We start from the raw sequence: 72,089 nt of genomic DNA, 5'->3' as shown, positions 1-72,089 counted from the left end.
ATTCATAAGGAGCTTCTCCACCATTGTAGCCCCCATCACCCAGACCACTCGCCAACACACCAAGTTCCACTGGTCCCCAGCAGCTCAGTCCGCCTTTGACCAGCTCAAGACCCTCTTTACCACTGCACCAATCCTGCAGCATCCAGATCCCGCCTTGCCCTACGTGCTGGAAGTTGACGCCTCGGAGGTGGCCACAGGGGCTATTTTATCTCAACGTCAAGGTTCTAAGGCATTACTGCATCCCGTAGCCTTTTTCTCTCGGAAAATGAGTTCCCCAGAGAGGAACTACGATGTGAGGGATCGGGAACTTCTAGCGATTAAAACCGCTCTTGAAGAATGGAGGTATCTCCTGGAAGGTGCCGCTCACCCCATTCTAATTTTTACCGACCATAAGAACTTAGAGTACCTCCGCACAGCCAAACGTCTGAGACCCCGACAGGCCCGATGGGCTTTGTTCTTTTCAAGGTTTAATTTCCACATAACCTATCGCCCAGGGTCTAAGAACAGTAAAGCGGATGCTTTATCCCGGATGTTTCCTGATACCCTGGAAGGAGTCCCACCCAGTACAATTTTGTCCCCCCAAAATTTCTTACTGATTCAACCGGATCTAAGGTCTTCAATCGAGCAGGCCACTAGTCAGTGTATGGAAACTGAAGTTTCTTCCCTGAGAAGCCAAGGAGGGCTTCTATGGCATCGGGACAAGATTTTTGTTCCTCGGCAAGCCAGGTTACTGGTATTAAAGACTTTCCATGACCACCAACTAGCAGGCCACTTTGGAGTCCGGAAGACGATTGACCTTGTACAGCGGTCCTTATGGTGGCCTACCTTAAGGGCAGACTGTAAAGAATACGTTGACTCCTGTACCATCTGCCAACGTAACAAGGGATATAACGCCAGACCCTGGGGTCTGTTAAGGCCACTGCCAGTCCCGGAGAAACCATGGAAAGAAATTTCCATGGATTTTATTGTAGAGTTATCTCCCTCTGAAGGGTTTACGACCATCTTGGTGGTAGTAGACCGCCTGTCCAAGATGGCGCATTTTTTGCCGTTAAAAGGGACTCCCTCTGCCCTGGATACGGCAAAAACTTTTATAAAAGAAATTGTCCAATTACACGGGGTACCTGACAGCATCGTATCGGACAGAGGGGTACAATTCACCTCCAAGTTTTGGAAAGAACTTTGTAAATTACTCTCAATTGGAATATGTTTGTCCTCTGCCTATCACCCACAGAGCAACGGTCAAACTGAAAGAACCAACCAGACGTTGGAACAGTACCTGCGATGCTTCTGTTCCTTTTCCCAGGATGATTGGGTTTCCTTGTTACCTTGTACAGAATTTGCCTATAACAACTCAGTGCACGCCTCTACCAACCAATCACCTTTCTGGGCAAACTACGGATTCCACCCCTCATTTCTGCCTAATGCCATTCCTGAATCCTCTGTCCCGGCAGTTCAAGACAGAGTAAACCTCATTCACACAAACTACCAAATACTTCAAGATACCATGAAGAAGGCTCAGGAGGAGTACAAAAGACAGTACGATAAAAGGAAGAGAGTTAACCCTACCTTCAAGACAGGGGATAAGGTGTGGCTTTCAGCAGCAAATCTTAAACTGCCATGTCCATCCCGGAAATTGGGACCTAAATTCCTGGGTCCTTTTGAGATTAAACGGGAGATTAATCCCGTAGCATTTGAACTTGTTTTGCCTGAATCTTTTAAAATCCATCCTGTATTTCATGTTTCCCTTCTTAAGCGTGTTACCTTTAGTCCCTTTTCAGGAAGAGAAGAAGTGAAAGAAAGAAAGAAAGAAACTGAATATGAAGTTGAGTCTATCCTTGACTGTCGTCGGAGAGGTAGGACTATCCAGTTTTTAATCAAATGGAAGGGGTATTCTGCTGAAGAGAACTCCTGGGAACCTGCAAGTTATGTACATGCTCCTAGGCTTATACACAGGTTCCGCAGCCGTTATCCTGAAAAATGGGCTCGTTTGGGCATCCGGAGGCTGCCCCTTGGGGGAGGCACTGTCAGGGAAATAGGCGCAATCTCACGAGGTACGTTCGTGTTAACGTGTGTCAGCGCCTACGGAAGCGTAAGGTAGTTTCAAGACAAACGGCCGACGCTACGTCTAACCAGGCGGGCATACGCGGTGTTGATACGAACACGCAACGTACACAGCTCCCCTGTGTACCTGTACCCGTGATTTCTGCTATCCGATCTCCTGTGTACCGACCCGGCTTGCTCGACCTGCTCCTGTTGTTCTCCTGGCTCTTACTCCTGGCTTGCACCCGACGTTCCTTGTCTGCTCCCTGCACCCGATCCCGGCTTGGCTTGACTACTTTTCTGGACTTCTGCTGCTCTGCTCTTGGACTTCCTAGCACGGTTGCCCCCAGAGACTTGTTTACCCAGGCTCTTGTCCTCTGCTGCTGCTACCTGGCAACCTGTGCTACTGTGGGCACTGCATCCCTGTGTCATCTTCACAGTTGTGCTGCACTCGGCCGCAAGGGGAGCCCTCTCAGCATCTCGGCCTCACTCCTGATCGTGACACCAACAGTGGTGGTCCACTACCTGACCGATGGAGTCCGATTTCCAGTGGAGCATTATCAACTTGCGGGCAATAAAGAGCGCCCTGGTCAGAGCCTCTCTAGTATGCCATTCCCAGTCCAACTCATCCAGCAAGTTCAGAATGCAACACCGAGGATCCCAGGGGACTGACACCCGAAACACCGTGCTCAGGGTGCCCCTCACCCCCCTCCAATAGACATGAAGTTTGGGGCATCGCCACAGCATGTGTAGTAAGTCACCGTGATCCTTTTTTACATCTGGTACACACTGGTGTCGGTGTAAGGCCCATAGAGTGTAGCCTATGGGGAGTATAGTAAATTCTCAGTATGGTGTACAGTTGGGTAAGTCTATGCGTCACATTCAGTGAGCAGATTGCCACCGATTGCAACACCTCCTCCCACTGCTCATCTTCCAGGGGTCCCACATCTAATTCCCATTTCCTTTTAACCGCAGGGGGTGTTTCAACAAGAACCTGCTTAAAAGGGTAGCATAGCTCTGCGAGATAAATCCTTTTGAGTTGGCAGCTGATTTAAGCTGGGACACAAGAGGCAATCCCTCCAGCTGCCAGTCCGAAACCTTTGATTGGGCCAGAAAGGCGTGCCTAAGTTGCATATAATAAAAGTACATATGTGCCCGGAGTTGATATCTTGCTCTCAGAGTATCAAAGGATAACAGTTGACCATTACTGATTATCTGCGTTAGATAAAACACTCCCCTCCTCTGCCACCTTTCCTTATGCTGCAGCTTTGCTAATTCAGGATATGACTCATTAGCCCAGATAGGGCTGTATTCACTAATACTCGTAGCTCCCTGCAAATATTTGGTTTTGTTCCATACTTTCTGTATTAAGTTATATGTGGGGAAACTTTTTTGGGGGGGTTTGCCGAAGGCCTGAGCCTCCAGGGCAGTTGGAACAGATCCCCCGCCCACCGTGTACAACATGATGGCCTCAGAAGCGCTAGGGACTCTGCCAGTGGGGTCACTCTCAGGGGCCATAGTGCCTATTAAATGTTGTAGTTGAGAGGCTAAATAGTACAGCCAGGGGTTCGGCAGCGCAAGCCCCCCGTCCCCCTTTGGGAGTTGGAGATGCTCTAATTTAATCCTAGGGGGGTCGGCCTTTCCATATTAGCTCACGAAAGATGGAGTTCACTATCCTAAACGTCTTCAGCGGGATCACCACAGGAGAGTTGTGCAACATGTATAACAGTTGGGGCATTAGGATCATTTTAATAAGGTTCACCTTGCCTGCAGCCAACATACACAGCAAATTCCAAGTCTTAGTCCTGGAGCGAAACCTGGTCAGCAGCGGTGCAATGTTTAGCGCAACATAGTCTCTGATTTGCGGCGTTACCTGTATCCCCAGATATTTAAACTGGAGGGCGATAGGGATCTCTCCCACTTGTCCCCCCTGCTGTGGTTGTGGCTCATCTATAGGCATAAGTGCGGATTTGGACCAGTTTATCCTAAGACCAGAGAACTCCCCAAAGCGGGTCACTGTATCTAACGTGTTATCCAGAGACTGTGCTGAGTCCCCCAGCAAAATCATAGTATCATCTGCATAAAGCATCACCTTTTCCTGTCTATCCCCATAGCAGAAAACTGTGATGCCTCTGTGCTCCCTGATCCTAATGGCCAGTGGTTCTATTGCAAAGGGCAAACAGCAGGGGAGATAAAGGGCCTCGACCAAGACAGAATGACAAAGATAGCCTACCCGCCTCCCTAATGGCCGCGCTCGGGTGGTAATAAAGCAGCCGTACTCAGGATATATACCCAGCGCCAAAGCCAAAATGCCTCAGTATCTCCCAAAGATACGGCCGTTGTCGACTTTCTTAATGAATCTGGACACGAATAGCTCCATGTCGGGATACCCCATCTGACATATTGCTAGGAAGATATCGAGGTGAAGAGATCATTCTCCCAGAAATAATTGTTGGCGTCTCAAGTAGTACACCTGAAATATTAAAATTGCCGCTAGGCAAGGAGTGTTATGTTCTGCCAAAGCTAGAACATTATTCACCTCTTTTTTTTGGGTTGCACGACTCCCCTGGTGATTGATGTAAACCACCGCCGTGGCTCTGTCAGACTGAATCCTGTCAGGACAGTCCCGTAATCTGACCACCAAGATTCTATGGCCAGATGTACTGCCTGAAAACCTCCAACAAAGTTGATAGGCAAGGTCCTCTAACCTGGACCATCTCCCCTGGACAGAATCTTCTTCCAGGGCTGCTCCCCAGCCTAGAAGGCTGGCATCTGTTGTTAACACCTTGCAGGATGAAGATTTTCCCTCCTGCTGGATAACAACCACCAATTTAGGCTCTAACCTATGTCGGGAGCCAAGTCACTGCTGTGTCCTTTATTGACATAGGGATTAAAGGGCATAGCACTAAGCACTATATGGTTGACAGAAGACGACACTCCCAGAATGTCAGTTTCTGCATAGACATTAACTGAGGATTTCTCTTGATCAAAGCTGAGATCAATCGAGCAGGGAGTAGGAGAGTATTTACATTTCTCTTCACAGGTACAGTTTTAATTTATAAAAAAAAAAAAAAAGAAGTTTAGTGACAGTTAGGCCTCATGCACACGGACGTTTTTACAGCCGCTTTTTTGAGCGTTTTTTGCAGCTTAAAAACGCCTGTCCATGTTAGTCTATGGCTTCATGCCCACCTAGGCGTTTTTGAGCTGCAAATGGCATAGGCGTTTTTAAGCTGTAAAAAGAACCCAGGACCAGTGCGTTCCGTGGCGCGGAGCTAGAGCTGTAAAAACGCGAATCGCGGGAAAACGCGCACAAACGCGCATAAACGCGCAACATAATTTCTTTGTTTTCTGAGTGCTATAGCCAAGAGATGTGTTTCTTTCAAAAACGCTACTTAACGCTAATGCTAAAAAACGCGCAAACACGCCAATGCAAAACGCGGTAAAAATCGCGTTTTTAACGCTGATTTTTCCAGGCGTCGGAGCTAGCTTTGCAGCCAGTTTTTTAAAACGTCCGTGTGCATGAGCACTTAAAGTATATGTATAGCCAAAACTTTTTTTTGGTTTTTAAAGTTTTGGATAGAGTGAGAACAGGTTAGTTTTTATTGTTGTCTGTATCCCCATAAGGAATGATAAGATGCAGCTCTCTATACTAGTGACCATTGTCAGGGGAGCAGAAAATTATGCCAAATCATAAAATTTTAAAGTACAACTGTAGGCATTTCGGATAGAGTAAGGAAGGGCTATAACACGTCCAATTTTTTCTTGTTATCTGTGCCCCATTGGAGAGATTTACCTTTATTTCCTGTCCCATAGCCTAAACAGGAAGTGAGAGGAAATCCCTGCAAATTAGTGGAATCCATTGGGGCCCGCCAGGTCACCAGAACGAATGTCCCCATTGGAAGATTTCCCCTCTATAACTGTTCTAGGGACAACCCAAAATTTGGCATTTTCTTTTACTGACACTTTTGATGATAATAGGAAACAAATATAAAGAATGAATATTCCTAATGGGGCATAGGTAGCAATACAAACCTAAAAGGTGTTCCAGTCCCTCTCCACTCTGTCCAAAACTTAAAAAAAAGTTTTGCATTTAGCTTTATTTTAAAAATAGTTGGTATCTACTTAGTAACCAGCAATTCTTGAGATGATTAACACTTTAGTCAGCACAGTAAAAAACGCACCCTAAATCATAGGTGGTTAGTCTTCTTCCCCATTCCCTCCCCCCACCAAGGCATTAGTAATCATTTGTAGATAGTGAAATCTCAAACTCAGAAGACCACACCAGAAGCAGACCCCCAAAGGCACCAGAAGCAGACCCCCCAAAAGCACCAGAAGACCGAAACAGAAGCAGACCGCACCAGAAGCAGACCCCCCAAAAGGCACCAGAAGCAGACCCCCCAAAAGGCACCAGAAGACCGCACCAGAAGCAGACCCCCCAAAAGGCACCAGAAGACCGCACCAGAAGCAGACCCCCAAAGGCACCAGAAGACCGCACCAGAAGCAGACCCCCAAAGACTGCAACAGAAGCAGACCCCCCAAAGGCACTAGAAGACCACACCAGAAGCAGGCCCCCCAAAGGTACCAGAAGACCGCACCAGAAGCAGACCCCCCAAAGGCACCAGAAGCAGACCCCCAAAGACTGCAACAGAAGCAGATGCAGAGGTTCTTGGGCAGGTACCTGGGCTTACGGGATGTCCTGAAGCAGGCCAGGAAAGTCTGTGTGCATTTCCGCCAATCATTTAATGCCTGTGCTCAGCTGGCTGAGCTCCAAAAGGAGTTGAACCTGCCCAAGAACCGCCTTATATGTGACATGCCCACCAGGTGGAAATCTCTGTTTCCAATTGAGATTGTTTCAATATTTTTTCTTTTTTTCTTCTTGCTCCATGCTTGATGAATATTCCCCTCAATACACATTTTAATGTTTCCCATTGAATTGGGAATGATGTTTCATCTCCTTCATGAGTTATTAAAAATTCTTTTATAGTTTGTTGTATCTCTACCTCACATTTATTATCTTTGATTAGATTATCATTCAATCTCCATATCCCACTCCTTTTCTTTGTCGCAATTACTGCAAACTCTAGATATATTGGGGCGTGATCTGACCATAGAAATCCCCCTATCTCTGATATTGGCTTCATTATTAAACCTTCCCTATTTACAAAAAAATAATCTAATCTGTGGTATGAGTTGTGAATATTTGAATAGTATGTATAATTTTTCTCCATTTGATGTTGGGCCCTCCATATATCAGTTAGCTGGTATTTTCTCAAGACATTTTTAAATTCCTTTATTTTTATGTTATTCTTCTTTTTTTGCATATTAATATTTGTAGTGTCCCTTTTTATATCCATCAGGAAATTAAAGTCGCCTCCCACAATTACTATTCCCTCAGCTTTCTCCATTGCGCCTGATAGGGCTTTTATTCCAGTCTCTATTTGCCCATAATTTGGAAGGTACAAATTTATTATTGTAAATATTTTTCCATACAGCTTAAGTTTTATTATTAATAACCTCCCATCCTTACCTTCATATTTTTGTATTATTTGGACTGGTATATCCCTATGAAACGCAATCGATACACCTTTTGATTTAGAGTAAGGAAATGTATCATGTATCCACACACTATAATTTCTATTATTTATTTTAGGTATGTGATCTGATCGAAAGTGTGTTTCTTGAAATAGCACTATATCAATTTTCTGTTTATTCATAAAATTCAATATTTGATTTCTTTTAGAGGGGGAGTTTAGACCTCTGACATTAAAGGAGCAAAACCTTACATTTCCCATAAAGAAAAAAAAAAGAAAAAGAAAAAAAAAATAATAAAAACACGCAAACACTTACTATACTAACACAAATATCACTTAATACCTTCCAATCTACTTCCTTATCCTACCCAATCCATTACCACTCATTCGCCCTAAAATTTACACCCACATATACTCCAACCCACCCCTTTGACACCTCTTATCCCCTAATTATTGACTATACTAGTCTATCTTACCCTAGGTAAGGTCCCTATTGAGGGGGTATCTGATACTGCTGATCTAACTTTACTACCATTCGGCCGTTACATGCTATTTTTCTATTCCTATTCGAATTATTCTCCTTTTCTATATACATCTATTTGCCTTATCATTTATTTATACATCTTCCATCTTACCATCAAGCTTTGAGCTATTTTTTCCCCTTCCAACTATAATGAGGAGACCATAGGAAAATAAACCAGGGGAGAGAGAGGGATATGGTGGAGAGTAGTGAAGAGAGGGAGAGAAAAAAAATATATATATTAAAAAAAAATTCAAAAAAAAAAAGGGGAGGGGGTAATATTACACACCAATTACTAAGTGTTTAATTAAGGTTAGATATACCACTACATATCTAACATATCCAAACGATATATTAACCTCCCATATCAATAGTGTTTTATTAACCCTAAATTAACATAACCAACCCCAATGTGTATATTTAATAATCTTGTTAACAAATTCATTATTACTATTAAGGCCTGTGACATATCAAATATAATACATCCATACAATTTAGTGACTCTTTCTTGCCTTTTCGACTTACTTCCTTTTACCCATTACCATTATACCCCCCTACATCCCCTCCCTCCCAACACCTATCCTCACCACCCCTTCCACCCTTTACCCACCTATATCCAACCTCCCCCCCCCCCAATCCACTCCCCCTCCCCTCCACCTCAGCCCTCATTTCCCTCCTATCTCCTTCTAATAAAATCCTTAGGCCAGTCTAGTATTTTCACTTCTGGAAGCTGCAATTTCTTCTGAAAGTCCTCTAAATCAGCCATTTCTCTAAATGTTACAGTCTGTCCTTCATGCTGAACCTGTAGCTGAAAGGGAAATTTCCATCTATATTGCTTATTTTTAATCCTTAACTGCTCCAATAATGGTTTCAGAGCCCTTCTTTTATCCAATGTTAATTTAGATAAGTCCTGAAAAAAAAGCAAATTTGATCCTTCATACTGTATATGATTATTTTTCCGTACTGCCGCCATGATCTTCTCCTTAGTTTAAGGATAGTGAAGTTTACATATCTCATCTCTAGGCATATTGACATCCCCTTTCCTTGGTGCCATAGCCCGGTGCACTCTATCAATTAATATTTCTGCTTTTGATAAGTCCTGCAATATATTACTAAAGATCTTTTGAATTACTTCCAGGAGCATTTCTGAAGTCACGCTTTCCTTTAAGCCTCTTATTCTTATATTATTCCTTCTACTTCTGTTTTCTTGCTCATCCATAGTACTTACTGCTTGCTTTAAATCCTTTTCTTGCTGTTGCATTTTTTCCTTCACCTGCTTTAGCTCCTTCTCCAAACTTTCCATTCTTATATTCATACCTTCTATTTTACCATGCGTTTCCAACGCAATTGTTTTTATCTCTTGGATTTCTGTTTTATACGCTTTCTCCATCCTCTGAACATAGTGATCCATATCCACCCTTGTGGGTAAGGAGGTCATATAAGCTTTAATATCCCATTCTTCCTTCTCCTTCTCCTTTGTCATCTATTTCCATTTCCAGGATATCTTCTCCTGATATACCAGATACTAAAGATGATTCCACAGAGTTTATTACCTCCTGAGATAACTGTGATGAATGTGTTATATGTGATGTTTGCATCGATATTTGAGGCTGTAATTGTTGGAAAAATTCCTTAATATGAGTGGTTTGTGTGGCTTGAGCCTCTGTATTGCTTTTACCTTTACTGTCCTTTTTATTCCCTCCAGAGCAAAGTGGTTTATTACCCTTTTTAGGTGCCATTATTTATATATATATATATATTTTCCTTTCTTTTTTTCTTTTCTTCTCCTCCTCCCCTTTACTCTATTCCCATTTATCACTGTTTATGCTCCAAATCAAAGCCTCTCATATAACCTCTCATATACTATTCAAAAGCATCTACTTAAGATGGCTGAGGAAAAAAAAAAAAAAAAACACACCATAGAAAAGATGCTATTAAGTTGCCAGTAATCACAGATATAAAGGTTGCTTACAGATTATTGGTAGCGATTTTCAAGCTTCATGGGGATATGCAAAAAATGCCAGAAAAATGCAATTAAGTTGCCAGTAATCGCAGATATAAAGGTTGCTTACAGATTATTGGTAGCGATTTTCAAGCTTCATGGGGATATGCAAAAAATGCCAGAAAAATGCAATTAAGTTGCCAGTAATCGCAGATATAAAGGTTGCTTACAGATTATTGGTAGCGATTTTCAAGCTTCATGGGGATATGCAAAAAATGCCAGAAAAATGCAATTAAGTTGCCAGTAATCGCAGATATAAAGGTTGCTTACAGATTATTGGTAGCGATTTTCAAGCTTCATGGGGATATGCAAAAAATGCCAGAAAAATGCAATTAAGTTGCCAGTAATCGCAGATATAAAGGTTGCTTACAGATTATTGGTAGCGATTTTCAAGCTTCATGGGGATATGCAAAAAATGCCAGAAAAATGCAATTAAGCTGCCAGTAATTGCAGATATAAAGGTTGCTTACAGATTATTGGTAGCGATTTTCAAGCTTCATGGGGATATGCAAAAAATGCCAGAAAAATGCAATTAAGTTGCCAGTAATCGCAGATATAAAGGTTGCTTACAGATTATTGGTAGCGATTTTCAAGCTTCATGGGGATATGCAAAAAATGCCAGAAAAATGCAATTACGTTGCCAGTAATCGCAGATATAAAAATTGCTTACAGATTATTGGTAGCGATTTTCAAGCTGCATGGGAATATGCAAAAAATGCCAGAATCATGCAGTCACTCAGCCCCCCCCTGAGCCTTCAGTGATATCACTTTATGCAAAATTGCATCACAGTTTGTGCTCCACCTCGAAACCTCCCATATACTATTCAGCAGCGACCAGCGATAACAGATGAAAAATAGAGTGCAGTTTAGTCCCCAATATTCACAAGTATATAGGCTGCTCACAAGCTGTTAGCTGTGCTTTTTAGGCTTCAAAGAGAAAAGCGCCCCCCCCTGAGCTTTCAGCGGTATCGCCTTGTTCAAGATTGCTTCTCCTTTTACTTTTTTACTTTATTTACTTCTTTTTACTTTATTTCCTTACTAACCTTGAACAGTGTCCATAGAGTGGTGGTCAGCATCATATTTTGCTTGTTCAGCTTTACTTTCTCCTGTCACCTTTCACCATCCTTTCACCATCCAGCTCTGTTCTTTTTCGTACCCCCTCGGAGGTTCACGAGCTCTCCCGAGGTTCCCCGAAATCTTTCCAGGATCTCCCGATCTCTGCCGTCCTCTGCCCGACTCCTCTGTGACACTTCCGAGGCTTCCGAAGGGAGGATCACATCTGTCGGCTCCATCTCTCAAGCCTTAGACACGGACCGGCGTTCGGATCCACTCCCTCCCCCAGCCTCTCTCAGCTTCAGATCTGGCGGCGCAGGGACCGGCACTACACGGGGTCCTCCAATCCACCGGACGTACGGCTCCAAAGAACGGCGTTCCACGGGCTCTCCACCTCCTCACAGTGATCACGCCAGGCACTCCATCCACTTAGCCACAGGTGAGGGGGTGAAAGGGATATCCCTTATGCAGCTTGGAAATTTGCTGTGTTAGCAATCCCTGAGTGAGTCCTTCCAGGGAGATTTCATATGCGGCTCAGAGTCTCCATAACGTAGCTTAACTTCTCTGCAGATATTAATATGTAGGCTCCATAATCTCTTTATGCCACAGCACAGGCAGCAGCAGCAGCAGCAGCTTCCTACACCAGCGTGCCAGCATGCCGACCTCATGGAGCTCACCTAGTCAGCAGCTCCTCCCCCTCCATCAGGTGTCTGGTGCCTTTGGAGGTCTGCTTCTGGTGCCTTTGGGGGTCTGCTTCTGGTGCCTTTGGGGGGTCTGCTTCTGGAGCGGTCTTCTGGTGCCTTTGGGGGTCTGCTTCTGGTGTGGTCTTCTGGTGCCTTTAGGGGTCTGCTTCTTTTTCGGTCTTCTGGTGCCTTCTTTGGGGGTCTGCTTCTGTTTCGGTCTTCTGGTGCTTTTGGGGGGTCTGCTTCTGGTGCCTTTGGGGGTCTGCTTCTGGTGTGGTCTTCTGAGTTTAGGATTTCACTATCTACAAATGATTACTAATGCCTTGGTGGGGGGAGGGAATGGGGAAGAAGACTAACCACCTATGATTTAGGGTGCGTTTTTTACTGTGCTGACTAAAGTGTTAATCATCTCAACAATTGCTGGTTACTAAGTAGATACCAACTATTTTTAAAATAAAGCTAAATGCAAAACTTTTTTTTAAGTTTTGGACAGAGTGGAGAGGGACTGGAACACCTTTTAGGTTTGTATTGCTACCTATGCCCCATTAGGAATATTCATTCTTTATATTTGTCCTGTTTCCTATTATCATCAAAAGTGTCAGTAAAAGAAAATGCCAAATTTTGGGTAGTCCCTAGAACAGTTATAGAGGGGAAATCTTCCAATGGGGACATTCGTTCTGGTGACCTGGCGGGCCCCAAATGGATTCCACTAATTTGCAGGGATTTCCTCTCACTTCCTGTTTAGGCTATGGGACAGGAAATAAAGGTAAATCTCTCCAATGGGGCACAGATAACAAGAAAAAATTGGACGTGTTATAGCCCTTCCTTACTCTATCCGAAATGCCTACAGTTGTACTTTAAAATTTTATGATTTGGCATAATTTTCTGCTCCCCTGACAATGGTCACTAGTATAGAGAGCTGCATCTTATCATTCCTTATGGGGATACAGACAACAATAAAAACTAACCTGTTCTCACTCTATCCAAAACTTTAAAAACAAAAAAAAAGTTTTGGCTATACATATACTTTAAACTTCTTTTTTTTTTATAAATTAAAACTGTACCTGTGAAGAGAAATGTAAATACTCTCCTGCTCCCTGCTCGATTGATCTCAGCTTTGATCAAGAGAAATCCTCAGTTAATGTCTATGCAGAAACTGACACTCTGGGAGTGTCGTCTTCTGTCAACCATATAGTGCTTAGTGCTATGCCCTTTAACCCTTATGTCAATAAAGGACACAGCAGTGACTTGGCTCCCGACATAGGTTAGAGCCTAAATTGGTGGTTGTTATCCAGCAGGAGGGAAAATCTTCATCCTGCAAGGTGTTAACAACAGATGCCAGCCTTCTAGGCTGGGGAGCAGCCCTGGAAGAAGATTCTGTCCAGGGGAGATGGTCCAGGTTAGAGGACCTTGCCTATCAACTTTGTTGGAGGTTTTCAGGCAGTACATCTGGCCATAGAATCTTGGTGGTCAGATTACGGGACTGTCCTGACAGCATTCAGTCTGACAGAGCCACGGCGGTGGTTTACATCAATCACCAGGGGAGTCGTGCAACCCAAAAAAAGAGGTGAATAATGTTCTAGCTTTGGCAGAACATAACACTCCTTGCCTAGCGGCAATTTTAATATTTCAGGTGTACTACTTGAGACGCCAACAATTATTTCTGGGAGAATGATCTCTTCACCTCGATATCTTCCTAGCAATATGTCAGATGGGGTATCCTGACATGGAGCTATTCGTGTCCAGATTCATTAAGAAAGTCGACAACGGCCGTATCTTTGGGAGATACTGAGGCATTTTGGCTTTGGCGCTGGGTACATATCCTGAGTACGGCTGCTTTATTACCACCCGAGCGCGGCCATTAGGGAGGCCGGTAGGCTATCTTTGTCATTCTGTCTTGGTCGAGGCCCTTTATCTCCCCTGCTGTTTGCCCTGGCAATAGAACCACTGGCCATTAGGATCAGGGAGCACAGAGGCATCACAGTTTTCTGCTATGGGGATAGACAGGAAAAGGTGATGCTTTATGCAGATGGTACTATGATTTTGCTGGGGGACTCAGCACAGTCTCTGGATAACACATTAGATACAGTGACCCGCTTTGGGGAGTTCTCTGGTCTTAGGATAAACTGGTCCAAATCCGCACTTATGCCTATAGATGAGCCACAACCACAGCAGGGGGGACAAGTGGGAGAGATCCCTATCGCCCTCCAGTTTAAATATCTGGGGATACAGGTGACACCGCAAATCAGAGACTATGTTGCGTTAAACATTGCACCGCTGCTGACCAGGTTTCGCTCCAGGACTAAGACTTGGAATTTGCTGTGTATGTTGGCTGCAGGCAAGGTGAACCTTATTAAAATGATCCTAATGCCCCAACTGTTATACATGTTGCACAACTCTCCTGTGGTGATCCCGCTGAAGACTTTTAGGATAGTGAACTCCATCTTTCGTGAGCTAATATGGAAAGGCCGACCCCCTAGGATTAAATTAGAGCATCTCCAACACCCAAAGTGGGACGGGGGGCTTGCGCTGCCGAACCCCTGGCTGTACTATTTAGCCTCTCATCTACAACATTTAATAGGCACTATGGCCCCTGAGAGTGACCCCACTGGCAGAGTCCCTAGCGCTTCTGAGGCCATCATGTTGTACACGGTGGGCGGGGGATCTGTTCCGACTGCCCTGGAGGCTCAGGCCTTCGGCAAACCCCCCCAAAAAAGTTTCCCCACATATAACTTAATACAGAAAGTATGGAACAAAACCAAATATTTGCAGGGAGCTACGAGTATTAGTGAATACAGCCCTATCTGGGCTAATGAGTCATATCCTGAATTAGCAAAGCTGCAGCATAAGGAAAGGTGGCAGAGGAGGGGAGTGTTTTATCTAACGCAGATAATCAGTAATGGTCAACTGTTATCCTTTGATACACTGAGAGCGAGATATCAACTCCCGGCACATATGTACTTTTATTATATGCAACTTAGGCACGCCTTTCTGGCCCAATCAAAGGTTTCGGACTGGCAGCTGGAGGGATTGCCTCTTGTGTCCCAGCTTAAATCAGCTGCCAACTCAAAAGGATTTATCTCGCAGAGCTATGCTACCCTTTTAAGCAGGTTCTTGTTGAAACACCCCCTGCGGTTAAAAGGAAATGGGAATTAGATGTGGGACCCCTGGAAGATGAGCAGTGGGAGGAGGTGTTGCAATCGGTGGCAATCTGCTCGCTGAATGTGACGCATAGACTTACCCAACTGTACACCATACTGAGAATTTACTATACTCCCCGTAGGCTACACTCTATGGGCCTTACACCGACACCGGTGTGTACCAGATGTAAAAAGGGATCACGGTGACTTACTACACATGCTGTGGCGATGCCCCAAACTTCATGTCTATTGGAGGGGGGTGAGGGGCACCCTGAGCACGGTGTTAGTCCCCTGGGATCCTCGGTGTTGCATTCTGAACTTGCTGGATGAGTTGGACTGGGAATGGCATACTAGAGAGGCTCTGACCAGGGCGCTCTTTATTGCCCGCAAGTTGATAATGCTCCACTGGAAATCGGACTCCATCGGTCCGGTAGTGGACCACCACTGTTAGTAATACGCTGAGAATAGACAAAATTGTCTATCAGCATAGAGGTTGCCCTGATAAATTTGAAAAACTATGGGGGCCGTGGCTGGATACTAGTTTTTTTTCTGGATAAAAAAAAAAAGAAGGTCGACAACTTTATGTCAAACAAGGGGTCCGCTAGCAGGAGGAACAGACGCATTAGTCTTCCCAGGGGATCAGTTTTCACTGATCTATGCTTTTCCTCCAGTTCTGCTACTTCCGCGCCTTGTCCGCAGGATTAAGCAGGAACAAGAAGAGGCGATTCTGGTGACTCCAGCCAGGTCCCAGAAGATCTTAATTTTTCAAGATCATAAAGATGGCAGTAGGAGTCCTTTGGACTCTGCCATTATAGCCAGACCTTTCTTGCACAAGGTCCGGTATTTCATCCAACTTTATGGATAAGGAGTATATAAAAAGATAAAGATAAGACTCTATAAAAGATCGTGGGTGATCTCCTTCAGTAGTGTCTATTTTGACTAATGCCAGGAAGCCGGCTTCCACAATTACTTACTATAGAATCTGGAAGGCATAGGTTTCTTGGTATGGATCCAGGAGTTGGCACCCCAGGAAGTATGTCAATAGGCAGGATTCCTGCCTATGTGATCTGAAATGAAGCTGGCCTTGACTTTTATCAAGAGCCAGATCCAGGCCATGTCAATGTCTTTTCCTACGGCCTGTTGCTTCCTACTCTTGGTGCGTAGCTTATTCAGGGGGTAACACAGTTTATCCCCCATATCAAGGCACCTCTAAATACTTAGGATTTAAAATTGGTCTTGTCGGCTTTGTTAAATCAGCCGTTTGAACCTTACGAGAAATTCTCTTGGTTCTTTGACAAGTAAGATAATCTTTTTTTGCTTGCCATTTCTTCTACTAGAAGAGTATTGGAACTAACGACTCTGTCTTGTAAGAGCCATATTTCATCATGCATAAGGATGAGGTGGTTTGATGTCCTCATCCTGAATTCTTACCAAAGGTGGTAACAGGTTTTCATTTAAACCAAGATATTATTCTTCCTTTTTTCTCCCCAGAAGCCTTAATCTGGGGAAGAGAAAGCACTACAGTCACTTGATGTAGTAAGAGCGATCAGAATCTATTTAAAGGCGACCGCTCAGATTCGCAAAACACAGGTTTTGTTTGTACAGCCAGAGGGTCCAAGATATGGACAGGCAGCATCCATAGCCACTATTTTCCAAATGGATTTGTCAAGTGATTGATCAAGCTTCAGCTTAAAGAAGAAAATTCTTCCTTCTCATATTAAGAGCACATTCATCCAGGGCGATTAGTGCCTCTTGGGTGGTGCATTATTAGGCCTCTATGGCTAAGATCTGTAAGACCGCAACTTGGTCTTTGGTTCAGACGTTTATCTGTTTTTTTCAAATCGATATTAAAGGTCATGAGGATATTGCCTTTGGGCACAGTACACACTGCAGACTGCAGTATGAGTCCTCTGGCCTGCTGTTTCCTTGATTCTGTCTCCCCCCTTCAGTTGCCATTGCTATGGGACATCCCACATAGTTATTACTATGGCTCTGTGTCCCCTGATGTAAGAAAAGAAAATAGGATTTTTAAAACAGCTTACCTGTAAAATCCTTTTCTTTGATGTACATCAGGGGACACAGAGGTCCCTCCCTTCTTCTTCTTATACACTTTGATTGCTTGGCTACAAAACTGAGGACTCCCAATAATGGGAGGGGTTACATGGGGGAAGTTCACGCCTTAAGGGGCGTGCCAGTGTCCAGCACCTGATATGTCGATATAACCCACATACCCTGTTTTCCCGAAAATAAGACCTAGCATGATTTTCGGTGATGGCTGCTAACCTTCAATCCTGTGTCTGGGTTTTGCTGGAAACTTGCAGCCTTGAGTTCTCATCCCAGGAGTCAGGTGGGCTCTTATCAAGAGGGCAGAGTGTGTATCTGTGCAGTAAAGCTGAACGATTCTGGCTAAAATGAGAATCATGATTTTTTTTTGCTTAAAATAAAGATCACGATTCTCGCTGTGTAACATCATCTTTTACAATATATAAAAAAATTGGGCTAACGTCACTGTTTTTTTATTTATTTTTTATTTGTTGAAGTGTATTTTTTCCCAAAAAACTGTGCTTGAAAGACCCCTGCACAAATACAATGTGACATAAAATATTGCAACAACCGCCATTTTATTGTCTAGGCTCTGTTAAAAAAAATATATGTAATGTTTGGAAGTTCTAAGTAATTTTCTAGCAAAAAATACTGATTTTAACTTGTAAGCAACAAGTGTCAGAAAAAGGTTTAATCTTGAAGTGGTTAAACTGACCTCATTTACACAAAGTTCATCCCTTTCATCTCTAAAAGTACTAAATGTTACAATGTTTATAGTTATCTCCCAGCGCTGACAATTTTGTGAAAAATGTGGCAAGCTACCTGTTTTTTTGACAGCTGAGTGAGCAGAGAACTTTCTGCACTTGTTACGGGAATGAATCAGGGAAATGCGCATAGAGATCGGGAGGGGGGGTTGAATCAAGATCACAATTTTTGAACGAATAATTGTGCAGCTCTACTGTGCAGCAAGGTGCAGCAATCTTCAAGGCTAAGCGAGTCTGAACAGCTGCTGGTCTGAGGGACTGGTATGCATAGCAGCAGGACTATGGAAGCATAGCCAGGTTGGCTAGCATTTTCTCCAGTTCATGTTTTGATGTTGAAGAACTCTTGTATGGGAACCTATATTCATGGACTTTTTTAACACTAGGGCGGTGCTGGCGTCGGCGGTAAAGTGCTGCTATTTTTAGCGGGGCTTTACCGTCGTTTTAGCGACGGTATGCGGCCACTAGTGCTGCAGTTTTAACCCCCGCTAGCGGCCAAAAAAGGGTTAAAACCGCCCACAAAGCACCGCTGCAACGGAGCTTTGCCGGCAGTATAGCCGCACTGCCTTATTGATTTCAATGGGTAGGAGCGGTGAATAAACCGCTCCAAAGATGTGGCTAGCAGGACTTTTTTCACTGCCCTGCTAGCGCACCACTCCAGTGTGAAAGCTTTCCGGCTTTCACACTGGAGTGAAAGGGGCTGTTTTTTTCAGGCGCTACATAAGTGCTATTTTTAGCGCTGTAGCGCCTGAAAACCACCCCAGTGTGAAGGGGGCCTTAGGCTCGATTCACATCTATGCATGTTGCTTTTGAGCGTTTTTGCAGCTCTTGTTGCGTTTTTGGACATGCATTTTTGCCACGTTTTTTTTTTTTTTTCTTCACTGTGGTTGCTTGCCAACCAGCTATATACAGTGAAAAAAAAAATGCAAATCGCAGTAAAAATGCAGTGCTTGCGTTTTTCGATGCAGCTCCATTGACTTCTATTACATGAAAAAACGCTGCATTTTTGCATGGAAAAAATGCCCCGTCCTTTCCAAAAATGCAGAGGCACAAAAATGCATTGATGTGAACATGTTCCATAGGAACCCATGTTAAAAAAAATGTCCCTGCATCTCTGCAAAATGCATCAAAAAATGCGTTAGTGTGAATCCAGCCTTAAAATCCATTATATTTTATTTAGAAATTTCCTCTAAATGACTCTAGATGCAGCCGTCAAGGCCAGTGTAAATGAGGCCTAATAGTCAATAGTCTGGTGTAAAATGCATAAAAAAGCACACCTATGCTTTTTTTTTTTTTTTGTGCATTTTCAGTTTTGCATAAACACCCTACAGTCCATTTAACATGGTTTCCTATGGATGTAGTTCACATCTGTGCATTTTTTGGAAAGGGCCAGGGATTTTCTGTTTTTTGGTTACATTAGATGGTTTAAATGGTCTAAAGATGTGCATTGAAAAATGCTAAATACACCTGCAATATGCAAACTGCACAAGTGTGAATCAGACCTTGGACAGATTTAGAAGCTGCAGTGTGCATGGGCACTTAGGCTGGATTCACGCCTGTGCATTTTGGAGATTTGTACTACAGAATGTGTTCCATATGAAAACATGTTAAGTGGGCTGTAGTGAAAATCTGCAGAATGCAAAAATCACAAAAAATGCATGGGTGTGAATCAAGCCTTATAGCTTATGAAGAAAAAACTATCCAAGGAAAAACCCTTACCTTTTTTTATGTATAGGTTTTGCTTGCAAAAGCTTTCTTCTGTCTCCCAGGATGCCAGTTTTTCAGACAAGAGATTGGCAGCATTTTTTTAAAATTTGGAGCACTGGCCTTTGCTTGTGACCAGACAGTGAACCCTAAGGCCGCGTACACAGGGGCGGACTGTCTGACGGACTTGGTCCGCTGAAACGTGTTTCAGCGGACAGTCCGCTCGTGTGTGGGCTTCAGCGGACTTTTTCAGCGGACAGTCTGGCGGACTAAGTCTTTCGGAATTTCCGTAATATTGTCCGTCCAAACTTGGTTTCAGTGGACAGTCCGCTCGTGAGTAGGCAAGTTGGACGGACTAAGTATGGCGCATGCTCAGAAAGGATTTACAGGGCCGAAGGTTGCATTGCAGTGTATTGGACGTCGTATTTCTAGTCCCGTCGTACGTGCTGTACACGTCATTGCGCAAGCTTTCAGCGGACTGTCTGTTCATCGTGTGTGGTCAAGTCCGTTCATTCAAAAGTAGGACGGACTGTCTGTCGGATTGTCTGACGGACTTAGTTGGACGGATAGTCCGCCCGTGTGTACGCGGCCTAACTTGTTACAATGTTGTATCCTCCTATCAGGACATGTTTTGGACTTTTAAACTCAGGTGACTCTGTGCTGTTTCTTCCTTTGCATTTTGGATTTTATCTAGAGTGGATTGAATTTATCAGAGTCTGTGACCAGATCATCCAGTGCGTTGGAAGAAGTGAATATCAAGTCACATTCAGGTATGTACACCACTTTCATGTTGTGAAGTTTGTCAGTCACTAGAGAGGTGACATATGGGCTTATTTTTGAAGTGCAGTTTGCCGCTTTTGTAAACTTGCGTGATGCTGTCTATTGGTGAATGAGGGATTTATCTGGAAAGTTGGTTTGCAGGGTTTCTTCTTCCTTTTTTATTTTTCAATGTTATATACTTAGAATGCAAGGGTAGAGCATACTGCTATATACTCTATATTGTGTAGTATGTGATATGTAATTCAAACATCTTGCATTCTGTAGTTTTTCTGTATTGTAAGCACATTTAAGCTTGCCATACACTGTACAATGTGATTTTACAACCTTCTTTAGAACTACCAGAAACTATACGGTGCAAGTGACTGTCCATTTGTGTTCTTTCGCATAGTTTTATTCAAGCCATACACATGGTGGTTTTTATTTTTTTTATTTACTTTAACATGCAGGTTGAAGGAGGGAAAAGCGGATCCCACCCCCCCCCCCCCCCTTCCCACATTTCTCTTTGGATGGGGTAATCTTTCCTACTGTGGCATTGCAGTATGACAGTGGGCTGTTTTCAAATTACTAGTGTTGTCAGCTATAGCCACACTGATCATTGGGGAAAATTGTCTGGTTGCACACAAGTCATCCAATAGATCAACTTCTGTACAACCAGCCAGCCTGTACATGGATCAAAATTCAGCCATTCCTGCTAAACAAGCAAAATTTTTTGACTCCATGTACAGCCAGGCTAAGGCCGCGTACACACGGGCGGATTGTCTGTCCAACTTAGTCCGCTGAACCATGTTTCAGCGGACAATCCGCTCGTGTGTGGGCTTCAGCGGACTTTTTCAGCGGACTGTCTGACGAACAAAGTCTTACGGAATTTCCGTAATTTTGTCCGTTCAAACTTGGTTTTGTCCGTTCAAACTTGGTTTTGTCCGTCCAAACTTTGTTTCAGCGGACAGTCCGCTCGTGTGTAGGCAAGTTGGACGGACTAAGTATGGCGCATGCTCAGAAAGGATTTACACGGCCGAAGGTTGCATTGCAGTGTATAGGACGTCGTTTTTCTAGTCCCGTCGTACGTGCTGTACACGTCATCACGCATGCTTTCAGCGGACTGTCTGCTCATCGTGTGTGGTCAAGTCCGTTCATTCAAATTTTGAATGGACTGTCTGTCGGATTGTCTGACGAACTTAGTTGGGCAGACAATCCGCCCGTGTGTACGCGGCCTAACTCTAAAGCACAACCTCTGTACAATCAAATTGTCTCTTGTATGGCCAGCTGAAAATGCAAAAGATTTTAGTGTCTCTTGTCAATAACAGTCCAGGTGATAGAGGGGCTTATTTTGAAGTGCAGATACCCAAGTGTATCTTTCAGTTTACTGTAAGTTGGCGATTATGTTCTATTTGTGAATGAAGCATGAGGGAAATTGATTTGCTGTGTTCCTTATGTTTACTGTATTAAAGCGGTAGTAAACCCGCTATTTTTTTAACACCTGCAAATCAAAAGGCATAATGAGCTAGTATGCACCGCATACTAGCTCATTATGAAATACTTACCTTAGAACGAGGCCCCGACATCTGGCCCGATCCACGCCGAGGGAGCTGACATGCTCCCTCTGTGTTTCTTCCGGGTATCGCGGCTCCGGCGCTGTGAGTGGCCGGAGCCGCGATGTCGTCACTCCCACGCATGTGCGTGGGAGATTTCATTCCGGCCGGTCGGCCACTGCCGGATTTTCAGACCGAGAATCCCCTTGTGCGCATGCGCCGCTGCAGTCAGCGGTGCATACCGAGGGGAATATGTCCTAAACCGTACAGGTTTAGGAGATATTTTTTTTACCTACAGGTAAGCCTTATTATAGGCTTTCCTGTAGGTAAAAGTTAAAAAAATGAGTATACAACCACTTTAAGACACTACAGATTAGGGAATATGCCAGGGACTTGTATACTATTTGAGATCTTGACTTCAACCATAACAAAAAACGCATTGCATAGACCTAGTTTTTCTGTCTTGTTATGCACATTTAGAGTGGTCATACACTATACAATCTCCTTAAGACCCCTTTCACACTGAGGCAGTTTTCAGACATTTTAGCACTAGAAATGGCCTCTAAAAAGTGCCTGGAAACTGCCTCCCATTCTGTGCATTGTGTGCTTTCACACTGGGGCAGTGCACTTGCGGGATGTTAGAAAAATTCCTCCAAGCAGCATTTTTTGAGTGGCTTGGAAGCACTGTATTTAGCGCTTTCAAAATGCCCCTGCCCATTGAGTTTTACTTTTTCTACCTTTCCATTTTTAAATGCAACGCATAAACAGAGTGATCATTGCTGAGCTAGCAGTCTGTCAAAATGGACATGTCATGTGTGAAATGCACCTAACATTAACCACTTGCTTACTGTGCACTTAAACACCCTTCCTGCCAAGACCAATTTTCAGCTTTCGGTGGTCTCACACTTTGAATGACAATTACTCAGTCATGCAACACTGTACCCAAATGAATTTTTTGTCCTTTTTTTCCCACAAATAGAACTTTCTTTTGGTGGTATTTGATCATCTCTGGGGTTTTTATTTTTTGCGCTATAAATGAAAAAAGACCGAAATTTTTGAAAAAAAACGCATATTTCTTTGTTTCTGTGACAGAATTATGCAAATTATACATTTTTCTTCATAAATTTTGGCCACAATTTATACTGCTACATATCTTTGGTAAAAAATAACCCAAATTAGTGGATATTATTTGGTCTTTGTGAAAGTTAGAGAGTCTACAAGCTGTGGTGCGAATCGCACAAAATTGATCACATCTGATGTACTGGTGGCCTATCTCGCTTCTTGTGACCCGAACAAGCCAGGGAAGTACAAATACCCCCCAAATGACCCCTTTTTGGAAAGTAGACATCCCAAGGTATTTAGTAAGAGGCATAGTGAGCTTTTTGATGTTGTCATTTTTTTCCCACAATTCTTTGCAAAATTAAGATTTTTAATTTTTTTAATTTTTCTCCCCAAAATTGTCATTGTAATAGGTTATTTCTCTCACATGGCATGTGTATACCACAAATGACACCCCCAAAAAAATTCTGCTACTCCTCCTGAGTATTACAATACCACATGTGTGGGACTTTTTCACAGCCTGGCCACATAGAGAGGCCCAACATGCAGGGAGCGCCATCAGGTGTTCTAGGAGCATAAATTACACATCTAACTTGTTGACTACTTATTACACTTTTGAAGGCCCTGGAGCACCAGGACAATGACACGTAACACTGATGACAGATGGCACTGATACGTGGCAATGATGACACTTATACGTGGCACTGATGACACGTGGCACTGATGACAGATGGCACTAATATATGGCACTGATGACAGATGGCACTAATACGTGGCACTGATGACAGATGGCACCAATACGTGGCACTGATGACAGATGGCACTAATACGTGGCACCAATGACGCGTGACACTGATGACAGATGGCACTGATAAGTGGCATTGATGACACGTGACACTGACAACAGATGGCACGTGACACTGACAGGTGGCACTGATGACAAATGGCACTGATACGTGGCACTGATGACAGATGGCACTAATATGTGGCACTGATGACAGATGGCACTATGTGGCACTGATGACACGTGGCACTGATGACAGATGGCACTGATACGTGGCACTGGGGACAAATGGCACTGACAACAGGTGGCACTGGGGACAGATAGCACTGACAACAGATGGCACTGGGGGCAGGTAGCACTGGGGTGGATGGCACTGGAGTGGATGGCACTAGATTTTGTTTTTGTGGGGAATGCTGGTATTTATGTGTTTGTTGTCATTCTTGTTGTCTGTGTTTTGCTTTTTCTTGCAGGTTTCGGTGATGAGGGTCATCATAGCAGCTGTAGCGGTGGTGTCTTTTGGTCTTTGCTGGGGCAAAAGAAAACAGATGATGGAAATGTGGGGGGGAGCTCATAGCGATATGGGCCCCCTTTTGGTGTATCCCAGCGGAAGGGTAGGCTGGAATACGGGATTTGGTGGCACTGCGGGAAAGGTGGTTGTCTCCGGGCTGATAAACGGCCGGAGGCCTGGTATGGTAAATGTGGTCCCACAGTGTAATGGTGGAGAATGTTATGTTTAAAAGGTGGAACGTGGTACCGTCAAAGACCAACTGACTGGGAGTTCTTTCAAATTGCCGTTACTAAACAGTGGTTATATATATATATTTAATAAAGTTATTTAAGTTATTGGTTTGAAGAGTTGTTAATAAAGGCTGCTATGGCCATTTATCCTCCAAAACTCCTGTGTGGCCTGATTATTGGGATAGAGGGGGAGTTATATAGAGTAAAAGGTAATAAGAAATATATGAAAGGTGAAGGGAAAGGTTAAAGCCAAGGGTAAAAGTTCCTGTACTACTTCAATCTAGGGTTGCCACCTTTTCTTCAAGCCAAACCTGAACATTTTCACGGCGCATGGCAATTTTTTTGTAGTACACGCTTTAGGATTGTAAAATACCTTGGGTTACCCAAAAAGAGTAGTAATGAAGTGTGCTACAGTGAACAGTTACTATAGCCAAATTGCATTAAAAGTGGGGGGACTTAAAGGGGCATGATTAAATAAAACAAAAGCATTTAGTGTACCCATAAAATATGATTCGATTAATAAAAGAAATGTCAGTGAAAATAGCCTACCTTAAAAGTGGACACTGTCAGCCAGTAGAGCAGAGGACGGTGTCAGTAGGGCAGTGGACGGTGTCAATAGAGCAGTAAATGGTGTCAGTAGGGCAGTGGACAGTGTCAGTAGGGCAGGCAGTAGACAGTGTCAGTAAAGCAGTGGATGGTGTCAGTAGGGGCAGTAGACAGTGTCAGTAGAGCAGTGGACGGTGTCAGTAGAGCAGTGGACGGTGTCAGTAGAGCATCGGAGAGTGTCAGTAGGGCAGGCAGTAGACAGTGTCAGTAGGGCAATAAAGGGTGTCAGTAGAGCAGCGGACGGTGTCAGTAGAGCAGCGGACGGTGTCAGTAGAGCAGCGGACACTGTCAGTAGAGCAGCGGACACTGTCAGTAGAGCAGTGGACAGTGTCAGTAGAGCAGCGGACAGTGTCAGTAGAGCAGCGGACAGTGTCAGTAGAGCAGCGGACAGTGTCAGTAGGGCAGGCAGTAGACAGTGTCAGTAGGGCAGTAAATGGTGTCAGTAGAGCAGTGGACGGTGTCAATAGAGAAGTGGACGGTGCCAGTAGAGCAGTGGACGGTGTCAGTAGAGCAGCGGACGGTGTCAGTAGGGCAGGCAGTAGACAGTGTCAGTAGAGCAGTAAATGGTGTCAGTAGGGCAGTAAATGGTGTCAGTAGGGCAGTAAATGGTGTCAGTAGGGCAGTAAATGGTGTCAGTAGGGCTGCAGATGGTGTCAGTAGAGCAGCGGACGGTGTCAGTAGGGCAGGCAGTAGACAGTGTCAGTAGGGCAGTAAATGGTGTCAGTAGAGCAGTGGACGGTGTCAATAAAGCAGTGGACGGTGTCAATAGAGCAGTAAATGGTGTCAGTAGAGCAGAGGACGGTGTCAGTAGAGAAGTAAATGGTGTCAGTAGAGCAGTGGACGGTGTCAGTAGAGCATTGGACAATGTCAGTAGGGCAGTGGACAGTGTCAGTAGGGCAGGCAGTAGACAATGTCAGTAAGGCAGTAAATGGTGGCAGTAGAGCAGTGGATGGTGTCAGTAGGGCAGTAAATGGTGTCAGTAGAGCAGTGGACGGTGTCAGTAGAGCAGTGGAACAGTAAATGGTGTCAGTGGAGCAGTAAATGGTGTCAGTAGAGCAGAGGACGGTGTCAGTAGAGAAGTAAATGGTGTCAGTAGAGCAGTGGACGGTGTCAGTAGAGCAGTAAATGGTGTCAGTAGGGCAGTAAATGGTGTCAGTAGACCAGAGGATGGTGTCAGTAGAGCAGTAAATGGTGTCAGTAGAGAAGGGGACAGTGTCAGTAGAGCAGTTGACGGTGTCAGTAGAGCAGTGGACGGTGTCAATAGAGCAGTGGATGATGTCAATAGAGCAGTGGACAGTGTCAGTAGGGCAGTGGACAGTGTCAGTAGGGCAGGCAGTAGACAATGTCAGTAAGGCAGTAAATGGTGTCAGTAGAGCAGTGGACGGGGTCAGTAGAGCAGTGGAGCAGTAAATGGTGTCAGTAGAGCAGTAAATGGTGTCAGTAGAGCAGTAAATGGTGTCAGTAGAGCAGTGGACGGTGTCAGTAGAGCAGTGGACGGTGTCAGTAGAGCAGTGGACGGTGTCAGTAGAGAAGTAAATGGTGTCAGTAGAGCAGTAAATGGTGTCAGTAGAGCAGTACATGGTGTCAGTAGGGCAGTGGACGGTGTCAGTAGAGCAGTGGATGGTGTCAGTAGAGCAGTGGATGGTGTCAGTAGAGCAGTGGACGGTGTCAGTAGAGCAGTGGATGGTGTCAGTAGAGCAGTGGACGGTGTCAGTAGAGCAGTAAACGGTGTCAGTAGGGCAGTAAGTGGTGTCAGTAGACCAGAGGACGGTGTCAGTAGAGCAGTGGACGGTGTCAGTAGAGCAGTGGACGGTGTCAGTAGAGCAGTAAACTGTGTCAGTAGAGCAGTAAACTGTGTCAGTAGAGCAGTAAACTGTGTCAGTAGAGCAGTAAACTGTGTCAGTAGACCAGAGGATGGTGTCAGTAGAGCAGTAAATGGTGTCAATAGGACAGTGGACGGTGTCAGTAGGGCAGAGGACGGTGTCACCCGGTGAGAACTGTATATATGGATGCTGTCTGGGGAGTGGAGAACAGTATATATGGGGGGACTGTATATATGGATAGTGTATGGAGGGGGGGTGTTTGCATAGTGTATGGTGGGGGGAGGGGTGTGTGTAAATGGTGTCAGTAGAGCAGTAAACGGTGCCAGTAGGGCAGTAAATGGTGTCAGTAGGGCAGTGGACGGTGTCAGTAGGGCAGAGGACGGTGTCAGTAGGGCAGAGGACGGTGTCAGTAGAGCAGTAAACGGTGTCAGTAGGGCAGTAAAAGGTGTCAGTAGACCAGAGGACGGTGTCAGTAGAGCAGTAAATGGTGTCAGTAGGACAGTGGACGGTGTCAGTAGGGCAGAGGACGGTGTCAGTAGAGCAGGAGGACGGTGTCAGCAGAGCAGGAGGACGCTGTCAGCAGAGCAGGAGGACGGTGTCAGCAGAGCAGGAGGACGGTGTCAGCAGGGCAGGAGGACGGTGTCAGTAGGGCAGGAGGACGGTGTCAGTAGGGCAGGAGGGCGGTGTCAGTAGGGCAGAGGGGAGTGTGTATAGTGTATGGTGGGGGGAGGGGGGTGTATGTATAATGTATGGTGGGGGGGTGTATGGTGGGGGAGGGGGTGTATGTATATTTTTAGATTGCGAGCTCTAGCGAGCAGGGCCCTCTGATTCCTCTTGTACCAAATTGTAATGTAAATGTGATGTCTGCCCTCATGTTTGCACTATATAAAACCTGTATAATAATAATAATAATGTATGGTGGAGGAAGGGGGTGTATGGTGGGGAGGGGTGTATGTATAGTGTATGGTGGGGGGAGGGGGGTGTATGTATAATGTATGGTGGGGGGAGGGGGGTGTATGTATAATGTATGGTGGGGGGAGGGTGCATGTATAGTGTATGGTGGGGGAAGGGGTGTATGTATAGTGTATGGTGGGTGGAGGGGGGTATGTATAATGTATGGTGGGGGAGGGGGGTGTATGTATAGTGTATGTTTGGGGGAGGGGGTGTGTGGTGTGGGAGGGGGGTGTATGTATAATGTATGGTGGGGGAGGGGGGTGTATGGTGGGGGGAGGGGTGTATGTATAGTGTATGGTGGGGGGAGGGGGGTGTATGGTGGGGGGAGGGGTGTATGTATAGTGTATGGTGGGGGGAGGGAGGTTTATGTATAATGTATGGTGGGGGGAGGGGGGTGTATGGTGGGGGAGGGGGTGTATGTATAGTGTATGGTGGGGGGAGGGGGTGTATGTATAATGTATGGTGGGGGAGGGGGGTGTATGGTGGGGGAGGGGGGTGTATGTATAATGTATGGTGGGGGAGGGGGGTGTATGGTGGGGGAGGGGGGTGTATGTATAATGTATGGTGGGGGGAGGGGGGTGTATGGTGGGGGGAGGGGTGTATGTATAGTGTATGGTGGGGAGAGGGGGAATGAGAGGTGAGAGTACTTTGAAAACCTGACAATGAAAAAACGTACCTTACAAGCTTGGCTGCAGTCCAGCGCGATCTTTGCACACATTCCAGAGCAGCAGGGAATGGGGAGGCTCCGCCCACCTCCTTGTCCCTTCTACAGCCAGCCAGAGGATTGGAGGAGAGCACCATGGAGGCTCCGCCCACCTCCTTGTCCCTTCTGCAGCCAGCCAGGGGATTGGAGGAGAGCACCATGGAGGCTCCGCCTCTGCCTCCCGCCTCGCGTTCTGTACTCAGAGTCTCAGACAGCTAAACAGGAGCAGAAATTAATAAGCGCTACGCCGCTGCGGACCCCGAAATTGAGGAGACACGGCCGCGCAGGAAGGGAGCCACTGACGGGTCTGAAAGGAATAATGTGCCCGGGTCTCAGGTGGTCAGAGACCCGGGCACATGTTTCAAAACCCATACTGTCTGGGTTAATCTTGGACAGGTGGCAACTACTTCAATCTGACTTCTAGGCAACTTGTACCCATTGATTTCAATAGAAGTTGCCTCCAAGTCTGATCCCCTGTCTTAACTGAAGTAACTTTCCAGGAAGTAAAAATAGGCAAACCCCTCCCTCCCACAGAGCTGATTATCATGTGATTGACCACTGGTAAAGTCCCCTGTCCTGGAAGCAACTTCAAGTTGCCTTATAAGTTGCCTCAAGTCGTGCTGTGATTCATACTCAAGTCGTGTCCAAGTTGCCTCCCAAAGTCTCGCTCGAAGTCATGTTGCCCCTGTGTGAATGGACTATAACTGGACCCCTGCTGCGAGCCACATCTGTCTACCCAGCCTTAAGCCTCGTACACATGATTGGATTTTTGGCCAACAAAACGTCAGACTTTTGTCCGAAAGGCGTGTGCCGTAAACTTGTCCTGCATACAAGATTATACACAATTGTCGGCCAACAAACACGAATGCAGTGATGTACTACGTGGAATTTCAGCTCTTGGGCGCCACTCTTTGGGCACCTTCTGCTAATGTCGTGTTTGGTGAGCATTTATTCCGCTCATGCGTGCTTGTACTTTGGACTTTTGTGCAAAAAGCTTGTGTACATACGATGCAAAAATCTGACAACAGACCGTTGTCTGCCAAAAATGTACTAGCATGTCATCTAACATTTGTTGTGATTGGACACAGCTGATCATGTGGTAAAGAACCTATGTGTGAACCGTGTGTATACAACAGTTTCGGACAAAATCCGTCGGACAAAAGACGGATTTCGTTGTCGGAATCTCCGACGGTGTGTACAAGGGCTTAGAGTTGCCCTCTCATCCCTTTAAAACCAAACACATGTGAATTTCACGGGTTCTGTGGCTGATTCAGGTGGTAATTAAACTCACTTGGTGCCTTATCTGCATTAAATTGGTTTCAGAACCTGTGCAATTCATATGTGTTTGGGTTTAAAGGGATGAGGTGGCAACTCTAGGTCCAGTGAGGCCAAATTTTTGGTGCCTTTTGGGGGGTCTGCTTCTGGTGCGGTCTTCTGGTGCCTTTGGGGGGTCTGCTTCTTGTGCGGTCTTCTGGTGCCTTTGGGGGGTCTGCTTCTGGTGCGGTCTTCTGGTGCCTTTGGGGGTCTGCTTCTGGTGCCTTTGGGGGGTCTGCTTCTGGTATGGTCTTCTGGTGCCTTTGGGGCTCTGCTTCTGGTGCGGTCTTTGGGGGTCTGCTTCTGGTGCGGTCTTTGGGGGTCTGCTTCTGGTGCCTTTGGGGGTCTGCTTCTGGTGTGGTCTTCTGGTGCCTTTGGGGGTCTGCTTCTGTTTCGGTCTTCTGGTGCCTTCTTTGGGGTTCTGCTTCTGTTTCGGTCTTCTGGTGCTTTTGGGGGGTCTGCTTCTGGTGCCTTTGGGGGTCTGCTTTTGGTGTGGTCTTCTGGTGCCTTTGGGGGGTCTGCTTCTGTTGTGGTCTTCTGGTGCCTTTGGGGGGTCTGCTTCTGGTGTGGTCTTCTGGTGCCTTTGGGGGGTCTGCTTCTGTTGCAGTCTTTGGGGGTCTGCTTCTGGTGCGGTCTTCTGGTGCCTTTGGGGGTCTGCTTCTGGTGCGGTCTTCTGGTGCCTTTGGGGGGTCTGCTTCTGGTGCCTTTTGGGAGGTCTGCTTCTGGTGCGGTCTTCTGGTGCCATTTGGGGGGTCTGCTTCTGGTGCGGTCTTCTGGTGCCTTTTGGGGGGTCTGCTTCTGATGCGGTCTTCTGGTGCCTTTTGGGGGGTATGCTTCTGGTGCGGTCTTCTGGTGCCTTTGGGGGGGTCTGCTTCTTGTGCGGTCTTCTGGTGCCTTTGGGGGGTCTGCTTCTTGTGCAGTCTTCTGGTGCCTTTGGGGGGTCTGCTTCTGTTGCAGTGTTTGGGAGTCTGCTTCTGGTGCGGTCTTCTGGTGCCTTTGGGGGTCTGCTTCTGGTGCCTTTGGGGGGTCTTCTTCTGGTGCCTTTGGGGTGTCTGCGTCTGGTGCCTTTGGGGGGTCTGCGTCTGGTGTGGTCTTTTGGTGCCTTTGGGGGTCTGCTTCTGGTGCGGTCTTTGGGGGTCTTCTTCTGGTACGGTCTTCTGGTGCCTTTGGGGGTCTGCTTCTGGTGCGGTCTTCTAGTGCCTTTGGGGGTCTTCTTCTGGTGCGGTCTTTGGGGGTCTGCTTCTGGTGCCTTTGGGGGGTCTGCTTCTGGTGCGGTCTTCTGGTGCCTTTGGGGGGTCTGCTTCTGGTGCGGTCTTCTGGTGCCTTTGGGGGGTCTGCTTCTGGTGTGGTCTTCTGGTGCCTTTGGGGGGTCTGCTTCTGGTGTGGTCTTCTGGTGCCTTTGGGGGGTCTGCTTCTGTTGCAGTCTTTGGGGGTCTGCTTCTGGTGCGGTATTCTGGTGCCTTTGGGGGTCTGCTTCTGGTGGGGTCTTCTGGTGCCTTTGGGGGGTCTGCTTCTGGTGCGGTCTTCTGGTGCCATTGGGGGTCTGCTTCTGGTGCCTTTTGGGGGGTCTGCTTCTGGTGCGGTCTTCTGGTGCCTTTTGGGGGGTCTGCTTCTGGTGCGGTCTTCTGGTGCCTTTGGGGGGTCTGCTTCTTGTGCGGTCTTCTGGTGCCTTTGGGGGGGGTCTGCTTCTTGTGCGGTCTTCTGGTGCCTTTGGGGGGTCTGCTTCTGTTGCGGTCTTTGGGGGTCTGCTTCTGGTGCGGTCTTCTGGTGCCTTTGGGGGTCTGCTTCTGGTGCTTTTGGGGGGTCTTCTGGTGCCTTTGGAGGGTCTGCGTCTGGTGCCTTTGGGGGGTCTGCTTCTGGTGTGGTCTTCTGGTGCCTTTGGGGGTCTGCTTCTGGTGCGGTCTTTGGGGGTCTGCTTCTGGTACGGTCTTCTGGTGCCTTTGGGGGTCTGCTTCTGCTGCGGTCTTCTAGTGCCTTTGGGGGTCTTCTTCTGGTGCGGTCTTTGGGGTCTGCTTCTGGTGCCTTTGGGGGTCTGCTTCTGGTGGGGTCTTTTGGTACCTTTGGGGGGTCTGCTTCTGGTGCGGTCTTCTAGTGCCTTTGGGGGGTCTGCTTCTGGTGTGGTCTTCTGGTGCCTTTGGGGGTCTGCTTCTGGTGCGGTCTTCTGGTGTCTTTGGGGGTCTGCTTCTGGTGGGGTCTTCTGGTGCCTTTGGGGGGTCTGCTTCTGGTGCGGTCTTCTGGTGCCATTGGGGGTCTGCTTCTGGTGCCTTTTGGGGGGTCTGCTTCTGGTGCGGTCTTCTGGTGCCTTTTGGGGGGTCTGCTTCTGGTGCGGTCTTCTGGTGCCTTTGGGGGGTCTGCTTCTTGTGCGGTCTTCTGGTGCCTTTGGGGGGGTCTGCTTCTTGTGCGGTCTTCTGGTGCCTTTGGGGGGTCTGCTTCTGTTGCGGTCTTTGGGGGTCTGCTTCTGGTGCGGTCTTCTGGTGCCTTTGGGGGTCTGCTTCTGGTGCTTTTGGGGGGTCTTCTGGTGCCTTTGGAGGGTCTGCGTCTGGTGCCTTTGGGGGGTCTGCTTCTGGTGTGGTCTTCTGGTGCCTTTGGGGGTCTGCTTCTGGTGCGGTCTTTGGGGGTCTGCTTCTGGTACGGTCTTCTGGTGCCTTTGGGGGTCTGCTTCTGCTGCGGTCTTCTAGTGCCTTTGGGGGTCTTCTTCTGGTGCGGTCTTTGGGGTCTGCTTCTGGTGCCTTTGGGGGTCTGCTTCTGGTGGGGTCTTTTGGTACCTTTGGGGGGTCTGCTTCTGGTGCGGTCTTCTAGTGCCTTTGGGGGGTCTGCTTCTGGTGTGGTCTTCTGGTGCCTTTGGGGGTCTGCTTCTGGTGCGGTCTTCTGGTGCCTTTGGGGGTCTGCTTCTGGTGCGGTCTTCTGGTGCCTTTGGGGGTCTTCTTCTGGTGCGGTCTTTGGGGGTCTGCTTCTGGTGCGGTCTTCTGGTGCCTTTGGGGGGGGGGGTCTGCTTCTGGTGCGGTCTTCTGGTACCTTTGGGGGGGTCTGCTTCTGGTGTGGTCTTCTGGTGCCTTTGGGGGTCTGCTTCTGTTTCAGTCTTCTGGTGCCTTCTTTGGGGGTCTGCTTCTGTTTCGGTCTTCTGGTGCTTTTGGGGGGTCTGCTTCTGGTGCCTTTGGGGGTCTGCTTCTGGTGTGGTCTTCTGGTGCCTTTGGGGGGTCTACTTCTTGTGCGATCTTCTAGTGCCTTTGGGGGTCTTCTTCTGGTGCGGTCTTGGGGGGTCTGCTTCTGGTGCCTTTGGGGGTCTGCTTCTGGTGCGGTCTTTTGGTACCTTTGGGGGGGTCTGCTTCTGGTGTGGTCGTGGTCATCTGGTGCCTTTGGGGGGTCTGCTTCTGGCGCCTTTGGGGGTCTGCTTCTGGAGCGGTCTTCTGGTGCCTTTGGGGGTCTGCTTCTGGATTGGTCTTCTGGAGCCTTTGGGGGTCTGCTTCTGTTTCAGTCTTCTGGTGCCTTCTTTGGGGGTCTGCTTCTGTTTCGGTCTTCTGGTGCTTTTGGGGGGTCTGCTTCTGGTGCCTTTGGGGGTCTGCTTTTGGTGTGGTCTTCTGGTGCCTTTGGGGGGTCTGCTTCTTGTGCGGTCTTCTGGTGCCTTTGGGGGTCTGCTTCTGTTGCTGTCTTTGGGGGTCTGCTTCTGGTGCGGTCTTCTGGTGCCTTTGGGGGTCTGCTTCTGGTGCGGTCTTCTGGTGCCTTTGGGGGGTCTGCTTCTGTTGTGGTCTTCTGGTGCCTTTGGGGGGTCTGCTTCTGGTGTGGTCTTCTGGTGCCTTTGGGGGGTCTGCTTCTTGTGCGGTCTTCTGGTGCCTTTGGGGGTCTGCTTCTTGTGCGGTCTTCTGGTGCCTTTGGGGGGTCTGCTTCTGTTTCGGTCTTTGGGGGTCTGCTTCTGGTGCGGTCTTCTGGTGCCTTTGGTGGTCTGCTTCTGGTGCCTTTGGGGGGTCTGCTTCTGGTGCCTTTTGGGGGGTCTGCTCCTGGTGTGGTCTTCTGGTGCCTTTGGGGGTCTGCTTTTGGTGCGGTCTTCTAGTGCCTTTTGGGGTCTTCTTCTGGTGCGGTCTTTGGGGGTCTGCTTCTGGTGCCTTTGGGGGTCTGCTTCTGGTGCGGTCTTTTGGTACCTTTGGGGGGTCTGCTTCTGGTGCGGTCTTCTAGTGCCTTTGGGGGGTCTGCTTCTGGTGTGGTCTTCTGGTGCCTTTGGGGGGTCTGCTTCTGGTGTGGTTTTCTGGTGCCTTTGGGGGTCTGCTTCTGGTGCGGTCTTCTGGTGCCTCAAAAGTCCTTGCACCAGCCCTGCCACCACCAAATCTGCGGTGGAAGCGTCAGTTACTTCAAGAGTCCTTTTTACAATGAGAAAGACCTCCTCAGAGCAGTCTTTTGGGTGGGTGAATAACCCTTTGCTCTTGCTGTTCTTTAGGTTCTGGGGTTACAGGCACACTGGTTTCTTCTTCCTGCATATCAGCTTCAGTTTCCTCAATGAAGGATGGAAAGTCTTAGGGGTCTGTTGTCAGCAGGTAAGATTGAGCGTCTTCCAACTCTTCAAAAGGTGGACTTTAAGGTCCAAACTCAGGATCCTCTGGCCTGAGAGTCACCTCAATCACCTTGGGAGGAGAAGAAAAGGGGAGGTGGCAGGCCCTGACATTTGAGATGGCCACAGACAATCTTTCTCTTTATCCTCTGTTTTCATCTTCAGAAACGGGTAGAGAGTGAGATACAGTCACTAGCTGAGATCTTTGTGAGTCCATGGGTGTGAACTGTAAATCTGGCTCTGGTGGCACGTTGTGGAAAATGTTAGATGTATTTTTATATGTATTGTCATAAGAGTCCCCCTGCGTTCATTCTCCCCTAGCCCGCGCTAAAGAGCTGACTGGGGCAGACTGACACTGGTTGAGATCCGTTAGGTAACGTTAACACCACTTGATCTTACCGGATTTAACGAATATCTATTAGCCTGAATGATTTTTGGCCAGAAAATTTGATAAGGGGGGCTAACCCTTCCTTATGTACCACCTAATATCTCTATTTTGATGTGGAATATCTCTGAAATGATGTGAGATCAAACGTTAAAACCAATTGCTCTTCCCGAATCTAATGAATATCTATTTTTCAGGGCTGGTTTAGCCCTTACTTCTCTGGGTTGGCTGCTCAGCTGTTGGCTAATTGCCAGCTCTCATCTCTCTCCACAGTTACCAGCTGTTCCTTATCATGCTCGTCTGACCTGCCTACTTAAAGCTGTCCAGCTGACTTCATCTCTGCCTTCGCCTTGGTCACATCACAAGAAACCATCTCCTGCAGTTCTGTTTAAAGACTGGCTTGCTGACATCCCTTCTGGCTCCTTTTTCCGCTTGCTGCTGTTTCACTTGGATCCCTGACTTCTGGCCTGGCTGATTACCCGATCTGGTTATTGAACTCTGGCCTGGCTGACTACTCGATCGGGTTGCTGGAGTCTGGCTATGCTTTGACTACACTTTCTCTACTCACCTTTTTATTTAATAAACAAGTGTGATTTAATTGTACTTCTGTCTCGGTCTGATTCATGGTTTCTGTCACTATTAGCCTGAATGATTTTTGGGCAGAAAATTGCATGTGGGGGGGATAACCCGTCCATATGTACCACGTAATATCTGTATTTTGATGTGTAATATCTCTGAAATGATGGGAGATCTAACATTAAAACTACTTGATCTTACCGGATCTAAGGAATATCTATTAGCCTGAATGGTTTTTGGGCAGAAAATTAAATAAGGGGGGCAACCCCCCTCATTATTCACTTAATAAGTATCTAATTATGTGAGATCGAACGTCAAAACCACTTGATCTTACCGGATCTAATGAATATTTTTTTCTGGCCAAAATTGCATGTGGGGGGATAACCCGTCCATATGTACCACCTAATATCTCTATTTTGACGGGAAAGGGATAAGGGGAGGGGGCAGCCCCCCTCATTAATCTCTTAATAAGTCTCTATGTGAGATCTAACATTAAAACCACTTGATCTTACCGGATCTAACAAATATTTATCAGCCTGAATGATTTTTGGCCAGAAAATTTGATAAGGTGGGCTGATGACGGGTTAGCCCCCCCTGCAAATAACTGTTAATATTGCTTCTTCTGTATGAGATCTAACGCAAACAACAGTTGATCTAACCTGATCTAAAAAAGATCTAACAAACTGAATACGATTTTTTTTAAATACTGTACACTGTAATAAATCACAGCAGAGGGAGGCTAGAGGTTACAGAAAGGTCACTGTGCAATACAAACAACCAAACATTGAATACCAAAAATGGTCCTCAGTTACCAAAAAAAGCCCGGACCTTCTAGACTAAATATTATCCTTGGAGGCCAAAAATGGGCCCCAGTGAAAAAAAACAGCACACCCAGCTATTTTTGGTCACCGACAGGGGCGGACTGACCAGTCGGTCACTCGGGTGCCGCCCGAGGTCATTAGGTGCCCGGCCCGGTCTCGGCCAGATGAGAGGCCACTTGAAGCGGATGTGCCGTATCACATGCCGCGATCATGCCGATTACAATACTGCAAACGGTACTTCTAACGGCACGCTGCTCCCCGCCGCCCCCTCTTTCCCTCCCGTCCGTCCCAGGTGATGTCACAACGCATACCGTACAAGCACCTGGGACGGACGGGAGGGGAGGAGGGGCCGGTGGGGAGCAGCGCACCGTTAGCAGTATTGTAATTGGCATGATCGCGGCATGTGATACGGGCACAGCAGATAAGTGGAGGGGCCGGCAGGGAGCTGCGCCGTTATTATCGGCATCCGGTAAGTGAAGCCTGGGCCTGCCACAAGTGATGGGAGGCGGCAGTACAGAATGCATGTGGCCCCGGATCCCCCCAACCCACAGTGTCCCCCTCTGTGAGTGCCCCCCCGTTTGTGAGTGTCCCCCTGTGTGTTTGTCCCCCTGTGTTTGTGTCCCCATGTGTGTGTCCCCCTGTGTGAGTGTCCCCCTGTGTGTGTGAGTGTCCCCCTGTGTGTGTGTGTGTCCCTGTGTATGTCCCCCTATGTGTGCGTCCCTGTGTGTGTGTCCCCGTGTGTGTGAGTGTCCCCGTGTGTGTGCGTCTCCCCGTGTGTGTGTCCCTGTATGTGTGTGTGTGAGAGTGTCCCCCTGTGTGGTGAGTGTGTGTCCATCTGTGTGTGTGTGTCCCCCTGTGTGTGTGTGTGTCCCCCTGTGTGTGTGTGTCCCCCTGTGTGAGTGAGTGTGCGTGTCCCCCTGTGTGTGAGTGTGTATCCCCCTGTGTGTGTGGTGTGAGTGTGTGTGTGTCCCCCTGTGTGTGGTGTGTGTGAGTGTCCCCGTGTGTGTGTGTCCCTGTTTGAGAGAGTGTCCCCTGTGTGTGTGTGTGTGTCCCCCTGTGTGTGTGTCTCCCCTTGTGTGTGTGTGAGAGAGTGTCCCCCTGTGTGTGTGTCCGTATGAGTGTGTGTGTGTCCCCATGTGATTGCGTGTGCCCCCCGTGTGAGTGTGCGTGTCCCCATGTGTGGTGTGAATGTGTGTGTCCCCCTGTGTGTGTGTGTGTGTGTGTGTGTGTGTGTGTGTGTGTGTATGTTTCTTCCCCTGTGTGTGTGTGTCTCCCCCTGTGTGTGTATTTCTTCCCCTGTGTGTCTCTCCCCCTGTGTGTGTGTCTCTCTCCCCCTGTGTGTGTGTCCCCCTGTGTGTGTGTCCCCCTGTGTGTGTGTCCCACTGTGTGTGTCTTCCCCTGTGTGTGTGTGTGTCCCTGTGAGTGTGTGTCCCCCTGTGTGCGTGTTTTCCCCTTGTGTGAGTGTCCCCCTGTGTTTGTGTGTGTGTGTGTGTGTCCCTGTGCTTGTGTGTGTGTGAGAGTGTCCCCCTGTGTGAATGTCCCCCTGTGTGTGTCTCCCCGTGTGTGTCTCCCCGTGTGTGAGTGTCCCTGTATGTGTGTGTGTGAGAGAGAGTGTCCCCCTGTGTGGTGTGAGTGTGTGTCCACCTGTGTGTGTGTCCCCCTGTGTGTGTGCCCCCTGTGTGAGTGAGTGTGCGTGTGTATCCCCCTGTGTGTGTGTGTGTGAGAGTGTATCCCCCTGTGTGTGTGTGGTGTGAGTGTGTGTGTGTGTGTGTGTCCCCCTGTGTGCGGCGTGTGTGAGTGTCCCCGTGTGTTTGTGTCCCCCTGTGTGTGTGTGTGAGTGTCCCCCTGTGTGTGTGCCTCCCCTTGTGTGTGTCTTCCCTCTTTGTGTGTGTGTGTGTGTCTCCCCCTGTGTGTGTGTGAGAGAGAGTGTCCCCCCTGTGTGAGTGTGTGTCTCTGTGTGAGTGTGTCCCCCTGTGTGGTGTGTCCCCCTGTGTGTGTGTGTCCCCCTGTGTGTGTGTGTGTCCGTGTGAGTGTATGTCCCCCCATGTGATTGTGTGTCCCCCCTGTGTGAGTGTGTGTGTCTCCCCCTGTGTGTGTGTGTCTCCCCCTGTGTGTGTGTGTCTCCCCCTGTGTGTGTATGTCTCCCCCTGTGTGTGTGTGAGTGTGTGTTTCTTCCCCTGTGTGTCTCTCCCCCTGTGTGTGTGTGTGTCTCTCCCCCTGTGTGTGAGTGTGACCCCCTGTGTGTGTCTCCCCCTGTGTGTGTGTCCCCCTGTGTGCGTCAGTGTGTCCCTGTGTGTAAGTGTGTCCCCCTGTGTGTGTGTGTAAGTGTGTCCCCCTGTGTGTGTGTGTGAGTGTGTCCCCCTGTGTGTGTGTGTCCCTGTGTGTGTGTGTCCCTGTGTGTGTGTGTCCCTGTGTGTGCGTGTGCGTTCTTCCTCCAGTTTCCCCCTGTGTGCTCCCCCCGTGTCTCCCTGTGCAGGTGTGGTGCCCAAGGGGGCCCCATGAGCTTCTATTGCCTGGGGGCCCCATTAGTTGTCAGTCCGCCCTTGGTCACCGAGGACCTTTTTGGCATTCAAAGGTCAGGAGTGTGCCTTTTTTAGTCACCAAGGACCATTTTGGGCATTTAATCACTTCAGCGCAGGACCATTTGGCTGGCCAAAGACCAGAGCACTTTTTGCGATTCGGCACTGCATCGCTTTAACCACTTGCCGACCATTGCACTCTGATGTACGTCCCTACTTTGGGAACAAACAGAGGCATCTTTAGGGGGTGGCTGTAGTCTGGGACCAGTAGCCCAGAGTCTCGGTCCAGAATGCAGGGAACAGGGGCAGACTGAGCCTTGGTTGGCTCCAGCTCCAGCTTTAGCTCTGCCCCGCTTCCACCCGACTTTACTCTTGGTCACTGATTGCTATAGCCGCCTGGCGGCTAGCAACCATTAACGTCACTGCCCACTGTGCCCACACTGCCCAACATTCAAAGCAGAGGAGGATTGCACTTCCTCCTCCTCCGCGCTAGTGCTCGTGGGGCCTGGCCTACGACTTCTGGTCTGGATTGTCCCGCAGCTGTTATGGTAGCGTGGAGTGTAGAGCCCAGGAGGGAGAGAAAGGGATGACGCCGCCACCCTGAGCAGCATTCGCAGCGGCTCCCTTAGCCTACACTCCTGCAATCTTAGTCCTCTCCCAGCTTGCTGTGCTGGAGCAGGAAGAAGGCAGAAATGACAATGCGGCGGCCGCACCACATCAATACCCACTTGGACGGGCGGCTCTCCTCTTCTCCTTTGGCTGCCTTGCACACCAGCACCACGGATGAGCTGCTGCTGTAGTACCTGAACACATGAAGTCTATCTCCTCCTGGTCAGGTAGGTCAATCAGAGTTTGTATGTCATGTCCCCCTATGTGTGTGTCCCTGTGTGTGTCCCCCGTGTGTGTGTGTCCCCCGTGTGTGTGAGTGTCCCCGTGTGTGTGTGTCTCCCCGTGTGTGTGTCCCTGTATGTGTGTGTGTGTGAGAGTGTCCCCCTGTGTGGTGAGTGTGTGTCCCCCTGTGTGTGTGTGTCCCCCTGTGTGTGTGTGTGAGTGTGTATCCCCCTGTGTGTGTGGTGGGAGTGTGTGTGTCCCCGTGTGTGTGTGTGTGTCCCCCTGTTTGAGAGAGTGTGTCCCCTGTGTGTGTGCCTCCCCTTGTGTGTGTCTCCCCTTGTGTGTGTGTGTGTGTGTCCCCCTGTGTGTGTGTCCCCCTGTGTGTGTCTCCCACTGTGTGTGTGTCTTCCCCTGTGTGTGTGTGTCCCTGTGTGTGTGTGTGTGTGTGTGTGTGTGTCCCTGTGTGTGTGTGTGTGTGTCCCTGTGTGTGTGTGTGTGTCCCTGTGTGTGTGTGTCCCTGTGTGTGTGTGTCCCTGTGTGTGCGTTCTTCCTCCAGTTTCCCCCTGTGTGCTCCCCCCGTGTCTCCCTGTGCAGGTGTGGGACACACACACACAGGGACACACACACACACAGGGGGACACACACACACACACACACAGGGACACACACACACACAGGGACACACACACACAGGGGAAGACACACACACAGTGGGAGACACACACAGGGAGACACACACACAGGGGGACACACACACACACACAAGGGGAGACACACACAAGGGGAGGCACACACACAGGGGACACACTCTCTCAAACAGGGGGACACACAAAAGATGGAAAATACCAGCAGTTGACACTGCAATTTACAATGTGAATAAAGACCTAACTTGTCCAGTAGACAATGCACCGATTCTTAAGGATCCAACAGATAAGGAGTTGAAATCCCTGTTAAGATCTACTTTTTCCATGGCAGGTGAAACTACTTAGTCTGCAGTCGCTGCAATAAGCGTCTGTCAATCCCTAAAGGACCAATTTAAACAGGCCCTTAGAGAGCTTCCTGCACAACAAGCCAGAGATTTGGCTGAACTACCAAAAGCATTATGCTTTGCCATATATGCTATTAAAGATTCTATTCACCAGGCGTCATGTCTTATGCTTGTGCATATGCGTAGAATCCCGTGGTTAAAAAATTTGGTCAGCTGAAGCATCATGTAAAGACCTTGTAACTGGGCTCCTTTTCATGGGGAGTGACTATTTGGAGAAAACTTGGACAAATATATCCAAACAATTTCTAATGGGAAAAGTACTCTTTTGCCAGTCAAAAGAAAGTATAAACGCCCTTCATTTAAAAGGGCTCTTTCCCCCTATGCCAGGGGCTTCCGCCTCTAGGCAGAGGTGACGGCCTCCACCGTCACACTCTAGAGGAAAATCCCAAAGTCAGACCCAGGCTTTAAAAGAAGTCCTGGGGTTGGAAACCTGCAAAGCAGAATCATAAAGCCTCATCGTGAAGAGGCAACACCCCTCACCAAAGTGGGGGGAAGACTTCTACAGTTTCCAGAATTCTGGAAAGCAAGAAATTCTGGACAGATGGGTCATCTCCACTGTAACGATGAGGTACAAGCTGGAATTTTGGCACTTTCTACCGTCTTGCTTCCTGAGGTCAAGCACTAGACCAATTAATATCTCAAAGGGTGATCATACAGATCCCCCAAAAAGGAGCAAGGCTTGGGGTTTTATTCAAACCTTTTTACAGTACCGAAACCAAAGGGACATGTCAGACCCATTCTAGATTTAAAAAATCTAAAGCCGTTCCTAAAGATACATGCCTTTCGCATGGAGACTATCAGGTCAGTAGTTTATATCCTAGGAGGAGAGCTTCTGGTATCAATCGACATCAGGGATACATATCTGCATGTCCCTATATTTCCCACTCATCAAGAGTTCTGCGGTTTGAGTTGGAACAGCAGCATTTCCAGTTCGTAGCCCTACCCTTTGGGCTAGCCACAGCACCCCAGGTGTTCACTAAAGTGCTGGGTCCACCTCTAGCCAGATTAAGGGCACATGGCATAAGTCGTAGCATACCTAGACAATCTGTTACTAATCAGTTGGCTCATTTGGAGCAAAGCATACGCACTACAACCATCTGAAGAGTTCGGATTCTAAACCTAGAGAAATCTTCCTTAATACTGCTAAAAAAGCTGGAGTACTTGGGTCTGATCGTAGACAGAGCCCACGAAAAAGGTGCTCTTGCCTCGGGCAAAGATCAACTCCATAAGAGTTGATGCGGATGGTCAGGTCAAATGGCCTAATCTCGGAGGCTAAGCAGGGTCAGGCCTGGTTAGTACCTGGATGGGTGACTGCCTGGGAATACCATGTGGCATAGGCTTCTTTTTTTTTTTGCCGTTGACTTGTTATTTTCCCTTGTTTACCAAGGTGACAATCTTGGTGTTTGTCAAGAGAGTTGAGGGTGCCCAAAGCAATTGCCTATGGGCACATCACCCTGAAAGCACCCTATCTTGTCCGATCTCGGAGGTTATGCAGGGTCGGGCCTGGTTAGTACCTGGATGGGAGACCACCTGGGAGTACCAGGTGCCGTAGGTTTATTTTTTTAAATTTTTTTGGTGTTGACTTGTTTTTTTCCCTTGTTTGCCAAGGTGACAATCTTGGCATTTGTCAAGAGGGTTGAGGGTGCCCAAAGAGATTGTCTACGGCACATCACCCTACTACTCTGAGAAGTAAGGGCGGGCTGGGTTAGTACGCAGATGGGAGACCGCCTGGGAATACTAGGTGCTGTAGGTTTCTTTTCTTTTTTTCTCTTTTTACCCATGGATACCATCTTGGCATTTGTCAAGAGGGTTGAAGTTGCATAAAGAGCTTGCCTACGGCCACATCACCCTGAAAGCGAACCATCTCATCTGATCTCGGAGACTAAGCAGTGGCGGGCCTGGTTAGTACTTGGATGGGAGACCGCCTGGGAATATCAGGTGCTATAGGCTTCTTTTTTTTTTCTTTTTGGCATTGACTTGTTTTTTTCCCTTGTTTCTCAAGGTGACCATCTTGGCGTTTGTCAAAAAGGGTTGAGGATACCCAAAGGGATTGCCTACAGCCATATCACCGTGAAAGCGCCCAATCTCATCTGATCTCGGAGACTAAGCATGGTCGGGCCTAGTGGCCATCTTTGCATTTGTCAAGAGGGATGAGGGTGCCCATAGAGATTGCCCATGGGTAGGGTCGGGCCTGGTAAGTACCTGGATGGGAGACCACCTAGGAATAGGCTTCCTTTTTTTTTTCATTTGGGGCGTTGACTTGTTTTTTCCCTTGTTTCCCAAAGTGTATTTTGGCATTTGTCAAGGGGGTTGACGGTGCCCAAAAAGATTGGCTACGGCCACATCACCTTGAAAGCGCCCCATCTTGTCTCACCTCGGAGGCTAAGCAGGGGCTGAGCCTGGTTAATACCTGGATGGCCAGGTGCCGTAGGCTTATTTATTTTTTTGCGTTTACTTGTTTTTTTCCCTTGTTTCCCAAGGTGACTATATTGGCGTTTGTCAAGATGGTTGAGGGTGTCCGAAGAAATTGCCTATGGCCACATTGCCCTGAAAGTGACTAATCTCGGAGGCTAAGCATGATCAGGCCTGGTTAGTACCTGGATGAGAGACTGCCTGGGAATACAAGGTGCCATAGGCTTCTCTTTTTTTCTTTTTTGGGCTTTTTTTTTCAAGAGGGTTCAGGGTGCCCAAAGCGATTGCCTACAGCCACATCTCCCTGAAAGCAACTGATCTCATCTGATCTCGGATGCTTAGCAGGGTTGGGCCTGGTTAGAACCTGGATGGGAGACCCCCTAGGAATACTAAGTGCTGTAGGTTTCTTTTTTTTTTTTTTGTTGACTTGTTTTTTTTCCCTTGTTTCCCAAGGTGACCATCTTGGCGTTTGTCAAGAGGGTTGAGGGTGCCGAAAGAGATTGCCTATGGCCACATCACCCTGAAAGCTCCTGATCTTGTCTGATCCCGGAGGTTGAGCAGCATTTGGCCTGGTTAGTAACAAATGGGAGACCTCCTGGGAATACCCAGTGCCACGGGCTTCTTTTTTTCTTTTTTTTTTGGCGTTGACTTGTTTTCTCCCTTGTTTCCCAAGGTGATTATCTTGGCGTTTGTCAAGACGGTTGAGGGCGCCCAAAGAAATTTCCTATGGCCAAAACAGTTTGAAAGCGACCAATCTCGTCTAATCTCAGAGGATAAGCAGGGTCAGACCTGGTTAGTACCTGGATGGGAGACTGCCTGGGAATACCAGGTGGCATAGACTTTTTTTTTTTTTGGGTGTTGACTTGTTATTTTCCCTTGTTTACTAAGGTGACCATCTTTGCGTTTTTTATGAGGGTTGAGAGTGCCCAAAGCAATTGAATACGGCCATATCTCCCTGAAAGCAACAAATCTCATCTGATCTCGGAGGCTTAGCAGGGTCGGGCCTGGTTAGAACCTGGATGGGAGACCCCCTGGGAATACCAGGTGCCGTAGGCTTTTTTTTTATATGTTGTTGGCGTTGAAGACCTGTTTTAATTTTTTTGCTTGTTTGCAGAGGTGACCATCTTGCCGTTTGTCAAGAGGGTTTAGAGTGGCCAGCACGATGGTCTACGGCTACATCACCCTGAATGCGCTTGATCTCATCTGATCTCGGATGTTAAGCAGGGTCGGGCCTGGTTAGTACCTGGATGGGAGACTGCCTGGGAATACCAGGTGGCATAGACTTTTTTTTTTTTTTTTTGGGAGTTGACTTGTTAATTTCCCTTGTTTACCAAGGTGACCATCTTGGGATTTTTCAAGAGGGTTGAGAGTCCCCAAAGCGATTGCCTACGGCCACATCTCCCTGAAAGCAACCAATCTCATCTGATCTTGGAGGCTTAGCAGAGTTGGGCCTGGTTAAAACCTGGATGGGAGACCCCCTGGGAATACCAAGTGCCGTAGGTTTCTTTTTTTTTTATGTTGACTTGTTTTTTTTCCCCTTGTTTCCTAAGGTGACCATCTTGGCGTTTGTCAAAAGGGTTGAGGGTGCCGAAAGAGATTGCCTATGGCCATATCACCGTGAAAGCGCCCAATCTCGTCTGATCTCGGAGGCTAAGCAGGGTCGGGCTTAGTGACCATCTTTGCATTTGTCAAGAGGGATGAGGGTGCCCAAAGAGATTGCCTATGGGCAGGGTAGGGCCTGGTTAGTACCTGAATGGGAAACCGCCTGGTAATACAAGGTGATGTAGGCTTCTTTTTTTTTGGGGGGGGGGGGCGTTGACTTATTTTTTTCCCTTGTTTCCCAAGGTTATTATCTTGGCGTTTGTCAAGACGATTGAGGGCACCCAAAGAGATTTCCTATGGCCACATCACCTTGAAAGCGACCAATCTTGTCTAATCTCGGAGGCTAAGCAGGCTTAGGCCTGGTTAGTACCTGGATGGGAGACTGCCTGGGAATACCAGGTAGCATAGGCTTCTTTTATTTTTTTTTTGGCGTTGACTTATTTTTCCTTGTTTTCCATGGTGACTATCTTGGCATTTGTGAAGGAGGTTTAGGGTGCCCAAAGAGATTGTCTTTGGCCTCATCACCCTGAAAGCTCAAAATCTCGTCTTATCTTGGAGGCTAAGCAGGTTCGGGCCTGATTAGCATCTGGAGGGGAGACCGCCTGGGAATACCAGGAGCTGCAGTCTTCTTTTTTTTTTTTTTGCGTCGACTTGTTTTTTTCCCTTGTTTCCCAAGGTGACCATCTTGAGGTTTGTCAAGAGGGTTGACGGTGCCTAAAGAGATTGCCTATGGCCACATCACCCTCAAAGCCCTAATCTCGTCTGATCTCGGAGGCTAAACAGGGTCAGGCCTGGTCAGTACCTGGATGGGAGACCGCCTGAGAATAGTATGTGCCATAGGCATCTTTTTTTTCTGTTGCCGTTAACTTGTTTTGTTTTCCCTTGTTTGATGACCATCTTGGCGTTTGTCAAGAGGGTGGAGTGTGCCCAAAGAGATTGCCTACAGCCACATCACCCTGAAAGCACCTGATCTTGGAGGCTAAGCAGAGTCGGGCCTGGTTAGTACCTGCATTAGTTGACCTGTTTTGTATATCTGGTTTCCCAAGATGACCTTCTTGGCATTTCTCAAGAGGGTTTTGGGTGCCAGAAGAGATTGCCTATGGCCACTCCACTCTGAAAGCACCCGATCTCATCTGGTCTTGAAGACTAAGCAGAGATGGGCCTGCTTAGTACCTGGATGGGAGACTGCCTTTTTTTGTGGTTCCCCAAGGTGACCATCTTGGCATTTCTCAAGAGGGTATTCCCAGGCGGTCTCCCATCTAGGTACTAACCAGGCCCGTCCCTGCTTAGTATCAGATGCTTTCAGGGTGATGTTGCCATAGGCACTCACTTTTGGCACCCTCAACCCTCTTGACAAACACCAAGATGGTCACCTTGGGAAACAAGGGAAAAAAAGAAGTCAACCATGCCATATTAGCACCTCAAGAAATGAGATAGGCAGTCATAAACTAAAAGATGCGTAAATTCCAGAAAATGTACCATCGTTTTCAGACGCTATAACATTTGCGCAAACCAATAAATATACACTTATTAACATTACCAAAGACATGTGGCTGAATACATTTTGACTTAAAAGTATGAATAAAATTGAGTTTATTGGATTTTTCTTATAACAAAAAGCAGAAAATATAATTTTCTTTCAATATTTTTTAGATTTTTCCGTTTATATCGCAAAAAAAAAAAAAAAAAAAAAAATTGCAGAGGCAATCAAATACCTTAAAAAAAAAAAACCTCTCTATTTGTGGGGAAAAAAGGATGAACTACGTGACCCACACTGACCTACCTGACACACGCTGACCTACCTGACATACATACACTGACCTACCTGACACACACTGACCTGGTCCCTGACATACAAACTCTGATTGACCTACCTGACCAGGAGGAGATAGACTTCATGTGTTCAGGTACTACAGCAGCAGCTCATCCGTGGTGCTGGTGTGCAAGGAAGCCAGAGGAGAAGAGGAGAGCCGCCCGTCCAAGTGGGTATTGATGTGGTGCGGCCGCCGCATTGTCATTTCTGCCTTCTTCCTGCTCCAGCACAGCAAGCTGGGAGAGGACTAAGATTGCAGAAGTGTAGGCTAAGGGAGCTGCTGCGAATGCTGCTCAGGGTGGCGGCGTCATCCCTTTCTCTCCCTCCTGGGCTCTACACTCCACGCTACCATAACAGCTGCGGGACAATCCAGACCAGAAGTCGTAGGCCAGGCCCCACGAGCACTAGCGCGGAGGAGGAGGAAGTGCAATCCTCCTCTGCTTTGAATGTTGGGCAGTGTGGGCACAGTGGGCAGTGACGTTAATGGTTGCTAGCCGCCAGGCGGCTATAGCAATCAGTGACCAAGAGTAAAGTCGGGTGGAAGCGGGGCAGAGCTAAAGCTGGAGCTGGAGCCAACCATGGCTCAGTCTGCCCCTGTTCCCTGCATTCTGGACCGAGACTCTGGGCTACTGGTCCCAGACTACGGCCACCCCCTAAAGATGCCTCTGTTTGTTCCCAAAGTAGGGACGTACATCAGAGTGCAATGGTCGGCAAGTGGTTAAAGCGACACAGTGCCGAATCGCAAAAAGTGCTCTGGTCTTTGGCCAGCCAAATGGTCCTGCGCTGAAGTGATTAAATGCCCACTCTCACACAGGGGGACACTCTCACACACATACAGGGACACTCACACACGGGGAGACACACACGGGGAGACACTCACACAGGGGGACACACTCACACACACACACACAGGGGGACACACACACACACAAACACAGGGGGACACACACACAGGGGGACACTCACACAGGGGGACACACACACACACACAGGGGGACACACACACACACACAGGGGGACACACACACACACACAGGGGGACACACACACACACAGGGACACACACACACAGGGGAAGACACACACACAGTGGGAGACACACACAGGGGGACACACACACAGGGGGACACACACACACACACAAGGGGAGACACACACAAGGGGAGGCACACACACAGGGGACACACTCTCTCAAACAGGGGGACACACACACACACGGGGACACACACACTCCCACCACACACACAGGGGGATACACACTCACACACACAGGGGGACACACACACACAGGGGGACACACACTCACCACACAGGGGGACACTCTCACACACACACACATACAGGGACACACACACGGGGAGACACACACACACGGGGACACTCACACACACGGGGGACACACACACACATGGGGGGACACACACAGGGACACACACAGGGACACGACATACAAACTCTGATTGACCTACCTGACCAGGAGGAGATAGACTTCATGTGTTCAGGTACTACAGCAGCAGCTCATCCGTGGTGCTGGTGTGCAAGGCAGCCAGAGGAGAAGAGGAGAGCCGCCCGTCCAAGTGGGTATTGATGTGGTGCGGCCGCCGCATTGTCATTTCTGCCTTCTTCCTGCTCCAGCACAGCAAGCTGGGAGAGGACTAAGATTGCAGGAGTGTAGGCTAAGGGAGCCGCTGCGAATGCTGCTCAGGGTGGCGGCGTCATCCCTTTCTCTCCCTCCTGGGCTCTACAATCCACGCTACCATAACAACTGCGGGACAATCCAGACCAGAAGTCGTAGGCCAGGCCCCACGAGCACTAGCGCGGAGGAGGAGGAAGTGCAATCCTCCTCTGCTTTGAATGTTGGGCAGTGTGGGCACAGTGGGCAGTGACGTTAATGGTTGCTAGCCGCCAGGCGGCTATAGCAATCAGCGACCAAGAGTAAAGTTGGGTGGAAGCGGGGCAGAGCTAAAGCTGGAGCCAACCAAGGCTCAGTCTGCCCCTGTTCCCTGCATTCTGTTTCCTGGATACAACCTGCCAGGTGTCGCTAACATCCATTGAAGCTGGTGGAGACGTGTGAGATTCTGATTGAGCTGGAAGGATGTCCCATGCTCTAAGCAGCTTCAGTCCTTCCTCCAGAGAATTGACCACAGACACCTGCTCATCTTTAGTGATATGTAACTTAGCCGGATATCCCCAGCGGTATAAGATGGCGTGGTTACGCAGAGCTTTAGTAATGGATAACAGGGCTTTACGTTTCTGCATGGTGTACTGGGACAAGTCCGCAAAAAGCTGAATATGTGCATAGCATTCAGGTGGTTGTTTGTTTTTGCGATGAGCAGACATGAAATTTTCTTTAATGTGGTAAAAATGTACCCGCATAAGGACATCCCTAGGGATGTTGTCTGGTAGATGGGATGGTTTGGGGAGTCGATGGATCCTGTCAATCACTAAATCAGAGTCAGTGGCGTCCGGCAGAAAGGATCTCATCATAGTTTGAGCATATTGCAATAGTTGGCCCGGGGTGATCACTTCGGGGATCCCCCTAATTTTGAGGTTGTTGCGGCAGGATCTATCTTCAAGGTCAGCGACCTTTGACCTAAGCCAGGACACCTCGTCAGCTTGCTCATTATGGGCATCAACTAATGAGTTATAAGAGGTGGCATAATCGCCCATTTTTTCCTCCACATGAGATACTCTGTCTCCCAGCTCCCCCATGTCTGCCTTAAAACTCCGCATGCAGTCCATTAGGTCCGCGTGGAGGGAGCTGCGAAGGGACACCAGCATGTCTTTCAACGTGGTGTCAGACACCGGCTGGTTGGTGGTGGGGAACGAATGGAGCGTTTCAGCTAGTTCCCTAGTATCATCCAAGCCCTCGTGGTCCCCGCTCACCTTGTCGGCGGTCACGTCCACCGTCAGACGGGGTTTAGATTTCGCCGGGCTCCGGGACAGCGGGGATGAGACATCCGGAGGGTCTCTGGACACGCTGGGGCTGTGTTTCGGGCTCGGAGAGGATGTCGCAGACTCGCTGGAGGTAGGCGGCGAGGCGTCTCCGGCGCCATCTTGGAGTAGGCCGCGGTCTTTCTGCGGGAAGAAGTGTTGAAGTTTATGGAGCTGTGAGACTCCTTTCCTCTTTTTGGCCATGCCGAGGGAATGAGGGATAGTTCCCACGCAGGTAGTGGTTAGTTAGAGTTAAAGTCCTCTCCGTTAAGCGTCGTTCCCCGGTCTCCAGCACGGAGCTATCTGCTCACACGTCCATGCAGTAGCTCGGTAGCCACGCCCCCCCTTCCCTGCATTCTGGACCGAGACTCTGGGCTACTGGTCCCAGACTACGGCCACCCCCTAAAGATGCCTCTGTTTGTTCCCAAAGTAGGGACGTACATCAGAGTGCAATGGTCGGCAAGTGGTTAAAGCGATGCAGTGCCGAATCGCAAAAAGTGCTCTGGTCTTTGGCCAGCCAAATGGTCCTGCGCTGAAGTGATTAAATGCCCAAAATGGTCCTTGGTGACTAAAAAAGGCACACTCCTGACCTTTGAATGCCAAAAAGGTCCTCGGTGACCAGGGGCGGACTGACAGCTAATGGGGCCCCCAGGCAATAGAAGCTCATGGGGCCCCCTTGGGCACCACACCTGCACAGGGAGACACGGGGGGAGCACACAGGGGGAAACTGGAGGAAGAACGCACACGCACACACAGGGACACACACACACAGGGACACACACACACACAGGGGGACACACTCACACACACACACACAGGGGGACACACTTACACACACAGGGGGAACCACTCACACACAGGGACACACTGACGCACACAGGGGGACACACACACAGGGGGAGACACACACAGGGGGTCACACTCACACACAGGGGGAGAGACACACACACACACACACACAGGGGTAGAGACACATAGGGGAAGAAACAGACACTCACACACACACAGGGGGAGACATACACACACAGGGGGACACACACACACAGGGGGACACACACACACAGGGGGACACACACACTCACACCACACACAGGGGGACACGCACACTCACACAGGGGAGCACACACACTCACACGGGGGGGACACACAATCACATGGGGGGACATACACTCACACGGACACACACACACACAGGGGGGACACACCACACAGGGGGACACACTCACACAGAGACACACACTCACACAGGGGGACACTCTCTCTCACACACACACAGGGGGAGACACACACACAAAGAGGGAAGACACACACAAGGGGAGGCACACACACAGGGGGACACTCACACACACCGCACACAGGGGGACACACACACACACACTCACACCCCACACACACACACAGGGGGATACACTCTCACACACACACACACACACACACACACACACACACACACACACACACAGGGGGATTCACACGCACACTCACTCACACAGGGGGCACACACACAGGTGGACACACACTCACACCACACAGGGGGACACTCTCTCTCACACACACACACATACAGGGACACTCACACACGGGGAGACACACACAGGGGAACATTCACACAGGGGGACACTCTCACACACACACACAAGGACAGGGACACACACACACACACACAAACACAGGGGGACACTCACACAAGGGGAAAACACGCACACAGGGGGACACACACTCACAGGGACACACACACACACACACAGGGGAAGACACACACAGTGGGACACACACACAGGGGGACACACACCCAGGGGGACACACACCCAGGGGGAGAGAGACACACACACAGGGGGAGAGACACACAGGGGAAGAAATACACACACAGGGGGAGACACACACACAGGGGAAGAAACATACACACACACACACACACACACACACACACACACACACACACACACACAGGGGGACACACACATTCACACCACACATGGGGACACGCACACTCACACGGGGGGCACACGCAATCACATGGGGACACACACACACTCATACGGACACACACACAGGGGGACACTCTCTCACACACACACACAAGGGGAGACACACACACACAGGGGGACACACACACACACACAGGGGACACTCTCTCAAACAGGGACACACACACACGGGGACACTCACACACACCACACACAGGGGGGCACACACACACTCACACCACACACACAGGGGGATACACACTCACACACAGGGGGACACGCACACTCACTCACACAGGGGGACACACACACACACACAGGGGGACACACACACACAGATGGACACACACTCACCACACACGGGGAGACGCACACACACGGGGACACTCACACACACGGGGGGGGGGACACACACGGGGAGACACACACAGGGACGCACACATAGGGGGACATACACAGGGACACACACAGGGGGACACTCACACACACATGGGGACACTCACACACACAGGGGGACACTCACACAGGGGGACACACACATGGGGACACAAACACAGGGGGACACACTCACACGGGGGCACAGGGGGACAAACACACAGGGGGACACAAACATGGGGACACAAACACAGGGGGACACACTCACACACACATGGGGACACTCACACACACAGGGGGACACTCACACAGGGGGACACACACATGGGGACACAAACACAGGGGGACACACTCACACGGAGGCACAGGGGGACAAACACACAGGGGGACACACACATGGGGACACAAACACAGGGGGACACACTCACACGGGGGCACAGGGGGACAAACACACAGGGGGACACTCACAAACGGGGGGGCACTCACAGAGGGGGACACTGTGGGTTGGGGGGATCCGGGGCCACATGCATTCTGTACTGCCGCCTCCCATCACTTGTGGCAGGCCCAGGCTTCACTTACCGGATGCCGATAATAACGGCGCAGCTCCCTGCCGGCCCCTCCACTTATCTGCTGTGCCCGTATCACATGCCGCGATCATGCCAATTACAATACTGCTAACGGTGCGCTGCTCCCCACCGGCCCCTCCTCCCCTCCCGTCCGTCCCAGGTGCTTGTACCGTATGCGTTGTGACATCACCTGGGACGGACGGGAGGGAAGGAGGGGGCGGCGGGGAGCAGCGTGCCATTAGAAGTACCGTTTGCAGTATTGTAATCGGCATGATCGCGGCATGTGATACGGCACATCCGCTTCAAGTGGCCTCTCATCTGGCCGAGACCGGGCCGGGCACCTAATGACCTCGGGCCGCACCCGACTGACCGACTGGTCAGTCCGCCCCTGTCGGTGACCAAAAATAGCTGGGTGTGCTGTTTTTTTTCACTGGGGCCCATTTTTGGCCTCCAAGGATAATATTTAGCCTAGAAGGTCCGGGCTTTTTTTGGTAATTGAGGACCATTTTTGGTATTCAATGTTTGGTTGTTTGTATTGCACAGTGACCTTTCTGTAACCTCTAGCCTCCCTCTGCTGTGATTTACTACAATGTACAGTATTTAAAAAAATCGTATTCAGTTTGTTAGATCTTTTTTAGATCAGGTTAGATCAACTGTTTGCGTTAGATCTCATACAGAAGAAGCAATATTAACAGTTATTTGCAGGGGGGGCTAACCCGTCATCAGCCCGCCTTATCAAATTTTCTGGCCAAAAATCATTCAGGCTGATAAATATTTGTTAGATCCGGTAAGATCAAGTGGTTTTAATGTTAGATCTCACATAATTAGAGACTTATTAAGAGATTAATGAGGGGGGCTGCCCCCTCCCCTTATCTCCTTTCCCATCAAAATAGAGATATTAGGTGGTACATATGGACGGGTTATCCCCCCACATGCAATTTTGGCCAGAAAAAAATATTCATTAGATCCGGTAAGATCAAGTGGTTTTGACGTTCGATCTCACATAATTAGAGACTTATTAAGTGAATAATGAGGGGGGTTGCTCCACTTATTTAATTTTCTGCCCAAAAACCATTCAGGCTAATAGATATTCCTTAGATCCGGTAAGATCAAGTAGTTTTAATGTTAGATCTCCCATCATTTCAGAGATATTACACATCAAAATACAGATATTACGTGGTACATATGGACGGGTTAGCCCCCCCACATGCAATTTTCTGCCCAAAAGTCATTCAGGCTAATAGTGTCAGAAACCATGAATCAGACCGAGACAGAAGTACAATTAAATCACAATTGTTTATTAAATAAAAATAAAAAGGTAAGTAGAGAAAGTGTAGTCAAAGCATAGCCAGACTCCAGCAACCCGATCGAGTAGTCAGCCAGGCCAGAGTTCAATAACCAGATCGGGTAATCAGCCAGGCCAGAAGTCAGGGATCCAAGTGAAACAGCAGCAAGCGGAAAAAGGAGCCAGAAGGGATGTCAGCAAGCCAGTCTTTAAACAGAACTGCAGGAGATGGTTTCTTGTGATGTGACCAAGGCGAAGGCAGAGATGAAGTCAGCTGGACAGCTTTAAGTAGGCAGGTCAGACGAGCATGATAAGGAACAGCTGGTAACTGTGGAGAGAGATGAGAGCTGGCAATTAGCCGACAGCTGAGCAGCCAACCCAGAGAAGTAAGGGCTAAACCAGCCCTGAAAAATAGATATTCATTAGATCCGGGAAGAGCAATTGGTTTTAACGTTTGATCTCACATCATTTCAGAGATATTCCACATCAAAATAGAGATATTAGGTGGTACATAAGGAAGGGTTAGCCCCCCTTATCAAATTTTCTGGCCAAAAATCATTCAGGCTAATAGATATTCGTTAAATCCGGTAAGATCAAGTGGTGTTAACGTTACCTAACGGATCTCAACCAGCGTCAGTCTGCCCCAGTCAGCTCTTTAGCGCGGGCTAGGGGAGAATGAACGCAGGGGGACTCTTATGACACCCCCCATCTAACATTTTCCACAACGTGCCACCAGAGCCAGATTTACAGTTCACACCCATGGACTCACAAAGATCTCAGCCAGTGACTGTATCTCACTCTCTACCTGTTTCTGAAGATGAAAACAGAGGATAAAGAGAAAGATTGTCTGTGGCCATCTCAAATGTCAGGGCCTGCCACCTCCCCTTTTCTTCTCCTCCCAAGGTGATTGAGGTGACTCTCAGGCCAGAGGATCCTGAGTTTGGACCTTAAAGTCCACCTTTTGAAGAGTTGGAAGACGCTCAATCTTACCTGCTGACAACAGACCCCTAAGACTTTCCATCCTTCATTGAGGAAACTGAAGCTGATATGCAGGAAGAAGAAACCAGTGTGCCTGTAACCCCAGAACCTAAAGAACAGCAAGAGCAAAGGGTTATTCACCCACCCAAAAGACTGCTCTGAGGAGGTCTTTCTCATTGTAAAAAGGACTCTTGAAGTAACTGACGCTTCCACCGCAGATTTGGTGGTGGCAGGGCTGGTGCAAGGACTTTTGAGGCACCAGAAGACCGCACCAGAAGCAGACCCCCAAAAGGCACCAGAAGACCACACCAGAAGCAGACCCCCCAAAGGCACTAGAAGACCGCACCAGAAGCAGACCCCCCAAAGGTACCAAAAGACCGCACCAGAAGCAGACCCCCAAAGGCACCAGAAGCAGACCCCCAAAGACCGCACCAGAAGAAGACCCCAAAAGGCACTAGAAGACCGCACCAAAAGCAGACCCCCAAAGGCACCAGAAGACCGTACCAGGAGCAGACCCCCCAAAGACTGCACCAGAAGCAGATCCCCAAAGGCACCAGAAGACCACACCAGAAGCAGACCCCCCAAAGGCACCAGAAGCAGACCACCAAAGGCACCAGAAGACCGCACCAGAAGCAGACCCCCAAAGACCGAAACAGAAGCAGACCCCCCAAAGGCACCAGAAGACCGCACAAGAAGCAGACCCCCAAAGGCACCAGAAGACCGCACAAGAAGCAGACCCCCCAAAGGCACCAGAAGACCACACCAGAAGCAGACCCCCCAAAGGCACCAGAAGACCACAACAGAAGCAGACCCCCCAAAGGCACCAGAAGACCGCACCAGAAGCAGACCCCCAAAGGCACCAGAAGACCGCACCAGAAGCAGACCCCCAAAGACAGCAACAGAAGCAGACCCCCAAAGGCACCAGAAGACCGCACAAGAAGCAGACCCCCCAAAGGCACCAGAAGACCACACCAAAAGCAGACCCCCAAAGGCACCAGAAGCAGACCCCCCAAAAGCACCAGAAGACCGAAACAGAAGCAGGCCCCCAAAGAAGGCACCAGAAGACCGAAACAGAAGCAGACCCCCAAAGGCACCAGACGACCACACCAGAAGCAGACCCCCAAAGGCTCCAGAAGACCAATCCAGAAGCAGACCCCCAAAGGCACCAGAAGACCGCTCCAGAAGCAAACCCCCAAAGGCACCAGAAGACCACGCCAGAAGCAGACCTACCAAAGGCACCAGATGACCACGACCACACCAGAAGCAGACCCCCCCAAAGGTACCAAAAGACCGCACCAGAAACAGACCCCCAAAGGCACCAGAAGCAGACCCCCCAAGACCGCACCAGAAGAAGACCCCCAAAGGCACTAGAAGACCGCACCAGAAGCAGACCCCCAAAGGCACCAGAAGATCGCACAAGAAGTAGACCCCCCAAAGGCACCAGAAGACCACACCAGAAGCAGACCCCCAAAGGCACCAGAAGCAGACCCCCCAAAAGCACCAGAAGACCGAAACAGAAGCAGACCCCCAAAGAAGGCACCAGAAGACTGAAACAGAAGCAGACCCCCAAAGGCACCAGAAGACCACACCAGAAGCAGACCCCCCCAAAGGTACCAGAAGACCGCACCAGAAGCAGACCCCGCCCCCCAAAGGCACCAGAAGACCGCACCAGAAGCAGACCCCCAAAGACCGCACCAGAAGCAGACCCCCAAAGGCACCAGAAGACCGCACCAGAAGCAGACCCCCAAAGGCACCAGAAGACCGCACCAGAAGCAGACCCCCAAAGGCACCAGAAGACCACACCAGAAGCAGACCCCCCAAAGGCACTAGAAGACCGCACCAGAAGCAGACCCCCCAAAGGTACCAAAAGACCCCACCAGAAGCAGACCCCCAAAGGCACCAGAAGCAGACCCCAAAGACCGCACCAGAAGAAGACCCCCAAAGGCACTAGAAGACCGCACCAGAAGCAGACCCCCAAAGGCACCAGAAGACCGTACCAGAAGAAGACCCCCAAAGACCGCACCAGAAGCAGACCCCCAAAGGCACCAGAAGACCGCACCAGAAGCAGACCCCCCAAAGGCACCAGAAGACCCCACCAGAAGCAGACCCCCAAAGACTGCAACAGAAGCAGACCCCCAAAGGCACCAAAAGACCACACCAGACGCTGACCCCCCAAAGGCACCAGACGCAGACCCCCCAAAGGCACCAGAAGAAGACCCCCCAAAGGCACCAGAAGCAGACCCCCAAAGGCACCAGAAGACCGCACAAGAAGCAGACCCCCCAAAGGCACCAGAAGACCGCACAAGAAGCAGACCCCCCCAAAGGCACCAGAAGACCGCACCAGAAGCATACCCCCCAAAAGGCACCAGAAGACCGCATCAGAAGCAGACCCCCCAAAAGGCACCAGAAGACCGCACAAGAAGCAGACCCCCCAAAGGCACCAGAAGACCGCACAAGAAGCAGACCCCCCCAAAGGCACCAGAAGACCGCACCAGAAGCATACCCCCCAAAAGGCACCAGAAGACCGCATCAGAAGCAGACCCCCCAAAAGGCACCAGAAGACCGCACCAGAAGCAGACCCCCCAAATGGCACCAGAAGCAGACCTCCCAAAAGGCACCAGAAGACCGCACCAGAAGCAGACCCCCAAACACTGCAACAGAAGCAGACCCCCCAAAGGCACCAGAAGACCGCACAAGAAGCAGACCCCCCAAAGGCACCAGAAGACCGCACAAGAAGCAGACCCCCAAAGGCACCAGAAGACCGTACCAGAAGAAGACCCCCAAAGACCGCACCAGAAGCAGACCCCCAAAGGCACCAAAAGACCACACCAGACGCTGACCCCCCAAAGGCACCAGACGCAGACCCCCCAAAGGCACCAGAAGAAGACCCCCCAAAGGCACCAGAAGCAGACCCCCCAAAGGCACCAGAAGACCGCACAAGAAGCAGACCCCCCAAAGGCACCAGAAGACCGCACAAGAAGCAGACCCCCCCAAAGGCACCAGAAGACCGCACCAGAAGCATACCCCCCAAAAGGCACCAGAAGACCGCATCAGAAGCAGACCCCCCAAAAGGCACCAGAAGACCGCACAAGAAGCAGACCCCCCAAAGGCACCAGAAGACCGCACAAGAAGCAGACCCCCCCAAAGGCACCAGAAGACCGCACCAGAAGCATACCCCCCAAAAGGCACCAGAAGACCGCATCAGAAGCAGACCCCCCAAAAGGCACCAGAAGACCGCACCAGAAGCAGACCCCCCAAATGGCACCAGAAGCAGACCTCCCAAAAGGCACCAGAAGACCGCACCAGAAGCAGACCCCCAAACACTGCAACAGAAGCAGACCCCCCAAAGGCACCAGAAGACCGCACAAGAAGCAGACCCCCCAAAGGCACCAGAAGACCGCACAAGAAGCAGACCCCCCCAAAGGCACCAGAAGACCGCACCAGAAGCATACCCCCCAAAAGGCACCAGAAGCCCGCATCAGAAGCAGACCCCCCAAAAGGCACCAGAAGACCGCACCAGAAGCAGACCCCCCAAATGGCACCAGAAGCAGACCTCCCAAAAGGCACCAGAAGACCGCACCAGAAGCAGACCCCCAAAGACTGCAACAGAAGCAGACCCCCCAAAGGCACCAGAAGACCACACCAGAAGCAGACCCCCCAAAGGCACCAGAAGACCACAACAGAAGCAGACCCCCCAAAGGCACCAGAAGACCACACCAAAAGCAGACACCCAAAGGCACCAGAAGCAGACCCCCCAAAAGCACCAGAAGACCGAAACAGAAGCAGAACCCCAAAGAAGGCACCAGAAGACCGAAACAGAAGCAGACCCCCAAAGGCACCAGAAGACCACACCAGAAGCAGACCCCCAAAGGCACCAGAAGCAGACCCCCAAAGACCGCACCAGAAGCAGACCCCCAAAGACCGCACCAGAAGCAGAGCCCCAAAGGCACCAGAAGACCACACCAGAAGCAGACCCCCCAAAGGCACCAGAAGCACACCCCCAAAGGCACCAGAAGCAGACCCCCCAAAGGCACCAGAAGACCGCACAAGAAGCAGACCCCCCAAAGGCACCAGAAGACCGCACCAGAAGCAGACCCCCCAAAAGGCACCAAAAATTTGGCCTCACTGGACCTAGAGTTGCCAACTCATCCCTTTAAACCCAAACACATATGAATTGCACAGGTTCTGAAACCAATTTAATGCAGATAAGGCACCAAGTGAGTTTAATTACCACCTGAATCAGCCACAGAACCCGTGAAATTCACATGTGTTTGGTTTTAAAGGGGTGAGAGGGCAACTCTAAGCCCTTGTACACACGGTCGGAGATTCCGACAACGAAATCCGTCAGATTTTGTCCGACGGATTTTGTCCGAAACTGTTGTATACACACGGTTCACACATAGGTTCTTTACCACATGATCAGCTGTGTCCAATCACAACAAATGTTAGATGACATGCTAGTACATTTTTGGCAGACAACGGTCTGTTGTCAGATTTTTGCATCGTATGTACACAAGCTTGTTGCACAAAAGTCCAAAGTACAAGCACGCATGAGCGGAATAAATGCTCACCAAACACGACATTAGCAGAAGGTGCCCAAAGGGTGGCGCCCAAGAGCTGAAATTCCACGTAGTACATCACTGCATTCGTGTTTGTTGGCCGACAATTGTGTATAATCTTGTATGCAGGACAAGTTTACGGCACACGCCTTTCGGACAAAAGTCTGACGTTTTGTTGGCCAAAAATCCAATCATGTGTACGAGGCTTAAGGCTTGGTAGACAGATGTGGCTCGCAGCAGGGGTCCAGTTATAGTCCATTCACACAGGGGCAACATGACTTCGAGCGAGACTTTGGGAGGCAACTTGGACACGACTTGAGTATGAATCACAGCACGACTTGAGGCAACTTATAAGGCAACTTGAAGTTGCTTCCAGGACAGGGGACTTTACCAGTGGTCAATCACATAATAATCAGCTCTGTGGGAGGGAGGGGTTTGCCTATTTTTACTTCCTGGAAAGTTACTTCAGTTAAGACAGGGGATCAGACTTGGAGGCAACTTCTATTGAAATCAATGGGTACAAGTTGCCTAGAAGTCAGATTGAAGTAGTTGCCACCTGTCCAAGATTAACCCAGACAGTATGGGTTTTGAAACATGTGCCCGGGTCTCTGACCACCTGAGACCCGGGCACATTATTCCTTTCAGACCCGTCAGTGGCTCCCTTCCTGCGCGGCCGTGTCTCCTCAATTTCGGGGTCCGCAGCGGCGTAGCGCTTATTAATTTCTGCTCCTGTTTAGCTGTCTGAGACTCTGAGTACAGAACGCGAGGCGGGAGGCAGAGGCGGAGCCTCCATGGTGCTCTCCTCCAATCCCCTGGCTGGCTGCAGAAGGGACAAGGAGGTGGGCAGAGCCTCCATGGTGCTCTCCTCCAATCCTCTGGCTGGCTGTAGAAGGGACAAGGAGGTGGGCGGAGCCTCCCCATTCCCTGCTGCTCTGGAATGTGTGCAGAGATCGCGCTGGACTGCAGCCAAGCTTGTAAGGTACGTTTTTTCATTGTCAGGTTTTCAAAGTACTCTCACCTCTCATTCCCCCTCTCCCCACCATACACTATACATACACCCCTCCCCCCACCATACACCCCCCTCCCCCCACCATACATTATACATACACCCCCCTCCCCCACCATACATTATACATACACCCCCCTCCCCCACCATACATTATACATACACCCCCTCCCCCCACCATACACTATACATACACCCCCTCCCCCCACCATACATTATACATAAACCTCCCTCCCCCCACCATACACTATACATACACCCCTCCCCCCACCATACACCCCCCTCCCCCCACCATACACTATACATACCCCCCTCCCCCCACCATACATTATACATACAACCCCCTTCCACACCACACACCCCCTCCCCCCAACATACACTATACATACACCCCCTTCCCCCACCATACATTATACATACCCCCCTCCCCCCACCATACACCCCTTCCCCCACCATACATGCACCCTCCCCCCCACCATACATTATACATACACCCCCCTCCCCCCACCATACACCCCCTCCCCCCACCATACATTATACATACACACCCCTCCCCCCACCATACACTATACATACACCCCTCCCCCACCATACACCCCCTTCCTCCACCATACATTATTATTATTATTATACAGGTTTTATATAGTGCAAACATGAGGGCAGACATCACATTTACATTACAATTTGGTACAAGAGGAATCAGAGGGCCCTGCTCGCTAGAGCTCGCAATCTAAAAATATACATACACCCCCTCCCCCACCATACATTATACATACACCCCCCTCCCCCCACCATACACTATACACACACCCCTCTGCCCTACTGACACCGCCCTCCTGCCCTACTGACACCGTCCTCCTGCCCTACTGACACCGTCCTCCTGCCCTACTGACACCGTCCTCCTGCCCTACTGACACCGTCCTCCTGCCCTACTGACACCGTCCTCCTGCCCTACTGACACCGTCCTCCTGCTCTGCTGACACCGTCCTCCTGCTCTGCTGACACCGTCCTCCTGCTCTGCTGACACCGTCCTCCTGCTCTGCTGACGCCGTCCTCCTGCTCTGCTGACGCCGTCCTCCTGCTCTACTGACGCCGTCCTCTGCCCTACTGACACCGTCCTCTGCCCTACTGACACCGTCCACTGTCCTACTGACACCTTTTACCACTGCCCTACTGACACCGTCCACTGCCCTACTGACACCATTTACACACCCCTCCCCCCACCATACACTATGCAAACACCCCCCCTCCATACACTATCCATATATACAGTCCCCCCATATATACTGTTCTCCACTCCCCAGACAGCATCCATATATACAGTTCTCACCGGGTGACACCGTCCTCTGCCCTACTGACACCGTCCACTGTCCTATTGACACCACTTACTGCCCTACTGACACCGTTTACTGCTCTACTGACACCGTCCACTGCTCTACTGACACCGTCCACTGCTCTACTGACACCGTCCACTGCTCTACTGACACCGTCCACTGCTCTACTGACACCGTCCACTGCTCTACTGACACCATTTACTGCTCCACTGCTCTACTGACCCCATCCACTGCTCTACTGACACCATTTACTGCCTTACTGACATTGTCTACTGCCTGCCCTACTGACACTGTCCACTGCCCTACTGACACCATCCACTGCTCTATTGACACCGTCCACTGCTCTACTGACACCGTCCACTGCTCTACTGACACCATTTACTGCCTGCTCTACTGACACTGTCCGCTGCTCTACTGACACTGTCCGCTTCTCTACTGACACCATTTACTGCTCTACTGACACCGTCCTCTGGTCTACTGACACCATTTACTGCTCTACTGACACCGTCCACTGCTCTACTGACACCGTCCACTGCTCTACTGACACCATTTACTTCTCTACTGACACCGTCCACTGCTCTACTGACACCGTCCACTGCTCTACTGACACCGTCCACTGCTCTACTGACACCGTCCACTGCTCTACTGACACCGTCCACTGCTCTACTGACACCGTCCACTGCTCTACTGACACCGTCCACTGCTCTACTGACACCGTCCACTGCTCCACTGACACCATTTACTGCTCCACTGCTCTACTGACACCGTCCACTGCTCTACTGACACCATTTACTGCCCTACTGACACCGTCCACTGCTCTACTGACACCATCCACTGCTCTACTGGCACCGTCCACTTCTCTATTGACACCGTCCACTGCTCTACTGACACCATTTACTGCCCTACTGACACTGTCTACTGCCTCCCCTACTGACACCGTCCGCTGCTCTACTGACACCCTTTATTGCCCTACTGACACTGTCTACTGCCTGCCCTACTGACACTCTCCGCTGCTCTACTGACACCGTCCACTGCTCTACTGACACCGTCCACTGCTCTACTGGCTGACAGTGTCTACTTTTAAGGTAGGCTATTTTCACTGACATTTCTTTCATTAATCGAATCATATTTTATGGGTACACTAAATGCTTTTTGGCAATTTGGCTATAGCAACTGTTCACTGTAGCACACTTCATTACTACTCTTTTTGGGTAACCCAAGGTATTTTACAATCCTATAGCGTGTACTACAAAAAAATTGCCATGCGCCGTGAAAATGTTTAGGTTTGGCTTGAAGAAAAGGTGGCAACCCTAGATTGAAGTAGTACAGGAACTTTTACCCTTGGCTTTAACCTTTCCCTTCACCTTTCATATATTTCTTATTACCTTTTACTCTATATAACTCCCCCTCTATCCCAATAATCAGGCCACACAGGAGTTTTGGCGTATAAATGGCCATAGCAGCCTTTATTAACAACTCTTCAAACCAATAACTTAAATAACTTTATTAAATATATATATATATATAACCACTGTTTAGTAACGGCAATTTGAAAGAACTCCCAGTCAGTTGGTCTTTGACGGTACCACTTTCCACCTTTTAAACATAACATTATCCACCATTACACTGTGGGACCACATTTACCATACCAGGCCTCCGGCTGTTTATCAGCCCGGAGACAACCACCTCTCCCGCAGTGCCACCAAATCCCGTATTCCAGCCTACCCTTCCGCTGGGATACACCAAAAGGGGGCCCATATCGCTATGAGCTCCCCCCACATTTCCATCATCTGTTTTCTTTTGCCCCAGCAAAGACCAAAAGACACCACCGCTACAGCTGCTATGATGACCCTCATCACCGAAACCTGCAAGAAAAAGCAAAACACAGACAACAAGAATGACAACAAACACATAAATACCAGCATTCCCCACAAAAACAAAATCTAGTGCCATCCACTCCAGTGCCATCCACCCCAGTGCTACCTGCCCCCAGTGCCATCTGTTGTCAGTGCTATCTGTCCCCAGTGCCACCTGTTGTCAGTGCCATTTGTCCCCAGTGCCACGTATCAGTGCCATCTGTCATCAGTGCCACGTGTCATCAGTGCCACATAGTGCCATCTGTCATCAGTGCCACATATTAGTGCCATCTGTCATCAGTGCCACGTATCAGTGCCATTTGTCATCAGTGCCACCTGTCAGTGTCACATGCCATCTGTTGTCAGTGTCACGTGTCATCAATGCCACTTATCAGTGCCATCTGTCATCAGTGTCACGCGTCATCGGTGCCACGTAATAGTGCCATCTGTCATCGGTGGCACGTATTAGTGCCACGTATTGGTGCCATCTTTCATCAGTGCCACGTATTAGTGCCACGTGTCTTCAGTGCCACATGTCATCAGTGCCACATATTAGTGCCATCTGTCATCAGTGCCACATATTAGTGCCATCTGTCATTAGTGCCATATATTAGTGCCATCTGTCATCAGTGCAATGTGTCATCAGTGCCACGTATAAGTGTCATCATTGCCACGTATCAGTGCCATCTGTCATCAGTGTTACGTGTCATTGTCCTGGTGCTCCAGGGCCTTCAAAAGTGTAATAAGTAGTCAACAAGTTAGGCTGCGTACACACGGGCGGACTGTTCGCCCAACCTTGTCCGCTGAACAGTGTTTGGGCGGACAGTCCGCTCGTGTGTGGGGCTTCAGCGGACAGTTTCAGCGGACAGTTGGACGGACAAGGTCTTACGGAAATTCCGAAAAACTGTCCGCTGAAACAAGGTTTCAGCGGACTGTTCGCTCGTGTGTAGGCTTGTTCGGCCAACTAAGTCTCGCGCATGCTCAGAAAGGATTTTCACGCCGAAAGCTATAATGCAGTGTATAGGACGTCGTATTTTCCGTCCCGTCGTACGTGCCGTTCACGTCATCGCGCACGGTTTCAGCAAACTGTTCGTCCGTCGTGTGTGGCCATGTCCGTCCATGCTAAGTTTGAGAGGACTGTTTGCCGAAACTGTTGGACGGACAAAGTTGGGCGAACAGTCCGCGCGTGTGTACGCGGCCTAAGATGTGTAATTTATGCTCCTAGAACACCTGATGGCGCTCCCTGCATGTTGGGCCTCTCTATGTGGCCAGGCTGTGAAAAAGTCCCACACATGTGGTATTGTAATACTCAGGAGGAGTAGCAGAATTTTTTTGGGAGTGTCATTTGTGGTATACACATGCCATGTGAGAGAAATAACCTATTACAATGACAATTTTGTGGAGAAAAATTAAAAAAATTAAAAATCTTAATTATGCAAAGAATTGTGGGAAAAAAATGACAACATCAAAAAGCTCACTATGCCTCTTACTAAATACCTTGGGATGTCTACTTTCCAAAAAGGGGTCATTTGGGGGGTATTTGTACTTCCCTGGCTTGTTCGGGTCACAAGAAGCAAGATAGGCCACCAGTACTTTCACAAAGACCAAATAATATCCACTAATTTGGGGTATTTTTTACCAAAGATATGTAGCAGTATAAATTGTGGCCAAAATTGATGAAGAAAAATTAATAATTTGCATAATTCTGTCACAGAAACAAAGAAATATGGGTTTTTTTTCCCCAAAATTTTCGGTCTTTTTTCATTTATAGCGCAAAAAATAAAAACCCCAGAGATGATCAAATACCACCAAAAGAAAGCTCTATTTCTGGGGAAAAAAAAGGACAAAAAAATCATTTGGGTACAGTGTTGCATGACTGAGTAATTGTCATTCAAAGTGTGAGAGCACCGAAAGCTGAAAATTGGTCTTGGCAGGAAGGGTGTTTAAGTGCACAGTAAGCAAGTGGTTAATGTTAGGTGCATTTCACACATGACATGTCCATTTTGACAGACTGCTAGCTCAGCAATGATCACTCTGTTTATGCGTTGCATTTAAAAATGGAAAGGTAGAAAAAGTAAAACTCAATGGGCAGGGGCATTTTGAAAGCGCTAAATACAGTGCTTCCAAGCCGCTCAAAAAATGCTGCTTGGAGGAATTTTTCTAACATCCCGCAAGTGCACTGCCCCAGTGTGAAAGCACACAATGCACAGAATGGGAGGCAGTTTCCAGGCACTTTTTAGAGGCCATTTCTAGTGCTAAAATGTCTGAAAACTGCCTCAGTGTGAAAGGGGTCTTAAGGAGATTGTATAGTGTATGACCACCCTAAATGTGCATAACAAGACAGAAAAACTAGGTCTATGCAATGCGTTTTTTGTTATGGTTGAAGTCAAGATCTCAAATAGGATACAAGTCCCTGGCATATTCCCTAATCTGTAGTGTCTTAAAGTGGTTGTATATTCATTTTTTTAACTTTTACCTACAGGAAAGCCTATAATAAGGCTTACCTGTAGGTAAAAAAAATATCTCCTAAACCTGTACGGTTTAGGACATATTCCCCTCGGTATGCGCCGCTGACTGCAGCGGCGCATGCGCACAAGGGGATTCTCGGTCTGAAAATCCAGCAGTGGCCGACCGGCCGGAATGAAATCTCCTGCGCATCGACATCGTGGCTCCGGCCACTCACAGCGCCGGAGCCGCGATACCCAGAAGATACACAGAGGGAGCATGTCAGCTCCCTCGGCGTGGATCGGGCCAGATGTCGGGGCCTCGTTCTAAGGTAAGTATTTCATAATGAGCTAGTATGTGGTGCATACTAGCTCATTATGCCTTTTGATTTGCAGGTGTTAAAAAAAAAATAGCGGGTTTACTACCGCTTTAATACAGTAAACATAAGGAACACAGCAAATCAATTTCCCTCATGCTTCATTCACAAATAGAACATAATCGCCAACTTACAGTAAACTGAAAGATACACTTGGGTATCTGCACTTCAAAATAAGCCCCTCTATCACCTGGACTGTTATTGACAAGAGACACTAAAATCTTTTGCATTTTCAGCTGGCCATACAAGAGACAATCTGATTGTACAGAGGTTGTGCTTTAGAGTTAGCCTGGCTGTACATGGAGTCAAAAAATGTTGCTTGTTTAGCAGGAATGGCTGAATTTTGATCCATGTACAGGCTGGCTGGTTGTACAGAAGTTGATCTATTGGATGACTTGTGTACAACCAGACAATTTTCCCCAATGATCAGTGTGGCTATAGCTGACAACACTAGTAATTTGAAAACAGCCCACTGTCATACTGCAATGCCACAGTAGGAAAGATTACCCCATCCAAAGAGAAATGTGTGAATGGGGGGGGGGGGGGGGGATCCGCTTTTCCCTCCTTCAACCTGCATGTTAAAGTAAAAAAAAAAAACTAAAAACCACCATGTGTATGGCTTGAATAAAACTATGCGAAAGAACACAAATGGACAGTCACTTGCACCGTATAGTTTCTGGTAGTTCTAAAGAAGGTTGTAAAATCACATTGTACAGTGTATGGCAAGCTTAAATGTGCTTACAATACAGAAAAACTACAGAATGCAAGATGTTTGCATTACATATCACATACTACACAATATAGAGTATACGGCAGTATGCTCTACCCTTGCATTCTAAGTATATAACATTGAAAAATAAAAAAGGAAGAAGAAACCCTGCAAACCAACTTTCCAGATAAATCCCTCATTCACCAATAGACAGCATCACGCAAGTTTACAAAAGCGGCAAACTGCACTTCAAAAATAAGCCCACATGTCATCTCTCTAGTGACTGACAAACTTCACAACATGAAAGTGGTGTACATACCTGAATGTGACTTGATATTCACTTCTTCCAACGCACTGGATGATCTGGTCACAGACTCTGATAAATTCAATCCACTCTAGATAAAATCCAAAATGCAAAGGAAGAAACAGCACAGAGTCACCTGGGTTTAAAAGTCCAAAACATGTCCTGATAGGAGGATACAACATTGTAACAAGTTAGGGTTCACTGTCTGGTCACAAGCAATGGCCAGTGCTCCAAATTTAAAAAAAATGCTGCCAATCTCTTGTCTGAAAAACTGGCATCCTGGGAGACAGAAGAAAGCTTTTGCAAGCAAAACCTATACATAAAAAAAAGGTAAGTGTTTTTCCTTGGCTTAATTCACACCCATGCATTTTTTGTGATTTTTGCATTCTGCAGATTTTCACTACAGCCCACTTAACATGTTTTCATATGGAACACATTCTGTAGTACAAATCTCCAAAATGCACAGGCGTGAATCCAGCCTAAGTGCCCATGCACACTGCAGCTTCTAAATCTGTCCAAGGTCTGATTCACACTTGTGCAGTTTGCAGTTTGCATATTGCAGGTGTATTTAGCATTTTTCAATGCACATCTTTAGACCATTTAAACCATCTAATGTAACCAAAAAACAGAAAATCCCTGGCCCTTTCCAAAAAATGCACAGATGTGAACTACATCCATAGGAAACCATGTTAAATGGACTGTAGGGTGTTTATGCAAAACTGAAAATGCACAAAAAAAAAAAAAATAAATAAATAAAAAAAAAAGCATAGGTGTGCTTTTTTATGCATTTTACACCAGACTATTGACACTCATTTACACTGGCCTTGACTGGATTTTAAGGCTGGATTCACACTAACGCGTTTTTTGATGCATTTTTGCAGAGATGCAGGGACATTTTTTTTAACATGGGTTCCTATGGAACATGTTCACATCAATGCATTTTTGTGCCTCTGCATTTTTGGAAAGGGCAGGGCATTTTTTTCATGCAAAAATGCAGCGTTTTTTCATTAATAGAAGTCAATGGAGCTGCATCAAAAAACGCAAGCACTGCATTTTTACTGCGATTTGCAGTTTTTTTTTTTTTTTTTTGTTTTTTTCACTGTATATAGCTGGTTGGCAAGCAACCACAGTGAAGAAAAAAAAAATAAACGCGGCAAAAACGCATGTCCAAAAACGCAACAAGCACTGCAAAAACGCTCAAAAGCAACATGCATAGATGTGAATCGAGCCTAAGGCCCCCTTCACACTGGGGTGGTTTTCAGGCGCTACAGCGCTAAAAATAGCACTTATGTAGCGCCTGAAAAAAACAGCCGCTTTCACACTGGAGTGGTGCGCTAGCAGGGCAGTGAAAAAAGTCCTGCTAGCCACATCTTTGGAGCGGTTTATTCACCGCTCCTACCCATTGAAATCAATGGGGCAGTGCGGCTATACTGCCGGCAAAGCGCCGTTGCAGCGGTGCTTTGTGGGCGGTTTTAACCCTTTTTTGGCCGCTAGCGGGGTTTAAAACTGCAGCACTAGTGGCCGCATACCGTCGCTAAAACGACGGTAAAGCCCGCTAAAAATAGCAGCACTTTACCGCCGACGCCAGCACCGCCCTAGTGTTAAAAAAGTCCATGAATATAGGTTCCCATACAAGAGTTCTTCAACATCAAAACATGAACTGGAGAAAATGCTAGCCAACCTGGCTATGCTTTCATAGTCCTGCTGCTATGCATACCAGTCCCTCAGACAAGCGGCTGTTCAGACTCGCTTAGCCTTGAAGATTGCTGCACCTTGCTGCACAGTAGAGCTGCACAATTATTCGTTCAAAAATTGTGATCTTGATTCAACCCCCCCTCCCGATCTCTATGCGCATTTCCCTGATTCATTCCCGTAACAAGTGCAGAAAGTTCTCTGCTCACTCAGCTGTCAAAAAAACAGGTAGCTTGCCACATTTTTCACAAAATTGTCAGCGCTGGGAGATAACTATAAACATTGTAACATTTAGTACTTTTAGAGATGAAAGGGATGAACTTTGTGTAAATGAGGTCAGTTTAACCACTTCAAGATTAAACCTTTTTCTGACACTTGTTGCTTACAAGTTAAAATCAGTATTTTTTGCTAGAAAATTACTTAGAACTTCCAAACATTACATATATTTTTTTTAACAGAGCCTAGACAATAAAATGGCGGTTGTTGCAATATTTTATGTCACATTGTATTTGTGCAGGGGTCTTTCAAGCACAGTTTTTTGGGAAAAAATACACTTCAACAAATAAAAAATAAATAGAAAAACAGTGACGCTAGCCCGATTTTTTTATATATTGTAAAAGATGATGTTACGCAGCGAGAATCGTGATCTTTATTTTAAGCAAAAAAAAACATGATTCTCATTTTAGCCAGAATCGTTCAGCTTTACTGCACAGATACACACTCTGACCTCTTGATAGGAGCCCACCTGACTCCTGGGATGAGAACTCGAGGCTGCAAGTTTCCAGCAAAACCCAGACACAGGATTGAAGGTTAGCAGCCATCACCGAAAATCATGCTAGGTCTTATTTTCGGGGAAACAGGGTATATGGGTTATATCGACATATCAGGTGCTGGACACTGGCACGCCCCTTAAGGCCTGAACTTCCCCCATGTAACCCCTCCCATTATTGGGAGTCCTCAGTTTTGTAGCCAAGCAAAGTGTATAAGAAGAAGAAGGGAGGGACCTCTGTGTCCCCTGATGTACATCAAAGAAAAGGATTTTACAGGTAAGCTGTTTTAAAAATCCTATTTTCTTTTCTTACATCAGGGGACACAGAGCCATAGTAATAACTATGTGGGATGTCCCATAGCAATGGCAACTGAAGGGGGGAGACAGAATCAAGGAAACAGCAGGCCAGAGGACTCATACTGCAGTCTGCAGTGTATACTGTGCCCAAAGGCAATATCCTCATGACCTTTAATATCGATTTGAAAAAAACAGATAAACGTCTGAACCAAAGACCAAGTTGCGGTCTTACAGATCTTAGCCATAGAGGCCTAATAATGCACCACCCAAGAGGCACTAATCGCCCTGGATGAATGTGCTCTTAATATGAGAAGGAAGAATTTTCTTCTTTAAGCTGAAGCTTGATCAATCACTTGACAAATCCATTTGGAAAATAGTGTCTCTTGATGCTGCCTGTCCATATCTTGGACCCTCTGGCTGTACAAACAAAACCCGTGTTTTGCGAATCTGAGCGGTCGCCTTTAAATAGATTCTGATCGCTCTTACTACATCAAGTGACTGTAGTGCTTTCTCTTCCCCAGATTAAGGCTTCTGGGGAGAAAAAAGGAAGAATAATATCTTGGTTTAAATGAAAACCTGTTACCACCTTTGGTAAGAATTCAGGATGAGGACATCAAACCACCTCATCCTTATGCATGATGAAATATGGCTCTTACAAGACAGAGTCGTTAGTTCCAATACTCTTCTAGTAGAAGAAATGGCAAGCAAAAAAAGATTATCTTACTTGTCAAAGAACCAAGAGAATTTCTCGTAAGGTTCAAACGGCTGATTTAACAAAGCCGACAAGACCAATTTTAAATCCTAAGTATTTAGAGGTGCCTTGATATGGGGGATAAACTGTGTTACCCCCTGAATAAGCTACGCACCAAGAGTAGGAAGCAACAGGCTGTAGGAAAAGACATTGACATGGCCTGGATCTGGCGCTTGATAAAAGTCAAGGCCAGCTTCATTTCAGATCACATAGGCAGGAATCCTGCCTATTGACATACTTCCTGGGGTGCCAACTCCTGGATCCATACCAAGAAACCTATGCCTTCCAGATTCTATAGTAAGTAATTGTGGAAGCCGGCTTCCTGGCATTAGTCAAAGTAGACACTACTGAAGGAGATCACCCACGATCTTTTATAGAGTCTTATCTTTATCTTTTTATAAACTCCTTGTCCATAAAGTTGGATGAAATACCGGACCTTGTGCAAGAAAGGTCTGGCTATAATGGCAGAGTCCAAAGGACTCCTACTGCCATCTTTATGATCTTGAAAAATTAAGATCTTCTGGGACCTGGCTGGGGTCACCAGAATCGCCTCTTCTTGTTCCTGCTTAATCCTGCGGACAAGGCGCGGAAGTATCAGAACTGGAGGAAAAGCATAGATCAGTGAAAACTGATCCCCTGGGAAGACTAATGCGTCTGTTCCTCCTGCTAGCGGACCCCTTGTTTGACATAAAGTTGTCGACCTTCTTTTTTTTTTTATCCAGAAAAAAAACTAGTATCCAGCCACGGCCCCCATAGTTTTTCAAATTTATCAGGGCAACCTCTATGCTGATAGACAATTTTGTCTATTCTCAGCGTATTACCAACTGTCAGGGAAATAGGCGCAATCTCACGAGGTACGTTCGTGTTAACGGGCGTCAGCGCCTACGGAAGCATAAGGTCGTTTCAAGACGAACGGCCAACGCTACGTCTAACCAGGCGGGCATACGCGGTGTTGATACGAACACGCAACGTACTCGACGTAGCCGTACGATCGCCTCGACTCGCTCACGACGTGACCTGGGCACCTCGCCTATTTAAACGTTCGCCTGACAGTGCTGCACCGCTGAATTATTGTCAGCTCCCCTGTGTACCTGTACCCGTGATTTCTGCTATCCGATCTCCTGTGTACCGACCCGGCTTGCTCGACCTGCTCCTGTTCTCCTGGCTCTTACTCCTGGCTTGTACCCAACGTTCCTTGTCTGCTCCCTGCACCCGATCCCGGCTTGGCTTGACTACTCTTCTGGACTTCTGCTGCTCCGCTCTTGGACTTCCTAGCACGGTTGCCCCCAGAGACTTGTTTACCCAGGCTCTTGTCCTCTGCTGCTGCTACCTGGCAACCTGTGCTACTGTGGGCACTGCATCCCTGTGTCATCTTCACGGTTGTGCTGCACTCGGCCGCAAGGGGAGCCCTCTCAGCATCTCGGCCTCACTCCTGATCGTGACACCAACAGTGGTGGTCCACAACCCGACCGATGGGGCTATTTTATCTCAACGACAAGGTTCTAAGGCATTACTGCATCCCGTAGCCTTTTTCTCTCGGAAAATGAGTTCCCCAGAGAGGAACTACGATGT

General features: G+C 48.4%; 6 pseudogenes; all 6 read left to right on the top strand.

The window, feature by feature from the left end:
- The first annotated feature begins 41,923 nt into the window (after window positions 1–41,923).
- Window positions 41,924–42,042, top strand: LOC143932329 (5S ribosomal RNA; annotated as a pseudogene).
- A 276-nt stretch (window positions 42,043–42,318) lies between these two features.
- On the top strand, window positions 42,319–42,437 carry LOC143931758 (5S ribosomal RNA; annotated as a pseudogene).
- Window positions 42,438–43,185: 748 nt separating this feature from the next.
- LOC143931371 (5S ribosomal RNA) lies at window positions 43,186–43,304 on the top strand (annotated as a pseudogene).
- Window positions 43,305–43,836: 532 nt separating this feature from the next.
- On the top strand, window positions 43,837–43,955 carry LOC143931251 (5S ribosomal RNA; annotated as a pseudogene).
- Window positions 43,956–44,064: 109 nt separating this feature from the next.
- Window positions 44,065–44,183, top strand: LOC143931452 (5S ribosomal RNA; annotated as a pseudogene).
- Window positions 44,184–44,283: 100 nt separating this feature from the next.
- On the top strand, window positions 44,284–44,402 carry LOC143931588 (5S ribosomal RNA; annotated as a pseudogene).
- The last annotated feature ends 27,687 nt before the right edge of the window (window positions 44,403–72,089 follow it).

Source organism: Lithobates pipiens, unplaced genomic scaffold, assembly GCF_037356315.1.
Source record: "Lithobates pipiens isolate NorthernLeopardFrog02 unplaced genomic scaffold, aLitPip1_a1.2 Scaffold_25, whole genome shotgun sequence".
Classification (NCBI taxonomy): domain Eukaryota; kingdom Metazoa; phylum Chordata; class Amphibia; order Anura; family Ranidae; genus Lithobates; species Lithobates pipiens.
Note: the sequence above shows the minus strand (reverse complement) of the source record. Positions and strands in the feature narration are given on the sequence as shown.